Raw genomic sequence first — 71,018 nt, 5'->3', positions numbered from 1 at the left:
AGGTTGGAGGTAGGTGGAGCCGAGGGGAGAATGTCTGTGCTGAGAAGAGGCACACCCACCCACCAAGGCTCCACAAACATGGCTGGGAAGAGGGAAGTAGTACATTGCTGGGGAGGGGGCGGGTACTCAGTGGTTGTCATCTCCCGTGGAGGCCATCCTGGATCCTGCTATGAGAAACACATTTGGAGCTGAATAACCAGCATGAACACTGCCCACATGTACCATCCGCTTCCACCCAACAACAGAAGGGCCCGGATGGTACCACTGCTGCCGGCCTGTGGGCCCAGAGAAAAGAGAACCCACTTCCCACTGATTCCCACAAGAGGTTATGGCGCCCCCACCGGAAGACACACGTTGTTCTGGGCATAAAAGGAGACTTGGTACCCACGTACCACCTTAATTCCTCGTCTCCTGCCAATACGCTCAGAATGGAAAAGGCAAGCATCTGGGATGTTACTTCCGCCCCCATCCCCACCCCTCCGTTTTCAAAAGATCCTCCCAGCTTCTGTGCAGATCGCTGTACCTGGGTGAGAAGCAGGGTGTGGGGGGGTCTAACATGGCGGGAGCACAAAGGCAGCATGCGGGGCTGAGGGTAGCCTGGGCCTGGAGGGGTGGAAGGCTAGTAAAGGGTACTGTGCCTTTTGGGGGTGCTGGGCATGTCCACCTCCTCTGAGGATGTCAGCTGAACCAGCAGCTGAGCTAGGAAGCAGAGGAGTCTGTCCAGCTCTGGGGCCTCAGTTTGCCTCCACTTCTCTTGGGTCACAAGAAGTAACTAAAGACTCTCTCTCTCCCAAAAGACAACCTCCCAAATAAAGGAAATCATCGATGTGATGGATGGTTTAAATTGAGCCTTGAGACCTCTGCTGTTCAGAGGATAGATCAATACTAATAAGAACAATAAGTAGAGAATAACTCAGGAGTTTATCAACGGTCCCCTAGTAGAAGCAGGAGAACTACTCCCCGCCCCACCCCCCAACCATCAGGCTTGTCCTGGGGACCCCTCACCTACTGCCTGTCCAGCCTGCTCCAGCTGGCATTCCTACGGAAACCCAGCCATATAGGAGGCAGGCTAGGAAGTGAGGGAATGTGGGAAGTGAAAGAGGTCTCCCGAGGTTGTACAAGGCAGCAAAAAGCACACGATGTAGCCAAGTGCAATACCATCCAGGAGGCTTCAGGCTGCCTTGGCTCAGGTGCTTAGGCCGAGCCCCTGGCAGGTTGGGGGAGACTTCTCAGGAGCAGAGAGGGAGCAGCTGGGTCAGAGCCCAGGCCTGGCAGCTTCCCAGACAGAGCAGCTGTGCCGAGAAGGAAGGGCACAGGATCGGGAGTGGAGGAGCAGGTTGGAAGCCCGGGCTCGGCCTGTCCTCACTAGTGACAAGTCACACTAGCTCCGGGGGCTCCGAGTTTCTGGTCTGCAGATGGAGGGGAGCGCCGCTCTCCCACTAGCCCCCGCGGCAAGGCGCCAGCCGAGAGAAGCTGAAATGTTCCGGGATTTTATTAGACAGTTGCCCACATGGGATGATGGGCACCATCCCAGGAATGCCGCCTTTCCTGAGATATTTTTGCCACCCTCGCGTTACCATAGGCCCAACATCCCCACCCTGGACCCTCCCACTCCCCACCCTGACCTCGGCCTAGGGACCGTCACAGTTTTCTATCCTTTGGGGTTGTTTGTCTCTGATTTGCTGGCAAAGCTATAATCCCTGTTTGCTGGCGTTGCTTCCCGGTCCCTGGCACACATCTAGCTCCTCTTAGAGACTCATCGCTCAGTACTGAACTGTTTGTGCAAGGCTTTTCCTCCAGGAGACAAGGGCTGCTTGAACAGTGTGGCACAGGGGTCTCCAGAGGGGTGACAGAAAGCCTTTTAAAAAGTGTAAAAAGCCTGGAAAGGGGATCCGGTGGGGTTGAAGCCAAATTCCACAGGCTAAAACAATGGTTCTAGAAGAGGCAGCCCTGGCAGAAAGGCCACTAACCAACCACAAATTTCAAATCCCAGTCTGCAAGTCTGACCCTCACAGATGCGAAGAATCAACAGGGGTAAGGACCGTACTGATGACCGACTCCTGAAGACACATAAAAGGAACGGATAGAGGAAACGGCTTGCAGAGGGGCAGAAGAGAGCCTGGATTTGGGTCAAGCACTGTCTGTGCAAACACATATGGACACACTGCTAGTGTGCGCACATACACCTGTGCAAGCATGTGCACACACGCACACACACACACACGCAGATACGCGTGGATGTCTGCAGGCACACACCATAGCAATTCAGATGGCAAAACTTCTGGGCCCTCAGGCCAGTAGGGAATTTCGGTCCCAGTAATAGATTACTGTCCTTGACTGGACCGGAAATCAGCTACAATCCAGAGCATCAAAATACTCTCTGGCATTCCTGATGTGTTGACAAACACCTGTGCTTAACACTCCAGAGATGGAAATCTCCCATCCACCTGCAGCCCCATTCCATCACTGTCATCACCGAAAATAACGTCAGGTCCCAGTGTGCTGGCTGTGTGCCTGGAACCGCGCTCAGCCCCTTAGGTATATTCTCAGATGCCCCAGAGAAGTGCGCATCCTCAGCTCCATTTGACGGAGCTTTAACAGAATCTCAGAGGAGCTGAGCTGTCCTTCAAGGCTGCACTCTGAAGCAAGCAGGCTGACTAGACTCTTCTCTGTGACTTCTGACTGAGCACACACTCCACAGTGCTCCAGGGCCGCACAAAATGTTTGAGAACAAAGGAGTCACCTGTTCATCCAACTGTGTTGCGGACACGTGATCAGGCTCAGAGAAACAATTCCCCAAACCACGCAGGAAACCACGTCTCCCAAAACTCACCCATGACGTCAACACAGCATCCAGAGAGGCACTCGTGCCTTCCTCCCACTCATCCCCGAGTTTACCAGTGATTGAAAACAGCTCAGAATAGCACCTGTCCCTCAGCTGGGACTACTGTAGGAAGATTGCTTATGATCATTTTCGTCAGGGAAGGAGTCTGCTGGAAATCAGTGCAGTGAGAGGGTTATTATCAGGCATTCATTCCACCATCAAGTTCTGCTTTTATCTGCTGAACTCTGACCAGCACATCACTAGTGCCTTTTCCTGTAGAAGCGCAGATGTGAGGCAGGGCTTGAGGTCCCAGGTTCAGGCCGGGGAGTCACCTAGAGACGGCTCAGTAGCCCAGCTTCATCACAGCCCAGTTTCTGCAAAGCCCCTGAGATACTCCTGCTCCCAACAGTCCCTCATAAACCTTCCAGCCCAGTGCAGTGGCTCCAGCCTGTAATCCTAGCTACCTAGGAGGTAAAGATGGGGAGATTGGGGGTTGAGGACAGCCTGGACATAAAAGTTTGAGAGACTCCATCTCTGGATGTGGTATGTGTGCCTGTTAAACCAAGCTACAGGGGAAGCACAAAGACTGGGCACAGTTCCAGGAGCCTGCCACCCCTGGAACTGAGGCAACACCAACAGGAGGATGACAATCCAGGCAGGCCCAAGCATAAAGTGATATCAGTATTAGCCAAAGCTAAACCAGGATGGTGGAGTGGTTCAAGTGATAAGGCTCCTGCCTAGCAAGTTCAAGACTCTGAGTTCAAACCCCAGTACTGCCAAAATAAATATGCCAAAGACCAGGAAAAGGATGGTTATTATAACAAAATAAAGAGCTGAGGGCTGGTAGCTCACATCTGTAATTCTAGCTACTCAGGAAGTTGAGATCTAAAATCTATGATTTGAAGCCAGACCAAGAAGACAAATCCTTAACCCTCATCTCCATGTAATTGGCAAAAAGCTGGTACTGAAGGTGTGGCTCAAGTGGTAGGGCAACAGTTGTGAGCAAGAAAGCTCAGTAAGAGCATGAGGACCTGAGTTTAAGTACTGGTACTGGCAGAAAGGAAGAAAGATACAAGGAAGGAAGGAAGGAAAGAAGGGAGGGAGGGAGGGAGGAAGGGAGGGAGGGAGGGACGGAGGGACGGAGGGACGGAAGGAGAGAAGGAAGGAAGGAGGGAAGGAAGGAAGGAGGGAAAGAGGGAAGGAGGAAAGGAGGGAGGGAGAGAGGGGAGAAAGGAAGGAAAGAAGAAAGGGAGGAAAGAAGGAAAGGTAGGAAGGGAATAAACACCTAGCATCCACCAGTAGCATTACAGTTCAATGGTGTAACTCCTTATCAGTGGAATGCCACACAACAAAATGAATGAAGTGGATCGCTCCATAATGACACAAAAAAGGCTTGAAATGAATGTGAATCGCAGAAATACATTCCACTTAGCTGCCGATCTCTCATCAAGCTGTCTGCCTAACTATTTAAATGCTCAACTGATTTTCCTGATTTCCCTGAAGGAGGAGGGTGACATTGGGGAGGGGAAAGAGTGCAGATTTTTCTAAGAAATGGGGATTTTTGCTTCGTTTGCATGAGTTAGATATTTATGAGCATGTATGCACATATCACGTAGCTAAAAATTAAATATATTCCATCTGAGGGCCATGACATACTCCTGTAGTCCTAGAAACCAGGAGGCTGAGGTGAGAATATCATTTGAGCCCAGGAGTTTGAGACCAGCTTGGGCAACATAGGGAGAGATCTTGTCTAAATAAATAATACTAAAAATACATTCCCGAGCAAAGCAAAGCAAAGCTAGAGAAGGCAATTCACCAATAAATAACCCAGGTAGTTTTTAACAATCCAGTCTCAATTCATTTGGGCTTCTCTTCTTCTTGGCATCAGTCCTGCTGTGCAGTGGGCTGCTCCGCCCCTTGCCTCTCCATCTACTGACAATAGATTCCTCCCTTCTACTGTCCTCAGATGAAGGCTCCATTTCCCCTGCAGGCCCAGCCTTGCCCCGCAGCCTCTGCCTGGACTCTGGAAGCCAGCAGGGATGGTGCTGGGCTCTCCAGTCCTGAACGTCTGTCCCCTTGGCTTCTGTCCTCTGAGGCCCACTATATATGTGAGCTTTGAGTCTCTGTGCCTGGATGTCTCCCAGGTGTCTCTCCTGGCGTCCTTTCTCCACGTTCTCCTCTTGGTGGGGTGTGCTCCATCCCATGGATGCCCCAAGCTACTTTCCACAGAAAGAGTGTGAGGAACGTACAAACCCATGCTGGCTCCCCTCACCTTGAAGCAAGTAAGGTCATGTGTGGGCTAGGGCAGTGGGGGGGGGGGGTGTTCCTAAACCAACAGGTGGCCGGGTGTTGGTTCTCATTCCTGTGAGGGGCAACCTGGGAGCAGAGCCAGGGAGCGGCTCGAGGTGGCCGGGGGAGGCCAGCTTGAGGGCCCTTGCTGGGCCACCTCCGATCTGTTTGCTCAGACTACCCCCAAACCATCTGGTTCTGCTGGCTAAACCTTCAGCAGGAGGGGCTTTGGGGAGAGGGGCTGCCAACCTTGCGATGCAGAGCTGTAGGGGGCTGGGTTATGTTTTTCCCTAGACATTTCTAGGAGGAGGGCTTGTTGCTCTTCAGACTGTTTCCTCTGCAGTTGTGCTCTGACGCAGGAGGTTGAACTAGATAGTCCTGGTGATGACACCAAGGCAAAACTCAACCCAGAGCCTGGGAACGTGTGCCACTGTGGTGGTACCAGTGCTGTTCCGGGGCCCTGTCCTCCTTCAGCACCCAGCTTATCAGATCTCACGCCCACGGCTCCAGACACTGTGCGCAAGGAGGTCACCCGCTCTGGTGGCGTGGTCAGGCCTACGCTGACTGCCTGCTTTTATATCTGCAGAAGATCCCTCCGGTAATGATGATGGATTTCCTGCCTTACCGTTATTAAGGGGCTGTGTGCCGAGAATTCTAGAAACTTGCGATCTTCAGCTACGCCCATCTGTTCCTGGTCTCTCCAAGTCCTCTAGTGATGGTGAAGAACTTACCCAGGACTCTAAATATCTATTGAGATGCCATAGTGGATCTGAGAACAGATATGGGCACTGTGCAGGCTTGAGATGAGGGTCGCGAACTGCAGCAGCCCAGGACCCCTCTGAGACCTCTCTGAGATCCTTGTTAGCAGTGGAAATGGAAATGGCTCTGGGGACACACACACACACACACACAATACTGGGGAGAGACTGGTAACAAAGCCACTCTGAGAGCCGAGGCACGTCTTGGGTTAGTAGCAGCTGCCAATATCTCCTGCATAAGTGCTGTTGGGTGGGTGTCTGGTCGAAGCTGATGTGTGGGTGGTGGAAGAAACCGTCAAATTGATGGGATTTAAGAACTGAGGGTTATTTTGAACTCTTTCGTTTTAATTTGAACATCTTCTTTTTTCTTGAGGTGGGGTGTGGGGGGGAGTTGTTTTTCTCCAGCTAAGCCAGAGAAGTAGAAAGATGAGAGTTGGTAGAAGTGACCCCAATTCTTGCTGGTCCAGTCCTTTCCTGGAATCCTGCCTGGAGGCAAGGGCATGGTCAAGGTGACCCCTGGCATCCTTCCCTGGGCCTGGAGGAAACTTGGCTGGAGAATTCTCCAAGGCAAGGAGGATGCCCCCAAGGCTCGAGGGGAATCGGTTGTCATGGTAACTGGGCGATTCAGTTTCCCCATTCGAGTGGGTAGTCGCAGTGGATCAGGAGCAAAAGCTGAGGTGCAGAGAAACCCTCTAATCCAGGCCCCAAAATGGCTGGAGGAAAACCAACATGGCAGCTTGAATTCTTGGTACAAGGGAGGCTCCCATGATCCTCCTGTGATGCAGGAAGGACCAACAGACGTAAAGAACCCAGCAGGCCAGCGATGAGGAGAAGAGAATACACCGAGCTATAGCAGACCTGACACCCGTGTCCCTAGACGTGGAGGATCACCAGGGCAAAGAGAAAGAAAATCTGACTACCGACTGACTGGCCATACCTAGTAGCAGAGTGTAGCCTCTGGGAGGATGGAACAGCTGTAGAAAATACCTTCCAAGTTCCTAAGTACCAGATCCTCTTGCTCCATCCTGCAGGTGTCAGTCAAAGGGTCCTCATTCCTTACCATTGTCATCCTTCCCTTCCTCTTTTCCAGATGAACGGGTGAACACGGCTGCTGTTGCCTATGCTTGGGGGGTTCACACTGGGCCATGGTCTGGACCTCTTCATCCCTGCCCTGTGGAGCCCTGGGATGGGGGTAAGGGGCACCTTGCCCAGGTCTAGCACCAGCAGAAGTGCTTCAGCAGCCTCACTTGGAACCCAGCAAAGTATGCCAGTCCCACATCAGACAGGGAAGCCAGATTTTAACTCACACAATATTTAAGACACCCAAGAGTAGAGACATGCTACTGTTTGCATAAAAGTCCACCCACTGAACTTCCTCCCTGTCCATCTGTCCCCTGTCTCCCACACTGCTCACACTGCATTGTGGGTAAACAGGGGAGTCCCCGGGGTGGTTCTGAGTGTCCGAGAGCTTTCCTTGCTGCCAGACCCACAGCCATGGCCCAGCCTCACACCTCCTCCCTGTCCTCCCCCCACCCAATCATTCCCTTTATCTCCTTCCTCTGTGGTACCATTTCTGGCCCTGGCTTAGCCTTCTTTAATGACTTAATCTTGCCGACAGGGTGACAAGCGGATGAATCGAACTCTGAGGCTTTTTTGTTCCCCTCCACTCTAGATTCATCGGAAGATTTCTCCCAGATGCAGCACTAAAACCCCAGATTCAATTTCCCTTTGACATAATAACCGAATTAGTCTCCTATTGTCATACATAAATTACTAGCCGATCAGGGTGCCACCAGAGGGAGTGAGCTGGAGAGAAAGCCAGGCATGAGCATCCAACGGGATGTGAGGGTAGCAAACGGGCCTGCGTGGCTGTGGAGATCAGAGGGTAACAGCGAATCAAATTGTGTCTGACAAATGAGGAGAATCCCAGGCTGCAGCAAAGGTAAAGAGTATTTACCTTCTTCCCTATGCCCCTGGCCATGAAGATGTCCCCACAGGGTGTCTGGTGCCTTACAAGAGACACACAGATCTAAATATCTACTCAATTAAGAACGCTCTGTGTGCAAAGGTTACTGTCATAGGAGAAAATAGGATTTTCATGGACTGGTGCTGCAGCCTCTGGGCCTGGGGATGGAACTGAGCAGAGACTTGTGTGATGCTTGGTTTGGGGTAAATGCAGGCTGGGGTCTCAGTCTGGCTGGTGCCAAGCACAGAACAACATCCTGGCCTCACTCACCTAGGCCTGGGCTTAGTTCCTAGCCAAGAGTGCGGCTGGGATCACAGCCAGCTGGAAGGAAGCTTCTCATCTATCCACCAGATACAGCTCCAGAAGTTCAACTTAAGCCTCCCTCCCCAGGCCCCTCCGCTCCCTTTCCATCTGCCATTTTGGTCCATTTTTCCTCCTGAAAGCTCTGGCCTCTGGCCTCACCTCTGTATCCCTAGGCCACAATCTGACAAACTGCTAGGACTGTTTCCACTTCCAATCCTGCCTAACAACCACCCGGTTCACCATCAAGAGTTTATCGCCAAAATGTAAATTTTACTGGCGGCTCTCCCAAATAAAACCTTTTGGTAGCTCCCGAAAGTGTAAAGTCCAACGTTCTCAACATTTGCCAGTAAAAGAGACCACACTGCCTATTGTACTGGGCCGATCCCTTGGCCCAGCCTTTCATGCCCACGTGCTTTCCAGGCAAGCCTCCGGGATTTCCCTGAGCTGTTCTTGCAGGGTGGATGGTTCATCTGCTTCACTCTGGCACTGTTTCCACGGCCAGCCTTCCCTGGCCTCCCTAGGGATAGGCCAACCACCACCTGTTCACCTGTGTCCACTGCACCAGGCTTTCTTCTAGCCGGACACCTACAACACATCGCTTTTCTTACAGGTTTACTGCTCCATCGGTGTTGTTACATAGCAAGTTCTTTGATGGAAGGGCAATTGCATTTGTCATTCCATTCTTCCTCCATTCCTAGCACAGAGCAGGCATCTGACTGATGTTTGGAAAGGAAACATCCAAGCAAGTACACAAAGCCAGCCCAGAGCAAAGTGAGGCCTCATGTAGACCCTGTGTGAGTCCAATACATACATACCCCTGTGAGTGCTAACCTAGTCCAAATTTAATGGGTGGTGGTTGTTGTTGTTTTGTTCTGATGATTTAAACTCAGGGCCTATAGACTTACTAGGCAGGTGCTCTACCACTTGAGCCACATCTCCAGTCCTTTTTTTTGCTTTAGCTATTTTTCAGAAAGGGTCTTACTTTTTGCCCTGGCTGGCCAGGAACCATGATTTCCTATTTAAGCTGCATACTGTAGCTGCAGATGACAGATGCATGCCATCACGCCCAGTTTTTTTCTGTTCAGATTGGGACCTCGAGGACGTTTTTGTCTGGGCTGACATCTCAGCCTCCTGAATAGCTAGAATTATAGACAGGAACTGTCACCCCTGGCATAAATTTAGTTTTTTGTTGAATATTTGCAGTGCAGCCAGCCCAGTCTAGGAGCCAAATGGCTTAGAACTTTTTGGCTCCCCCAGTACTAAGAGGCCATTAAATGTGTAAGAGATTCTGCTCTGGGTTCTGACTTTAGGAGTGAAGCACTGGGCATTATAAAGAACGGGATATAATCAAGTATCCCATTAGACTGGGAGCTCCTAAAGTAAGTGACTGTCTCTTATTCAGCTCTGCCATTCTGTCTAGGATACATGCATATTTCCCAGCCGTACCCACAGAGCTCTTGCTCAGGAAAGGTGGGAGGAGGAATTGTGAAAATGGGCATAGATTTCATCTCTACTTTGTCCTCAGAGGCAACCTGGGGAATGAAGACCTGTGACCTGTCCCCTTCCCTCCAGCCTTTAATTTTTGTTGACACCACTGTGATCTGCTCTATTTGTTCTAAGCTTACGTTTTACTTTGCTTGTAGCTTCTTATTTAGTCTGTTGTCTGGCAGGATCCGAAAGACTTAAATGGATTTAAAGCGAGTCTATTACATAGCTGGACTCGATGGGGGTGGAATCAGGACGTAACCTTCCCTTCTTGTTACTCTTACAGACTTTCAAACCTTCCATCTCTCTCCTACCACAAAATCGAGATCTTCTAACCTTTCGATCATTCTTTAGTGTTAAGTCTCTTTTTCTTCTTCTTCTCGTTATTTAAAACAATGTAGCTTAAGAAACACAGCATGCTCCCACTAATATGTAGAAACCAGAAAATTGGTCTTCAGAAAAGTCGATCTACGCAGCCTGAGTATCCAGCATTGGGGCGGGGCAGGGTTGGGGGGGGAAGAGGGGGCATGGTGGTAATTTGCCCTTTGTGAGAAACTTTTTCAATACGTGATTTGCTTAAAGCTGCCTCTGTTCAGGGACTAATGCACTCCTAACATGCCTTGATGACTCCCCAGTGAAAGCTTACCTGGCAACCCATGGCCAGCTTCTTCTAGGCCCCTCTCCTCTCCTCCTGGAGGTGCAAGGCTGTCCCCGGAGGTAGGCTGGGCAGAGGTTCTGACCTCTCACCTTCTGCAAAGCATGCCCTCCTTGGAGTTTGGTCACACCAAGGTGGCCCACAGCTACCTGGCTGCTGGAAACCAGCAGGGGCTGTGGAAAGGTGTTTGGTGGTTGGCCATTTCAGCTTCTCTAGGCCACACCCTCCGTCCATTAGCAGACATGCATCGTTAGAAGCTGGCTCAGTCTTTTGGCAAGGACACTCTCCCCAGCCCCCTCCCCAAGGAGATGTGGTCGAGAAGAAACAACTGGGTCAGCGATGGGGGCAACATTCCAACTTGACTTTGGGGACGCAGCAGTGAGGGCACAGTGTCCCTTTCTTCATTTGCTTCTCCAAGGCCTGCCCCAGGCAGGGTCCAGCCTTGGGGGCGGGGCCATGGATGACTGCCAGCCGCAGACAGAGGGCAGCTGGCTCCACCTGAAAGTGAGGACCGACTTTGAAATCCTCATCCATCAGCGTCAGGACCAGGGTTGCTGGGATCGGGAAAGCTCCCAGCCACATCAGCTCCTTCCACACAGACAAGCATTCACAGATCATTTATACTCTTGAGCATCTTTCTCCCTCCCATAGCTGGGGGGGTGAGCATGGGCACACAGGCTTCTTGGGTAATGGTGGCTCACGCTTGTCATCCTAGCTACTCAGGAGACCGAGATCTAAGCATTACAGTTTGAAGCCAGCCAGGGCAAGAAAGCCTGTGAGCCTCTTACCTCCAATTAACTACCCCCCAAATAGCCAGGAGCTGTGGCTCAAGTGGTAGAGCACCAAACTTGAATGAAAAAGTTTAAGGGACAGCACCCAGGCTCTCAGTTCAGGACCCAGTACTGGCACAAGAAAAGAAGAAGGAGAAGAAGGAGAAGAAGAAGAAGGAGGAGGAGGAGGAGGAGGAGGGGAAGAAGAAGAAGAAGAAGAAGAAGAAGAAGAAGAAGAAGGAGGAAGAGGAGGAGGAGGAGGAAGGGAAGAAAAAGAAGAAGGAGGAGGAGGAGGAGGTGAAGAAGAAGAAGAGGAGGAGGAGGAGGAGGAGGAGGAGGAGGAGGGGAAGAAGAAGAAGAAGGAGGAGGAAGAGGAGGAGGAGGAGGAGGAAGGGAAGAAAAAGAAGAAGGAGGAGGAGGAGGAGGAGGAGGGGAAGAAGAAGAAGAGGAGGAGGAGGAGGAGGAGGAGGAGGAGGAAGAGGAGGAGGAGGAGGAACAACAACAACACAGACTTCTCCAGGTCTCTATTCCCATCTCCAACCAGCCATACTCCCTTGTGCCCTGATACCAGGGGCAAACTGAGGCTCAGCGTCCTGATGTGCATGACAGAAATGGCTGGTCACCCAGGATTATGCTGAGGGTTAATTGAACTAATACACGTCAACTGCCCATCGCTATGGCCGTGCCGGGCACACAGCCTGCCATCAGTACATGGCAGGCGATATTGTTACTGCTGGCAGGCTCTCATTATTCTTGTTTAGCCAAATCCCATGTGGGAGCACGTCTTGGCCATTTATTCAAAATATGATTTACTCTTCATCTCCCATGTGGTACTTGAGAAAAAGAGGCCTGAGGAGCTCGAGGTCCAGGGACAGAGCAGAGGGGAGGGCTGGCAGCTGTGCTGGGGGGGGGGGCAGGGGAGGCTACTGAAGGGCAGGATCTAACTGTGGCCTGACTGGGTGATGAGGTAGCAGCCACGGAGCTGAGTCTCGCAGGCTAAGTGGGGTTGAGCCATAGAAACAGCCATCGCCAATAAGAGGGACAAGTCACTTTGGGGTGGCCAGGGGGTAGGGGCAGGAGGAAGGATGGGAGAGACATCATCACACAGAGAGTGTGAGAGCAGGTAATCCATGAAGGTTGGCCAAGAGCTGGTTTCATCCAAGAACCTTCTGGAACATCTTCTCAGTGTGACTGAGAGTGGCTGTCTGGAGGCCGGGCAGGGTGGCCCCTGTGTGGCTTCTTGCTTCCTGGCCTTGGCCTCGTTAACCTTGGAACTGCTCCTGCAAGGGCTCACGCCTATGACTTCACAGGAGAAGAAACTCCAGTCCCTCCACGAACTTCCACCCCTAACAGGAAGGAGCAGGAGGCTGGGTAGGGGCGGCGCCCCTGGTCCAGGCTACATCCTTTGGATGAAGACTGTGCTAAGGACACCTAAAGTGTCCATTGTGTTGACACTGCTGACGGGCCTTCTTGCAGGCAACAGCTGTCTCCAACCTGGTCGTCCCCACAGGAGGCACAGAGCCCTCTGCTGGGCTCCGCTGACCTGCAGATGCACGCACCACCGAGGCGGTGGGGACACAGAGCACATGCTCCATCCTCCACAAACTGGACCGCCCAGAGGCAGGCCGGCAGAGAATGGAAAGTACTTCCGCTGAAGGAAGAGGAAGGCGTAGAGATTAGGGTCTCCATTTTTCATCTGAGCCCTAGGTGATTTCAGGAAAGTCGTTTTAGCTTTGTGAGCCTCCATGTTTCTCCCCTGTATCATGATGGTGTACTGGTGGAAATTCATTGTGATCGTGAATGTCTGGTTCTCAAAGAACCAACGCTGAGCCTAGGCAGTGTACTTTTTTTTTTTTAAAACAGATTTTAGAGAAAAGGAGGATATTAAATGAATAAATAAGTTGAGCACTGGTACTTGTGTCTATAATACTAGCTACTGAGGAGAATGAGATCTGGAGGGTCTCAATCTGAGACAAGTCCAGGCAAAAAAGTCTGCTAGATTCCATCTCCAAAATAACCAACAAAAGCCTGGGCTGAAGGCACGGTTCAAGCGATAGAGTGCCAGCCATAAGTGAACAAGCACCACAAGCGTGAGGCCCAGAGTTCAAACACTTGTACTGAATAAAAAAAGAGACGTGTATATCGTAAAGATAAAAAGGAAATATCAAAGCAGCTCTACCACTGATGTAGACCCTTTGGGCTACAGCCAGACTTCTGGGGCCCCCTGGCCTGTCACTGGAGTGCGAAGGGGACCACACGGGGGACACGGTGTGGGGGAGCTGCTCTCCTTGACATAACGTCTTGACTGGGGCAAGAGCATCCCAGGCGGGGCTTCTTTGGGGGCATACTTTGCCCATGAACTCTCCCCAGCTGTCCGGACTATCTGTCCATCTTTGAGGCAATGACGGGAGAGGTTCAATCTCCAGACAGCAAATATCCAGGAAGTGACTCGAAGGGGAAGGGGAGGATGTGAGAGAACCAGAAGAGGCGAGAGGCTGGGCCGGAGGAGATGGGACGGGAGGCAGAAGCCCCAGGAACAACGGGGTCAGCGGAAATGGAGGAGCAGCGGACTCAAGTAAAACATGGATGTAGAATCACCACCTGGACGGGAGACCACACAGAGGAGAGCCAGGACAGCTGCAGGCCAGGTCCAGTGCCGGAGCTGCGGGAGGGCAAACGAGGAAAACGACCTCTCTGAGTCCCTGGCACTGATTTATCCCTGCCTCTTTATTGCAGACTCTGTTTAACCACCAGCCCTCCGTGGCCCGTTGATCACGGCCTGCCAGTCTCAGGGAAGAGCCGTCTCCACGGGCCTTGCTGCTGTCTCCTCCTAAAGCTCAGCACTGCTCCGTTTAGGGAACATAGCCATCTGCTTGCTAGACGCACAAGAGCCCAGAGACACCCTCAGTTTTGTTGCTGTTGTTTTTTAAGTTGTGGTCTGTGGAATCAAAGCTACACAGTGCAGGCTCCATGAAGTTTTAATGAATAACAATGGTAAAGTATATTTAAAAGTAAGGAAGGACACAAATGGTGCAGAGGAGAAAAAGCTCAACTTCTGACCTCTATTTAATTATTTTTTATTCCAACTGATAGGCCTAATGCTTGTCATCGATCAGTTTTGATCAAGTGGCTGAGAATATTTTTACTATGCCTGAAGTTCTTGGAGAGAATGGCGAAATGTGCGAAGCTGGTACACACAGCCTTTCTGCCTCCCGCTGTGGGAAGATATTTACTGGAAACTTGGTGACTGCTCCAGGGTGAGTCTCAGAGCCACAGCAATAAGCTGTTGACATGTCAGGAAGCCCCCACCCCATGACCACACCCCCCAAATGTACAGCACCATGTTTACCCAAATCTGTGATCCACCCCTAGAGCAGTGATTTCCTTTCTCCTGTGAGTCTCTCAAGTGTGGGCTGCTACGGAGCCGGAGCCAAGGGCCATTCACTGCTGGAAGTGGCTCAGAATCCAGCTGTCATCTGCCCCATCCTTCTGTCCCACTCGACGCCAGACGTCTAGATGGCCTAGAACAAATCAGTACTGCTTCCCCTTGCAGCTTTGGGTTCTCTGTGTTCAGATTTTGTTTCAGGAAAGAAAAGATAATGTCATGAATCACAAGGAATCCGACACATCGTGCCTCTTCAAGGGTGTGAAAGCATTTGTAAGAGGTTCTTGGCAAGTGCCTGTCACCCAGGAAGAGGAAAACACACAAGCTTGGGCACCTTTCCCTGGGCATGCTGTAACATAGCTGCCGTGCGGTGTGCAACACCCACATTCATATGTCTACACTGTGTGTGTGTGTGTGTGTGTGTGTGTGTGTGTGTGTGCGCGCGCGCGCGCACGCAGCGCATACCAGTACAAGGCTGAACTCAGGGCCTGGGTGCTATCCCTAAGCGTTGTTTTGCTTAACTCTAACACCCTGTCACAGAAGCTATAGCTCTACTTCCAGCTTTTTACTGGTTAATAGCAGCTGAGCGTCTCATAGACTTTCCTGCCTGGATTGTTTTTGAGCCTCAATCCTTAGCTCTCAACTACCTGAGGAGCTAGGATTAGAGGCATGAGCCACAGGTGCCTGGTGGCTGATTCACTTTTGACCTGAATGAGATATACAGACCAAGAACTCTGCTTCTCACATCTCAACCAAGTGTCTCTCACACCGCCAGGAACAAGGCCTTACCAGACTATGCACAGGAGATCATTAAGTAAAACAAAACATTTAATTAAAAATGTCAAGTGGACAGCTCAGGGTCAAGTGGGCCAGATTTGGCCTAGAGGCTCTGTGTGGTTGTATACATTTATAGAGAAGAATCCATAAATGAGCCCAGCTGGGAGCGAGAAACATAGGTAAGGTAGACTACAAGTTTCCCAGGCTCAGGGCATAAGCTTTGAGTGCAATAGATTTCTTTCAAGACACGGGACCCAGCATTTCTTTTCTACATGGCCCGTTCGGCAAGCAGGCCCTGCGTTCAGAACATCCTGTTAATCTGCACAATGGCCCTCTGAGACACCAATTATGAATCCTATGTTATTGATGAGTGAAACAGCCTAGCAATGCTGTGTGACTCAGGCTTCAGTACCTGAATCCTTCTTTGCATCACAGCCAACTTCCCAGCTGGGACTGTTGAGATAAAGCATCGGGGAGACCGTTTCCTGGTAGCACAGTTTTTGTTTTTGTTCTTGTGCGGGTCCTGGGGCTTGAACTTAGGGCCTGAGCACTGTCCCTCAGCTTTTTTGCTCAACATTGACATTCTACCACTTGAGGCACAGCTCCATTGCTGGCTGGCTTCTTGGTGGTTAAATGGAGAAAAGAGTCTCATGGACTTTCCTGCCCAGGCTGCTTTTCAACCATGATCCTCAAATCTCAGCCTCTTGAGCAGCTAGGATTACAGGAATGAGCCACCAGCAGGTGCAGCTGACAGCATAGTCTTTAAACTTTAGCATCTCTATTTAGGTATAGAACACAGATAAACAGATTCGAGTTTCTACGACTCAGTAGGACTTCAGTGAGCACCGGACGTGTGCACCCTGTCTAAGGGTCCAAGGTGGCTGCGCTGCGTGGAGCTGGAGGTCCACGGGGAGGAGAATTCAATTCTGGCTTCAAGAACAGACATACCCTAGAGAGAAAGGCAGGTTTGGGGGAGCTCCTCCCAGGATGTTCTGTTCCAGGGCTGGAACTCAGGGCTAGTCTGGGCAGCTTCCCAGACCTCACCAGAGAATGGCAGGAAATGAAGATCAAGCAGCAGGAAAGACCTGGCTGATAACAGCTGATTCCTGCTGTCTCTGCAGCCAATGGAGCCCAAGCACCAGCTCTGTTCTCCTCCAAAAGCAGCGGTCTAGCTGTAATCCCCCAAGAAATGGAGTTTGTGGGTCTGTCCCTGGCATTTAAAGTTAGGAGAGCAGGTGGGTACTTCCAGGGTAAATGTCTTTTTACTCCCCACTCCCACCCCGGGTGAAGGCCACTTAACCCACAATCATCTGGCTCCATGGGGCCTTGAAGTGTTCAGGGCATAAGTGTACTGATGGAAAGGCTGTCCGCACAGCCCTGTAGTATTTCCTCACAACTCCTCTCCAGGGAGAGAGGGAGGAGGGACTAGGAAAGGACACCTGGAGCCTGGAATCTTGTCTTTCCCAGCACAGAGGTCCTTGGCATTTATTTACCCAGCCACCCAACCAATCATCTCTACTTTCTTTAGCCGGTACACTAGCTGTACTTCTCACACTCTCATCCATCATGTATTGAGCATCACTTATGGGGTGATTGGCATTGTGGACACCCCTCCACCCTGAATACGTTTTCTTGGTAGTAAAGCTGCTTCCCTTTCAGAAATCCTGCTTTGTGCTAAAGTAATGGCTTTTTGTCTCTTGCTCAACTATCAAACCCCTACTTATTAGTCACAACCCAACTCAAACCAGTGGTTTTATGCCTGTAATCCTAGCTACTCAGGAGGCTGAGACCTAAGGATTGTGGTTTGAAGCCAGCCAGGGCAGGAGCATCTGTAGGACTGTTACTTCCAATGAACAACCAAAAAGCTGGAAATGGAAGTGTGGTTCAAGTGGTAGAGTGCCAGCCTTAAACAAAAATGGTAAGAGACAGTGCCCAGGTCCTGAGGTCAAGCCCCAGTTTCAACACCAAAAAAAGGGGGAGTTTTAAATGAACATATATTAGTTGTCCAAGGGGAGCCTCCATTGCCATATCCCCCACCCACATTGGGCCCAACTGTCTCTACCAGCAGCCCCTCCCCACATGGGCCGTGAGAAAAGCTGGCACAGGTGCACGGTGAGTCTGCGCAGGTCGGGGAGACTTCAACCCTTTCTGGTCTGTTGAATCTAAGCTCAGTCCAACAGGATCCACAGCCCAGTCTGTCTGGGTAGACTTTGTGATCTCATCTCTGCGTTTCTTCTATCTCAACGTCAAGACTGGGAGGAAGGGAGGCCTCCTGCTGCCTCTTCACCGAGGCTTGGTCTTGCTGTCCGCACCATCCACGCAGGCAGCACCTTCTTGTCAGCACTGCAGGAAGACAGCCTTCAAAGCCGATTACATATCACCTGCTTTGGATGACCCTTGGCATACCTTGGGTGTTGTCCAGACCTTTCTGGCTCGTTTGCTGACAGGCCCACAATCTCTAGCCTGGTCAGCACATCCTTTGAACACTGGGTCCCTTGCTGGTCTGCTGCCGGGGTGAAGGGGTCACACCGAGGAACCTGAGGAAAGCAGAGATGCTGGCACCCAGGTCTGGAGCAGAGCACCCGGCAGAGGGCTGAGGGACACCATCTGACTGCAGAAGGGCTGCAGGACCCCTCTAAGGACAGCCGCTGCTCGGTGATGTCCCTGACCTCTGACTTGGTGGAGAGCGCAGGTTTTCCAGGTGAGCATGGGTTACAGAGGGCGGAGTCTGTGGGGCCTGGAAGCTTGCAGACAGCCTGAGCTCCTTCCATGCACTTTTGCTCCACTGTGGGCAGCGAGGTTAGGGCGGGAAGGGCCCAGTACTGTGTAAAGCATCACCTAGGACAAGAGCGATGTGCCGGTGTCCGAGGCAACGCTTCTGCTCTGCCTGGGTCAAGCAGCCACTCGGAGGCCCCAGCAGAGCTGGCCTAGTTATTTAACCAGCCGGGCTCACTACCAGCTGAGGGAGGGTTTCTGACCAGCTTACATCTCTGAACACACACCTGGAGGCAGCTTAGCATCCTGACTCCAAGGACAGTTCTGCTCTCTGACCCCACATCCCTCCTGCCATTTACCCTCCTCTTGCTTGGATAAACTTGTAGACCAATCTAGGAGACAAACACTGCTCACATCTGAAGGGCAAAGACTGATTTCAAGGCCTTGAACTAGATGGCTGCTTTGAACACAAAGTGAGCTTTCCAGTGAATGGATTGACTGACCCAGGGAACAAAGCAGAGGCCGTTTTCAATCTTGAGTCTTGCCACTGTGAGAACTGGAGTTTACCAAGCTATTTCAGACACTACCTTTTACACATCACATCCTTCCTGCTCTCTACCTTACAGATGAGATCTTTGATTTCTGGCACGGTCAGTCTGAGACTTGAGTCTAGTGCTCATGTACTCCACTGCTATGTTTTGTTTGCCCCAGAATCCTTGGTATTAAGCCCAGACGCTACTTACACTGCCCCTGGAAGACATGGGGGCACCTGATTGAAAAGGAGGTTAGAAGCACCTTACAATGACCTTCTTGTTCTGGATGACCTGGCTTAGTGCAACAGGTGAGAATTGCCGGCCTAGACCAGCCCCCGTCTTGTTTGGCCTTCCCCAGCCCGTTGGAGCATTTGGAGAAGGAGCTAATGTCAAAATGGCCTGGTCCCATTTCTGTTCAACTCTGACCTGGGGTTGGAGGAGGGTGAGGAAGAGATTGGAGGCGGGGGGCACTTTCTTTGGGAGAAATGTCTTGAGGTAAAGTAAAGCAGAAAGCTTTCTCATCCTACTGCAGTCACAGAAAGAGGGAAAGCTGAGGAGTGGGTTTGGTCAACAGGCTATGTATCTTCAGCATCCCTCTGCTAAGCAGTTTCCTACATCTTCTTCTCCTATCTCCACTGTGTGACATTGGGTATTTTCTGTTTCTCGGTTTCTTCATCTGTAAAGTGGGGATAGTAACTGTCATATTGGTTTTGTGGTTTGTTTTCTTCTGTTTATGATAGCCAGCCCTTATTCAAATTACAGCCATCGGGCTGTACTTTGTATTACCTGCTGCCTTCAGCAGGCAATACTTGCTAGTGTAATATTACAGATTCATGGCTGGCGGCTGCCACCTTTCCTTCTAGGGTTCTTATCTCTCAGCCTCAAAGAATGAAATCCACGGTTGATGAAGGATAAGCATTCAGATATGGAATTTATTCAGGCAAGGAGAGACAGAGCTCTCTGGGAGACAGAAGTCCTGACAGAAGGCTGACAAAGAAGTGGCTGTGGTCTAGGGGCTTTTATACCCTGTGTTGTCTTCTGATTGGTCACACTATGTAAATGAGATATAAGACAATCAACCAATCAGAGAAGGCCAGCCAAGTCTTGCAGACCTAAAAATTGTAGTTCTCAGTTAGCTCTGTCTCGTGCACCCTTACTCCTAAGACTATGCAGAATTAGGAAGCAGGGAGGTGGGATATTTATTCTCTGTGGCTGGGATTTTTAAAAACTAATGATTTTTGCCTTTTCCTCTATCTGGCCTCCAGTTTGTTAGATCTGTAGTGTTTTTCTATTGGGATTCCCCCACCCCAGCCCTCATCTACCCATTTCCTACTAATTTAACTACTTAACTAATTTTACCTAGTCAGCTGTACCCAGCATGTAGGGTCACAGTGTGGATTAGGTCGCTTACTGTGTATAAAATGGAGAAGAGTGCCTGACACATAGTTAGCACTCTGTGGAGGCTGGCCACTAAAAGAAGATTTCTTTTGAGACCAGAATAATTAATACGCTCCTTTTCAGCAAGACGCTAAGTAAAAGAACTTGCTGATGATTGTTCAAGGTAAGACATAGGTATGTTCAACAGGGAAACTGGGTAGCAGCTCCTAGTAAACTACTGTGGGTGAAGTGGAAAATAAAATAAAATAAACATTTATTTGAGTACCTACAGTGTGCTGGGCACTTTTGTATTTAGCATTCTCTCATTCAGTCCTGACATCAGCTCTGAAGGAAACTGAGGCCCAGTGCTTTTCTCGAATGCCAAACATGATCCAAGCCCGTGCCATTGCCTGCACCCTGTGACAGAGGATGGACAGAGACAATGACCTTCAAAAAACCCTTTGCCCAAGAGTTTCACTTGGATTCACGCAAGCCATCAACCAAGCGGAGATCTGAAAATAATACTACTCAATTCCAAGTATTTCTCCTCTCTCACTGTAATAAATTCTCCTGACATCCGCCAAGCAAGGGGGACGGTCGGCCCAGGGCGCTGAGTGACAGCTCGGAGCAGAGCTGTTCCCAGGACGTGGATGCGGGGCGGAATGGCATTTGGTCCGCGGAGGCCTGTGGGCACTTTGTAAATTGGTTTCATGCATGGGCTATCAATGGGGGCTGGCTAGATAATGGGATTTTCCAACACAGTTCTCATCCCCCCTCGCCCCCATCCACAGCACCGCTGGCCCAGCCTCCACGCTCCTCAGGGCGCGCCCCTGTCAGACTCCACAGCTTCCGACGGGGCCAGGCCTGGCTCAGCGCAGTGTCTGAGAACCGCTTACATGCTTTATGAGTAAGGAGCCAAGGTCCCAGGAAGCCACCACCGGTGGCCATGTTTGGCCAAGCCTTCCAATGGGTGAGGACTCAGGGCATGATGTAAGGGCCAGGCTGCAGCTCAGGGGTTGGCCACCAGGGTCTTGGCCACTGCCACCATCCACTGTGGCCAGCCTGGGCACAGCCTGTTTGGGAGCCCAAACAGCTGGATGCAACTGCACCCAGAACCACAGTCTCTCGAAAGTACATCATGGAGGAAGTTCTTGAGGTGAAGGATAGAATACGGGAGTTGGCAGCTTCAGTCTGATCTCACTGAGAGTGTAGGAGCTAGCCCCGCCTTCTGTACCCTTCACTGGTCAGGGGACTGGGGCAGGGTATGCTTAGCCACTGGGCGAAAGCCAACTCTCCACGGAAGAGATAGCTGCCACACGGGGTGCCTGTGATCCTAGCTATTCGGGAGGCTGAGATCTGGGGATCGGGATTCAAAGCCAGCCTGTGCAGGAAAGTTCATGTGAACCTTATCTCCAATTAACTAGAAAGCCAGGGGGGCATGGAGCCAGATGTCACAAGAAGCAGGGTCTGTGACAAACTGGGCCTAACCGGCCATCACCCCTAACACTTTCCACCAACCTGGCAAAGACGGTACTTCACACATCTGCTCTCGTACCTGTTCCCAGCAGGGCTGCAGCTCTGCAAAGGTCGGGGGGCCTCTGGCCAGGCCCTGATTGTGCGCAAGTGCACGGACACCCATCCACCCCCCTCCACTCCACTCTCAGGCTCCTCTGCCCTCCGAAGCTTCCTCTTCCTTCTGCGCCTTTAACACAAGTGCAACACAAATATCCGCCTCCGATTCGGAAGAGAGATTAAATTAGGAACAATCTTAATTCCTTCTGGCAGAGGGAAGCGAGCGAGCGCTGTCAGTTCCCCAATGATGTATTGTTAAGGAAATCCAGGTTTAAAGGTATTTCATAAGTTTGCCTTAGCCCGCTAATAAAGAGAGTCAGCTAACGGAATCTGATCACCAGGCGAGACTGTAATGAGATAATGCGATGTGCTCCACAGAGACCCAGCCAGCTCCTTGAAATTCCTTCGAGAGAGTTTCTGAAGTACCACATTGTGACTAGGAAGGCCGAGTCAGAGGCAAAGAGAGGAGGGAAAATGGGCATAATTAGCCAATTAGATGAGGTGATTCAACAAAGATCACACAGCCTCTGCACGCTGGATAGCTATAGAATTTACCAGTCTGCTTTGTAAAAGGCTTCTTGGTCTCCAGGTCTGTTTGTACATTGAGACAAACAAGTTCAGAGCTAGCTAGCTGGAGGATTCAGAGACCGATGCTGAACCACAAGTAAGCAGGCTGGGGGCTCTCCCTGGGTTGCCCTTTGGCTTGGGGGGGGAGGTACTCCGCTTTGACAGGGTCCAATCCCTGCCCAGTGTCTGGTTCCTGGGCTGGAAGGCACCCCATGTTTATGCTGTGGCTAGGTTGGCCTCGTTTGGTGCAAAGGTCCAATACAGAGAAAACGTACATCAGGACATGAAGACAGACTGGAAAACCCCCCTTTTACTATGCTCACCTAGCCTCTCCGCTCCTTCACCCCTCAGCACTGGAAACATTGTTTTGGTCCTAAAGGGCTTTTGAGAAACTGATAGAGGCTATAAAAATTCTTCCCTAAGTCCAAGTCATCATACAAGTTCAGAAGTTTGAGAATTCCCTATCATGAATCCTATCTTTCAAAACTCTGGACGGAGACTAGACTTGGCAGCTCAAACCTGTAATCCTAGCAACTTACAAGACTTGAGATCTGGAGGATTGTGGTTCTAAGTCAACCTGGACTGGAAAGTCCACGAGACTTTATCTGTTTCCAAAATAACTAGGACAAGGCTGGGCTGGAGTTGTGGTTTGAGGGATAGAGTATTAGCCCTCCATTGGCTTTGCCATCTAAATGAGGTTGCCTTGGCTGGATGTCTTCCGACATGTCGTGTAGTATGTTGTGACAGTGGTGCAACCAGAAGGGATTGGAAGTCTAGGTGGAACCCTCTCTCCCCATCAGAGTGACCATCACAGGCAGAGAGGCAGGGGAGGGGACGGAAAGTCAGAAGAGCTTAGTCTCAGTTTCCTCTAGTCTGGGGCAGGCCCGACGGGGAGGGAGGGTCACAGCATGGGGGGCAAACCCTGGGGTCCCAAGTCATATAACACAGGCCACACTTCATTTTAGGCACTGAGGGTACAGCAGAAAACAAGCTGTGCTAAGGAGGTCAGAGAGAAGATTCAGAGGCTGGAAACTGCACCACCCCTGGAACTGCCACAGCCACACCCTCCTGCCAGGCAATAAGGCAGACTCCAGGGACAGCTGCTGCTGGGCCCTGGACTCCAGCCTTCCTGCCCTCTCCCCCTCCGACCCCTCTGCTTGAGTTAAGCAGGCCCACAGCAATGCTATCTATCGCCTCCCACTGCCCCAGGTTCTAGGCCTCCCGAGATCGGGACCTAACTGCTCCTCACCAAACCACCTCTGTCTTTTTGTCAGTTATCAAAGGAAGCTGGGACACCAGCTCTGGCTGCCACCCATCACACTCTTTCCTTAAGATCATAGGACCCACAGAGGGTCTCCATTCAGGAGAAACCTCAGGGAACAGCAAAGGCAATGATCTCATTTCCTTAGAAGAAGGAAGTGAGGTCCGGAGTGGAACCCACGGAGGAGGTATTGGAGAAAGCTCCTGTCACAGGGGGAACCATGGGTAGGAGTGGTTTTCTGTTGTCCCATCTGTCATGATTATTGCTGTTATTGTTTTATCTGTTGTCATATGGGGACCTGCGCATGGGAGGGGTTTTATGTGTTCTCTCTGTTGCTATCTTCCCTTTGAGATCCCCAGGTTTGTCTTACACAGTGGCCCGAGCAGAGATGGGAGTCAAGATTCTTTCTTGCAGGCTCCCAGATCCTTCCGCAAAGACCCCATTGGCCTCGGGCCTCAGTGGTGCCTCCAAGGGCGCCCCCTGCTGGGACTGGCTGGCCTCAGGGAGAGGAGGGGAGCTGTTTATTGCTTCCTTGCACAGAGCAGGGGGCTGGAGTTACAGGCTAATTAAACCACAGACAGATTCCTCAGCAGTTGGCTGTGGCCATGAGCACTGTTGCAACAGTGAAAGGCCAGAAATGACAGATGGAGGCTTTTCACGATTGTGTCACCATGGCCCCCAAACACGGCTTCCACTCCACCCCCTAGCTTTGGAGCCATGCTCCCTGGGGTGATGGCTGTGCATCAGAGACAGTGTAGACAGCCAAGGAAAAGAGCAGAAACAGAGAGGGCAAACTAGCTCAACCCAAATACAACAGCAAGAGACTGCAACCGGACTAACACGGGGGTCTTCTTGGAAGACAATAAGCCTGTCTAAGATGCTTCACAAAAGGGGAGTGGGGAAGTTCCTCCTGAAATCCCTTCTGCTGCCAAGATGCCAAAGGAATGGGCAAAAGGGAGACAACAATTTGCCAAGGGATGGAAGGCAAAGAGCAGAGAAAGGCTGCCTTCAAGATCATGCCAGGGCTTTCTGGAGTAAGTCCTCACCTTCACATTCCAAGTTTTCTCGTCAGGATTCCTGCATGCTGCATGCTAGCTCCTGTATGTGAGCTCACCACTTGAAATGTCCTGCTATGGGCTGTAGAGATGGCTCAGTGGTAGAGTACTTGCCTAGCATGTCTGAGATCAAGAGTTTATCTCCAGCAACTGTCTCCAATTAACCAGCAAAAAGCCAGAAGTAGAGCTGGGGCCCAACTGGTAGAGAGCAGCAGACTTGAACACAGAGACAACACCCAGGCACTGAGTTCAAGCCCTGTACTAGTTTAAAAAAATTCCTTTAGTCCCTCTGAGCACCAGATCTTGGATCTGTGAGGAAAAAGAAAACATGAAGCTATGCCTGTTTCCGTCACACATTGTGTATGTGTGTGTGTGTGTGTGTGTTTAACATGGAATGTTTATGGAATGACTATAAAGTACAGTCATTACTTCTGGTACTGGGGTATGACAGCAAAGAAACACACAGTGGGTCTAGAGGATTGTAGTTCAAAGCCACCCAGGCAGAAAGTCGGTGAGACTCCATTTCTAATGAACCACCAAAAAACAAAAAAAGAAACAAAACCCCACCAGGCTGGGGCATGACTCTAATGGCAGAGCAGCAGTTCTGCCAAGTATGCGTTCAAACCCAGGTAGTAGAACACAATGGCCAAAAGCCTCAACAAAAGCAAGAAGGAAATTCAAGCTGTCTTAATTACATCCATCCCTCCAAAATCACAGGGGAACGGGCTCCAGGATCCCCTGCAGATGCATGAATCCTCACACACATCAGCCTCTCCCCTAAGACGCACACAGGCATCTGCACATCGACTGGTGCCTCCTCCTGTGTACTTCCAACCACGGCTTAATGATTTCTCATGTTACGGAACGCAAGGTGCATCCCATGCACCCACCCGTTATCCTGCATCGTGTAGGGGAGACTTGACAAGATGGAAGCCCCTACATGTCCAGGACAGATGACATTCATCTTCCCGAATAGTTCTGATGCGCACTTGGTGGGATTCGAGGATGGGAAACCCGCAGATGTGGAGGACCAGCTGTGCAGGACTCAGAGAAAACCTCAGGAACAGCCCTTCTCCCGTCCTTCCCGCCGAGCTCGGGGGACGGGAAGAACAGGAGGGATGGAAGAGGAGCATCTTATTTTCAGATGGTGAGGTCATCTGCCCACATGATGCAGGAAAGCAGCACGGCAGACCGGGGATAGCCAGACCCCACCACAGCGGCGAGCTAGCTGAGCAACAACCAAACATCACAGCTCCCCTCAGAGGCACCAATTAAAAAGCAAAAACAAATAACAACAATAACAAACACAGATGCCTCTTGGGTCCCAAAGGATCAACCTCATAAGAGAAAAGTCTCTTATGAAGAAAAAAAAAATCTCCAGATTTCTTCTAAGTTATCATGGAAAAGGAAAACGTGAATGATTAGACATCCTGCTCCTGAATGAGGAGATTCTGCATTGTAAAGATGTCAATTCTCCCCAGATACAAAGCACCACCTCCCCCAGAACTCCCTCCCCCCCCCATCAAAACCCCAACAGAACTGTGTGGAACTTGATGAATGTAATTTAAATCCATTCAGAAGAGAAAGGAACACAAATAGCCCAACAATTATTGAAACTGGAGTATAATAAAGAGGGATTTGCCCAGCCAGTGTAAAATAGATTATAATTACATAAGCCAGAGTCATTAAGAGACTGAGATATTAACCGAAGAACAAATAGATAAGAAATGGCTCATGCGCGCTCAGGAATCCACAACAGCATTTCGAATTAAGGATCAGAAGATAGGCCGCCCCGTAGACAGCACAGAGCAGCTTGCTGTATTGGCTTGGTCTATTGTGGTAGCCATGGCTGAGAACTGGACCCAGTGAACTAGGCCCCGATGCCAAGGGCAGAAACTGCTGCTGTAAGGAAGACTAGAGGCGGATAAAGTGCTTGTGAAGATTTGTGGTCACTCAGTCTCTGGCCTGCCTCCATTTCTTTGCTTCCTTCCCAGCTATGGTTTTCTCTTGATGTTGACTCACTTCCCTCATGGTGACAAAAAAAGCCATTGCGGCTCCAGCATTCCTACCTGCAAAGCATGGTGCCCAAAGGAAGAGTAAAACCCTGCCCATACCCTATACGAGTTGCCACAAATGGTACTCTGACCCCTTAACTGGTCATGTGCTGGTCTCGCAATAGTCACATGAGGAGCATCAGCCCTACTCTGATGTTTAGACAAGGTAACAGGAGGGGTAAGGAAACTTTGTCTAGCCAAAGTTCATCTGGATGTTATAACATCATCCACAGCCATCTCTGCCTCCTACTACCACACTCCACTACAAATATCCTTAAGTGTCAAAATGCTACTCTTACACTGGGGTTAGTTTAGAGCCCCAGCCTCACCGGAGGGACCAGTCTGAGCATGTGTTCCTCTCCTCCAGCCTCTGCCTGCTCACCAGCCCTATGAACCCACTGGTCCTGCAAACCCCGCAAACAATGATCCCTGATCAAGTCCTTTGATTAAGTCTTTTTCTCTCCCAGACCCCATCCTACCCCTGAGCAAATAGTCTAGGCTGGGGCCTGCACCTGCTGAGGGCTGAGCTAGTCCTTCTGTTCTGCCTCTTCTGTTAGCACATGACTGGCAGCTTTCTAGAAGCCTGTCATTGAATATCTTCTGGACCAGGTGTTTAGTGATGCTTTGCTCCTGTTTCTCCGGGCTTCCATCCGCGCTTCCTTCCCATGAAAGAGCTAACTACCCAGATCCACCCTCCTCCACCCTCTTCTATCCTCCCCCAGTCTGCTGACTAGCCAGGCCACCGCTCCCAGTGCCGGGGAAGCAATATCCTGCCCAATGCTCCCCGCTGCTCTCTGCTCCATTTATTGGCCTGCCACTCTCCTCCGAAGAACACGTCTGTCACCAGGGAGCCCCAAGCTTCTCTCTCTCTCCCTCTCGTCCCCTCTCTCTCTCACCTTGGGACCAAGGAGAATGAGAAGCTCAAGAATACTGAGTATAGATATCTTCTCCATCCCTCCCCCAGGGGACACACAGCCAGCCCCACATGCAAACATACCTACCTACATTACCCCCCACCCCAGCACCTACCTGCACATGTGAAGATGGCTCTAACGCTCTGCTCCACAGCCCCTGCCTGGGGCTAGCAGGGCACTAGAAGAAATCCCTCCCTCCTTTCATCTCTAAAGACTTACAAGGAAAACACATGCAATGGCCTTAGTTATCCTTTGTCTAGCAGAAGCATCTGAGCCTCTGTAGGCTCCTCCTCCGGAGGCCCGGCCCTCTTCCTCATGGTGTCTCCTTCCCTTGGACCCCACCCATCAGCCATGCAGCAGCCTCCACAATACTGCATGCCCTGGCACATGCCCCTCCGTCCCCTGACTGTGCCTGTCTCTATAGAACCTCTGAACGCAGCAGGTACTCAGGCCGATGGATGAATGGATGCACCAATGGACAGAAAGGCTGTTGCCAAGGAATGGATGCTTACATGCCACCTTTGATTCACCCACGGCAGATAAAGTACCGAAGTCCATATGTTGAAAGTCGGCTAGCCAAATGTTATATTTGGAGATGGGGCTCTCACAACACGATTAGGCCAAGAGGAAGGAAAACTGACATAACTCTGACTAGCACACTTATCAAAGCGCCCCCATGCCAGGGGCCTTCACCCCTTCTGCCATGTGAGGGCACAGCGAGCAGGCTCCGGTATGGAACCCGACCACCACCAACGCAGGGACCTCGGGCTCAGACTGTCTGTTCTCCAGAACCATGAGCAATCATTCCTGTGTGTGTACCCGTACTGGGACTTGAACTCAGTGCCTGGATTTTTTTTTTTTTTCACTAAAGGCGTGTACTCTGCCACTTGAACCACAACTCTACTTCTGGCTTTTTTTTTTTTTCTCCTGGGTCTTGAACTCTGGGCCTGCGCCCTGTCCCTGAGCTTCTTTTGCTCAAGGCTAGCCACATCCTATTTCCAGTTTTTTTTCTGAGTAGTTTATTGGAGGTAAGATTTGCACAGACTTTCCTGGTCAGACTGGCTTTGAACCACAATCCTCAAATCTCAGCCTCCTGAGTACATAGGATTATAGGTATGAGCCACTGGCATCCAGTAAATGCTGCTCTTTTTTATGAGCATCTCCTTATAGCAGCCGGAACTAAGATACCTTCCTCGCCCATTCTCCCCAATTTCCAAAAAGTAATAGGACAGAAATCCCTCCTGCTTCTCACCTACTCAAAAACCAGAGCCCCGCTGCTCTGAGTTATTTATAGCAGCGTCTCCGTCATCCTTGTGCTAGCAGGGCAAGCCTGGTTCTTTTTCTTTTAGAGGGGCCCAAGCCTCTGGGAGAAAGAAGCGAGAGTTTTGAACCTGGGGAGGAGGGGAAACGTGGAAATGTTCAATTGTCTTTGTTTTTTCCATTGTTTATGTTCCCTTTTCTTTTCTTTTTTTCCTCCAGTGGCTGGGATCAAGCCTAGAGCTGTGGCATGCTAAGAAATTCATCATGGAGCTACACCCCCAGACCCACAAGGGTTCCCACAGGTAGCCTGCAGACCATCCCGCATACAGCCATGCATTTCCTTGGGGATGCCAGGGCCCTAGGGTCAGAGTCCTGCCAAGGTCTTCCACCACAGATTGTGTCCCTGTCCACACAAGGACCCCTGTGCTGGGCCACACAGGGACCGTGGCCTTCCCTCCTGGTGTATGACGTGGCTTCATTCAGATGGTGGGAATTGGACACGCACCCACTCTCCCCTGATTCTCCGCAGCTGAGGATTGTGTCTGAGAATCTCTTGCTCCATTTTTCTCCGCAGCTTCTGTTTGCTCAGGCTTCCTTCTTGGGTTAATTATGGTTCTGAAAACCAAGTGCCAGCATGGTACCCAGGGCTCTCCCTGGAGAGGGACCCCACAAACCTGGGGTGCAAGCTTGTCCCCATGGGCCAGAGTGGTGGGAATCCGGCTTCCCCGCTGCTTCACCTCTCAGATGCAGGGAGCCCTGTTGTTAGCCTGAGAGCCTCTTGTGTCCACTGGGACACAGCTGAGTCTGCAGCCGGAGGCTCAGCCGGGGGGGGGGGGGGGGGTGCTCAGCCCATCTCCCTGCCAAAAAGCTGTGAGGCTGAACTTCATATTTATTGATCATAACCTCCCCAGACCTTTACTATCATTTAACTCTCGCTTCTAACCAAATCCCTTTTATCTCTTTTGCCAACCTCCCGGCCTAGGATCGGTTTTGGGGGTGTTTTTTTTCACCGACACTGTAAACACATTTCCATTTCAGTGAACAGCCGGTCTGCTTGGAGAGCCCTCTCTGCGTTTACTTTCCTCCCCATCCATGACTCTCCTCACCACAGAGGAGAGTGAGAGGAAGAAGTTCACGGAAAGAGTTAAACTAAGCCAATGAATAAATATCATGAGTTCTCCAGGAATGGACTGTGATTAATTCGACGATAATTTCGCTTGGCTTTTGAACGGGTTGGGGGTCTTTCCGTCTGCATATGCAAAGACAACCACGTTGTCTGGAGTTATGAACACTTAAAATAAACTTTTAAACGAACGTTTAGGATAAAATAAATCACGAAAAGAAAAAAGTCACGACTCAAAGGCCATTCTTCCAAGGGTCTTTCCTTCCCAGTGAAGACGCGCCTCATGCTGAGAGAACCCCAGGCCACGAGCTGTGAAGAGACCCAGCCTAATGGAAGTGTCTTCTCTCCCTCTAAACTCTCCTGGTGTGTGACTTATCTTCTAATGAGGTTAAAAATGTGCTGTGTCTTGATTAGGAAGAAGTAGGACACCCCCTCCCTCACATACTGAACCCCAAGTTAGGCCAGAGGAGAGACTGGGGTGTAAGGGCCACCGTCTCAGGAGTTGCTTGTCATGCTCTCCCCTGACTCCCCAGAGCACGCAGGTGGAATATAAACATCATCTGTGCACCCAGGAGGCTGCACCTCAAAACACACAAGCTGAACGTCATTGTGTTCTTTTTATACAATTGGGGTTTGGCAGTAGTGGGGATGGAGCTCAAGGCCTCACACCAGCTAAGGCAAGTGCTCTACCACTTGAGCCATACTTCCAGTCCTTTTGATTTTGGCTTGTTTTTCAGATGGTGTCTCGTGCTTTTGCCTGGGTTGGTCTGGAACTTTGAACCTCTTACCTCCACTTCTGAGCAGCAGAGATTACAGATATGCACCACTGTCCCTGGCCATCGCCTCCAATTCTTGTCTTTCACAATGTCACATTTCCCAGCTCGGGCTCCATCCAGGGCAACGGGGACCCAGGGTCCCGTCTCTCCTTCTTGATTCCTTGGGTTTGTTTGGCAGGGTGGGTGGAGTGCATCAGATGGGATGGTGATACAGTTAGATTCTAAGTGTCGGTCCTCTCTCCAGTAATTCCCTGATGTGGCTGAGGCTGAGCAAACCCCACCCCTCCAGTCCTGCAGCAGAAGGGGCACCCCACCTTCTGAACCCCAGCCTCTGGCCAGGGCATGGAGGACCCAGGCTCCAGGAGGGAAGTTATGGGACTCAATTCCCCGCCCCCTGCAGCCAGTCTGCCAATGGCTGGAGTTCTCCAGTGCAGGTAAATGGAGAATGATTTTCGAGGTGTGAGACTCATCCTCTGTGGTTTTTGTCTCCTGGCTTTCCAGGAAAGACCTGTGTATTGATAAACACCCGCCCAGCAGGGAACAGACACAACAAGGTGTCCCAGCAAGGGACTGTGGGGGAGGAGCCCTGTAAAATCTAGGTCCCAGGGTAGGCTGCAGGGCATGGTCAGCACCCTAGAGGCCAGCCAGCAGGGGGAAGACTGGATGTGGAGCAGGTGGTGGAGAGAATTCACCCACCTTCCTCCTCAGGATGGGGGCCTGCGATCAGCCATGGGTGGTAGGAGTACATGGTCAGGTGCTGTGGGCATCCTGACTCCACAGATCTGTGATGAGCTCTGACTGTGTTTCCTGGACACCTGTAATCTCCCAGGGAACCTGAAACTAAGGGAGGCTCACCTCTCTTCTGTAGATAAAGAAGTAGAGGTAGAACAGAGACGGAGGTCCACACACAGGGAGACACCCACTCCCAGCCAGCCTTTAGCCCCCAACACCTGAAGCGTTTATCACCACGCCCAGCCTTTTCCTCGAAACACCATGAAGGAAAGTTTGCCTAACTCTAGGCTCTTTGCATTTTGTTTAGAGACAGAGATAAAAACGCGTTCATTATCCCATCCGTGGAGGCTCAAATGAGAGAAAAGTGCTTCTGATTTAGGCAAGGCAATCCACCCAAGCCTTTTTACTTCTATTTAAAAAGCGAGAAGGTAATTTACCAGGCTGTGCCTGTCACTGTTTGAAAAGCAGAAAGCCTCCTTTTATCTGTAGCTTTATTTACAGGTGCAACACACAGAGGAGGCAAGTATTTTCCAGTGCGGTGACTTGGAGGGGCTCGGGGGATGGGGCAGCCACCAGACACTCCCTAGCTTCAATATGAGCAGGACCTGGTCGCTGGCCACCAGCCCACGATCCTGGCTCTGGTCCTACCCAGAAAGTCATCCACACACGCAGGGATAGGTAAAGGGCCTGCTTGCTCACCTGAGTCCAGGAGAGGGGAGAGCCACTGGCAGGACTTCCTAGGAATGGGTAGAATGGGTAAGAGAGAAGATACCCAGAAGGACTGTGTGCTTCCAAGAAATTGTCCTAGGGCAACTCAGACTTCATCTCTTTTGTTGAAATCTTAGGGACAGACCCTAATTTCTCTGGGGTGACTTTCCCATTGTGTCTTCACTGGAGACAGCTTTTAACCTCTCTTGGAATCTCTCTCTCTCTCTCTTTCTCTCTCTCGGACTCATCTGGATACTGTCCAAGATTTTGTCACCTTTATCAGTGTCCGCACTGAGAAGACATAAAAACCTATGGGGCTGCATTGGATCATACAAATTAATAGCAGGCCAAGGTCAAATTATGCCTCAGAGCCTGGCCATCGAGGGCACTTCCTCCCTTGGTCAAGGGCATGTCTTGGCCCCTGCTGTCCCAGGCAGGAAGGTTCAGCCTTAGGAACTAGAGATACAACTGATGAGACCTGAAATGGTCTTACCTCATCTGATGGGAAAGAAAGGAGATCAACAATCCAGGAAGCTACAAAGAAATACGGGAAGCAGGCTTGTCTATTTGGGCTATGGGACACTGAGAAAGAGAGTTCATTCCCAGGCAGAGTTTCCTCCAGAAGGCAGCCTTTGTATTTGGCCTTGAGGATTATTTTTGTTTAAAGCTTAGATGTCTTCTGATAGCCCATACACTGAAGGCTGGGTGATGGCATTGGGGGAGGGGGTGGAACCTCTACAAGGAGGAGCCTCCTGGGAGGAAGTTAGGTCATTGGGGGCGTGGCCTCAAATAACCCCTCCTTCCTTTTCATTCCCAATTGCCATGAAGTGAACAGACCCCCCTCCACCACTAGTTGTGATCTACTACCACAGGCCCGAAGAGATGGAGCCAAGTGACCACGGGCTGAAACCTCCAAAACTGTGAACCATAGTAAGTCTTTTCCTCCTTTTTCTCTGGTATTTTTGTCTCGAAAACTGAATGCTGATTAACATAAAGATCTAAGGCCGTCCAGAGAAGTCTGGTGGAGGCAGGTTGGTGGCAGAAATAGTTGCACTGGGGCTCAGCCAGGGCAAAGCCACACACCATCCCAGACACACCGAAGACTCCCATGGCCCATAGCAGCTTCTGTGTGGCTCACCCTCCCACTGTGCCTCGTTATCATGGTGTGCACATCTGGTCCCAGTGACCTAGACAGTTGCCGCAAGCATCTTGCTAAGCAAGAACTTGCATTGAAGTAGTGGGTCTCCAGGGAGCTCCTCACGGAGGAAGAACTGAGTATGTATGTACCCTGCAGAGCTCACACTGAAAGTGCCAGGGTGGACTCGGAATTCAAGATGGGGTGGAGGGCATGAGGATCCACAACGTCTGGTCAGTTCCTCCACCTAAATTGGGCAACAATAATGAGTTTAGACTGGTGTGTGCATGCTGGTATGAGGGTTTGCACTCAGGACCTGGGCACTGTCCCTCAGCTTTTTTACTCAGGACTGTCACTTTACAATTTGAGCCACAGCTCCACTTCTGGCATTTTGGTGGTTAATTGGAGATAAGAATCTCAGGAACTTTCCTACCCAGGCTGGCTTCAAACCATCATCCTCAGATCTCAGCCTCCTGAATAGCTAGCGTTACAAGTGTGAGCCCCTGGTACCCACTTTGAGTTTAGGTTTCTTGATAGATCAAAGGCAATGGAGTCCTCCCTTCACCCCACGCCCCTCTCCCAGGCCCCAGCCGCAGGGACTGGCCTCTTATTTCCCTAAACATACTCCCCTTCCCCTTCCACCTGCAATCTCTGGGTAGAAACCTACCCGCCCCCAACCCTGGGTGTGCTTTGCCATTTGGGAAACCCTCTCACCTGACTTGATCCTCAGGGAAGTCCTGCTTGTTGTCACTTTCAGACCAGGCATAGGGCGGGGTGGCCCAGAGCACGGAGAGGTTAGCCATGGCGGTCTTGCTCTCACATCGCCTCAACTCAGAGCCCAGACCTCTACCACCTCCCATGGCAGTTCCCCGCTCTTAACTTCCCAAGACTCTTTTATTGTTTTTCCTTCCACAGCCCCCCAGGGATTCCTATGACTTCATCCCCAGCCAATCTTAGCTCTGGAGTAGCTGGAGATAACGGCAGTGAGTGTGCTGCCGATTTGACATGATCCCAGCTGAAAGGCAGAGGAAGCCGGTGTTTTAGCCTCACTAAAGTACAGCCCAGTGCAGATGACATTTTGGCTATTTCAGACATGCTCAGAAGCCCTGGGCATCTTATTACTGCTTTCCCTGGGGGTCCATAGACCTGAGGACGGGAACTACTTATAGTGGCCACAATTTCCAGGGGAAAACCAGGACCCATGGTGTGACAACTTATGAGCACATGTAGGGGGCAAAAAGCCAGGCTGTGTGACATCTATGCTGCTTCGGAAACCTGGGGTAGAAGATGTGATGGTAGGAGCTGGAATGCCCCCAAGGCCAACGGGTCACAGGTATGGCCCCTGCCCCCGTGCTATTGGAGGTGATGTAGCGGGGGCTAATGGGGACCCGCCCCTGAGGGGCTGTGGGACCCCAGGCTCTTCCCCTCTGCCTTTCCATTCCAGCCAGGAGGCAAGCCAGCCTCCACCGTGAGGCTCCGCAGCCGTGCGGAGCTGCATCTCCACAAGCCCAGGCACCCAGTGGGGAGAGAGGGGGCAGTAGGCCATGGCCTGAAGGCCCCAAAACTGTGAGTCAAGGCCAACCTTTCCTCTTTATCAGTTGATTGGCCTGAGGCTTCTGTTATAGCAACCGGAAGCTGACTAATTCAATGGGCATTCAGGCACACACCCATTTACTAAGCACCTACTGTGTGCTGTAGCACACATCTCCCATAGGGGGTGAGAGGGGTACCCGGAAGGCTTGGAAATGGCCCCTGCCTTTTCAGAGTAATTAGTTTATTCATAATGACCCTGTGTCACAAGGAACAGAAGGAACAGCAGGGGGGGGGCATGTTATTAACGGCCTCCTGGTAGGTGACAGCTGAGTTTCATTTTGGAAAATAAATGTTCCATCGATGGGAACAGAAGCTTAAGAAGAAAGAGCCAGGCGTACAGAGCAAGTACCCAGCACAGGGGTAAGAACATGAGCTAGAAAGGCAGCACACCAAGCTCACAGCTGTTACCAAACAGGGGGCAGATACTAGAAGGGTCGCTGTTTACTCATCTGTAAAATGGAGGTATCAGCACGTGAGAAGCGCTTGGTGCCATCTTTCAGCAACTCATCCCTCAGGGCTGAGGTGGCATCATGTGCTCTTAATACACAGACAGACGCGCAAGCAACACTCAAAACCTGTGCCCATTTCTCACTTTCTCAACGAGCGTAGCTCTGGCCATCTTTGTTTCTGAGGAAGGAACTGGGTGAAATTGCCCCTTTCTGAACTCTTTGTTCTGCAACTCGGGGCATTCAGATGGCTGCTTGGCCACCTAGGGACCGAGAAGAGGACAGGAAGTTGTAAATGCCAAGTACCTGACTGGTCACCTCCTCTTCAGGTCTTTGATCCAAAGAAACAAGAAATAACGTGTGTCGGGACTGAACGGGAAGACCTGGGGATTGGGGCCCCGCCTCTCTCCTCCGGGCCCTTCCATCACAGGGCAGATGCTATTTCTCCTCCCAGTATGCCCTCTCCCCCGCAGGCTATGGCTCCCAGACGGAGAGGCCAGGGAGCGCTAGGTTCTACCAACTGCTTGTAAGCCAGTTTGTGTGAGAGCTTCCAGAACCTTCCTTAAACTATAGCTGACCTGGGCACCCGGTGCCCTTTCCTACTCATCCCTGTCTTCAGGAAGCCACGTGGAACGTGGATGCCCAAGTACCAGGATGGAGAGTTCAGAAATGAGCAAGGACCGTAGCTTCCCGCCTCCGAGGTATAGGTGGTCATCTTGAACAGAGCAGGACCACAGAGGCGGCGGAAGAGGGAGCGGGCTGGCAGACCATGGACCCCGAGGAGCAAGTGGCCGACGCTGCCCTGTGTATGTTCCCAGCTGTCTCCAGATGTTCTTGTGAAAGCCGGGAGCACTCCTGGCTGAAGGAGCCGCTGCTGTTTTGATTGCTTGTAGCTGATCTAGTCCTCAAGGCAGCTCAGCCTTCTGTGGATGGCTTCTCATTCAAACCGAGTGAGCACAGAGTCCAGTGCTCCTGACCCCAGTGTCCATCCGATGGACAGAAACGTGGCTGGAATAAAAATGTCAACCTGTGTTTACAAAGCACTTCCCAGGGTCCCGGAAAGCAAAGGAGCCAGAGTGGTTATTTCCATTCACCCCACTTTCAAAGATAGAGAAACTCAGTGAAAGGAGATTGGATCAATAAGGGGCAGAGCCAAGAAACCCGCACATCTCCCAACCCCAAGCTCAGAACTTGACAGAACTCAAAGCTGCCATTGTGAGGTGAACCTGGGCTGTACAAACTGGGAAAAGAGAGGCCGTGAAGCAAGAGGGTATGGGGTGCAATGGGGCTGAGGGATGGATTTTAAAAATAGATGTGTCCTTTAATTCCTTTACACATGTAAACAGGTTTTTTTTAATTATGGAGAAATGCTCTCACAAAGCAGGAGGTCTGCCCTCAACAAAACTTCCAGTGTGTCATACCTTGCCATTCCTGATAAGCGCAGAGTTGAGCTACAGCTCTCTAGAAGTTCCGGCTTGTGTGATGGAATCTGTTCCCATTGGATATCAAGTCTCCCTTTCCTCCAGCCCCTGGCAGACCCCATTCTACTTCCTGCTCCTGTGAGTCTGACTACGTTCTCGGCCTCATAGGAGAAGATCTTGTGGCATCTGTCCTCTCTCGACTGGCTTGTTCCCTGAGCACCATGTTCTCGGAGTCCCTCCATCTTGCCACGTATGACAGGATGACTTCTTTTTGTTAATTTTCATTTATGTGATACCAAGGGATCAAACCCAGGGCCTCATGCATGCTAGGCAAGCACTCAACCACTGAGCCACCTTCCCAGCCCCTGTCCTGTGTTTTTTTTTTCCTTCCAGGCTGAATACTATTCCAGGCAACATTATTCCCAATAGCCAGGCTGTGGAACTGACCTAAACATACATTAGTTTGTGACGAGGTAAGGAAATGTGGCACACACCTACCCCAAGGGTGGTGTATCCAAGCCCGGATGGCACCTGACAGTCTGGGGAGCCCCCCCCAGCCCCAGGAGGGCTCCAAGACTTCATCCACTTTGCCCAAGCGCTTGGCACTGATGTTGCTGGGAAACAAGATGTTGAGTAGGTCGTGGAATACGAGAGAGAATACCATTTATCACGCGAGTCAGAATGCAACAGACCACACTGAAGAGGCAAAGGCGAAGTGCAAAGCCATCCACTCAGCCAGAAAGAAGCTTTTGTCCATTCTGTGCCAGGCTCGGCGTGCGTGGCTGAGAATGCAGCGTGAAGAGGACAGCACGGGCGCCGCTTCCTGGGCTTTCTCCGGCCCTCTCGCCCTCTCAAGAGCTGAGGAGGCCTGGGGAGGAGCTTCAATACCTGGGAGAGAGGTGGGCACGTGAGAATAGCTCCAGGGAAGTAAGGGAGGCCTACTCTGAACATAAAGAAGCAGAAGCCCTCTACATCAAACACAAAGCTGGCGATGGAAATCCATCCATGCCACGTGTACCCAAGGCCCGGCCAGTCATGGTACATACCATCAGAGTTCCAGAAGTGGGGCTTGGATTACAGCAGTCAAGGAGGGCTGCATGGAGGGGTGAAGCTTCAGCGTCAACTCTTCAATGGAAGAGCTTGGAATAGATGGAGAGCACAGAAAGGGAGTTTCATGTATGTAACAAGAAAAGCTGAAGAAATTCACAGGTGGTGGTAGGCGAGGGACCAAGGATTCGGGCTTGGGAGGAAATTGTAGAGACGGTAACGGTGTCCTTAGCAGGGCTGGGTGTGACTGACAGCAAGAAGGAAGGAGGCACAGGCTGCCCATTGTCTCCATCCGAGAGGATGGAGACCAGAAGAGGACCAGCCTCTGCAAGCCTGGACTGTACACGGCTCAACCATAGCAGATAGCTCCTTCCAACCTCAGAGAGCGGGGCCTCTGGAGCACGGTGTGCAGACCCCCAGGGACTCCCACAGGGGAGAAGAGACGGCAGGGGGTCCCTTCTGCTCTCTGGGCTGAGCCCACAACCCGGGCTCATCCCACGGGAAGTCAGGAAGAACAGGAGTCTCTCGAGACACCCTTCCTCTTTCTAAATGACAGACACCCTTCCTCTTTCTAAATGACAGCCGCTCAGGCCTGCCCAGGGGATTCCTGTCTTCAGTCTACAGTTCAAGAAGGTCCAAGTTCAGGAGGAGGAGGAGGAGGCAGAGGAAGAGGAGGAGGAGGAGGCGGAGAAGGCAGAGGAAGAGGAGGAGGAGGAGGAGGAGGAGGAGGAGGAGGAGGAGGTGGTGGAGAAGGAGGAGGGGGAGGATGAGGAGGGGGAGAAGGAGGAAGGGGGGAGGAGGAGGAGAGGAGAGGAGGAGGAGGGGGAGAGGGAAGGAGGAGGAGGAGGGGAGGGAGAGGAAGAGGAAGAGGGGGAGGAGGAGGAGGAGGGGGAGGAGGAGAGGCGCGAGCAGCCCACGAGGCACCACCAAGAGTAGTGGCCCACCCATTCATCTCTGCCAGGAGCCAGGCCGAGCACCCCGAGGAGGGGCTCCCCGTGATGGATGGCGTTTCCAGAGGTTATTAACTGAGCTGGACGGGCTCCCTTTGGGCTGATCTATGATCCAGGGACAGTTTTAAAGTATGTGGCTTTCCAGGGCAGGATTATCGAAAAGAGTTAAAATTGAAGTAGTCACTCAAAGCACAGCCATCTGTCACAAGCGGCTGTCCGGGCCCCTCCGGGAGGGGCAGGGAGGTAGCCTTGTGTCCGGCGATGTCCTGGAGCTTGGAGAAAGGCTCCGTCTTCCTCCTTGGGGTCTCAGCAGGAAGGGTCGGGGTTGTGGCAGGGGTACCCCAGAGGGGCCCTCAAGACCCTCACTGACCCAATCGTCATCCGAGCAGCCCGCTGTATTTCATTGTGCATTTGGTTAACAACTTGCCATTGCTGGTGGGCTGTGATCTCAGAAGGGTCAGGCACCGTGGGCTGGTGCCGTGGGCAGCCAGGCTGGGCCTAGCAGGGCTCTCTCATACCCGGCCCTGCCCCTCTTCACCCCAGCCTGCAAGATTCTGAGTAGCCGTGGGTGGCTGGTGTTCTACTGGGGCCCCGGAGCCCAGAGTGATCTTAGAGGAGATGCTGCAGTTCACCGGCCCATCATCATCCCCTTCTCCATCCGTCGGACCTAAACTGAGGCACAGCCCTAAGAGGGCGCGACCCTCTCCACCTCCTCCCCCCTGGACCCTCAGCAAGTCACCTCATTGTCAGAAGCATGAAATGCCAATCCGGGATTAGCCACATCCTGTCTACCAGGAGTGTGGCCGGTCACAGTGCCCAGGGCCGGGGTAGGAGAGGCCCCGCGGAGACCGGGCACTGGCGTCTGATCACTGCCAGTCCCTGCAGATGGAACAGCCCGCGGGCTGGAAGGGACCACCAGAGGCCAGCACCACACGTCCCCGGCTTGGAGCTGGATGTGACCTCCATGACTGCAGCAGCTGTCATTGACCAAGCTCGATCTACCTGTGGGCTGCAGGCAGCCCTCCATCTATAACAAACAATCTCTAAATACAGTGTGTGTTACCTGGGATGCATAAGGAGCTCCCAGACTGGACATGGGAAGAGAAATGCTTGGAAACTATTGATTACCCATACCCCCTGGGGCTGGCATCTCTGTGGAGCAAGTGACCTGCCACCAGCACAGGGTCCTGTTTGCTGTCCTTCTTCTCCTTTATTCTGCACCCGTCCTGGTCCCTTTCTGCTTGTCCCCTCCCCCGCCCCCCATGTCTCCTCTCTGGCTCTCTGGCTTCTGCTCCTCCCTCCCTCCCACCCCTTCTCTCCCCAGCTCCTCCTCTCCCATCCCCACCTCCCATCTGCCTCCTCAGGCTGGTCCAGCTATGACTATTTGGTCAAGACGATAAACTGATTTTTTTTTTTTAATCTGATGATTGGAATGTCCATCAAATCGGTTTTCAACCAATTTCCAAAATGAAAATTATTTTTAGAAATTGCCAAAGAAAAAGAAAAAAAAAGCGCCAAGTGGAACAAGTTGAAAACAAATTAGAAATGTTTACTAAGAAAGGAGAAGGGTTTCAAATGGGAAATTTTTCGGATCTTTTATTCGTGCTAGTTTCTTTTATGGTTTTTGTTTGGATTGTTTATACTTTTTAAGTCATATTATTAAAATGCACACTATAGAAAGTAGACAAGCAAAAGGAGCAATTAAACCCACTCATTCAGATAAAGCCACTGAGAATATCTTGATATCCATACCTCTAGATTCTTCTATGTGTATGTGTGTGTGTGTGTGTGCACGCGCGTGTGTGTGTGTGCCTTTTGTGAATTCCCAAAGAAAATTCCAGAACTGTAGACCCCTTGAGCTGTAAGTTGAGAACATTATCAGCCACAAAACCTGGTCAAATTTTTTAAGCGTTTTACATCTCCGGAGAGCCTCTGTAATTGATATTTATTGTAATTCTCCCTGTAAACGAATTTACAGCTCTGGAGGCATCTTCAGTTCCGAAATCTGATGTTTGTTGTTATTTCAAGTCTCGATTCCAGGGCCGCCTGTTTCACCTGGCAGCTCTTAATGTCCACACTTGGGTTTCTGGAAAGGTAAACTTTGCCAAATAATGACAGATGCTATCTGAATACCCATCGACTCGCTTTGTAAAACAGACTCTCATCAGCTATGCTCTTTTGTATTGCTGTAGATCTTTCCATCTAATCAGTGACTGGATATTGAGGTTATTTCCAATTTTTACTACCCTTTATATTATGAACAGTGCAGATAGGAGTAAGAGGTTGAGTGTGAATTAGAAATTTAAAAAAAAAAAATGAAAGGAAAAAATGAATTCTGAAACTCAGATTATAGTTTGCAAAACTATCGTGTGGTTCGCTGAAACGTATCATCCACATGGAAATGAGTCCATTTGTACCCACAATGCACCAGGACCTACTTGAGGTTCTGCGGGGGGGGGGGGGGGGGGGGGAGGGGGGCGGGAGGAAGGGGGGGTACATTAAGCAAGACAGAGAAATCCTTGTCCCATGGGGCGGGAGGATGGGACTGGGATGGGAGGGGGCTTGTCTGGCCCTGGGGCTGTGGAGCAGCTGCAGGGGGTGGGGGGCGGGCTAGGCCTGAGCTTCTTCTTGACCTCAGAGGGTTCAACTGATGCACCTCACTCAGACTGTTGAGCAGGAATGGTTACGTTTGACTGAGTTACTCTTTGGGGAGTTTTGTCCTGGTGCATGTTTGGGCAGGACTGGGGTTTGAACTCCGGGCCTTGCTAGGCAGGTGCTCTACCCCTTGAGCCATACCTCTAACCCTTTTTGCTTTAGCTACTTTTCAGGGCCCTGCTTTCCCCCCCACACACACACCCGGGGTTGGGCTCAGGTGGTGATCCTCCTGTCTCTGCTCTTCAGTAACTGGGATCCCCGGCGCTGGCCAGCATGCCTGGCTTGTTTTTGGAGATAGAAAGCTTAATAACCTTTTGTCCCTGGCTGGCTTCAAACCATAATCCTCTCCATCTCTACTTGCCTGCATCAGGCCTGGGATTGGTTGTCTTAAACAGCTTTCGGTTGGCATCAATGCACTTTCCACTAAACGACCCCCTCTCCCCTCTATCAGCCCCCAGCCCACCACTCCTTTCTTTCTTCCAAGGCCAAACCATGCCAACTTCAGGCTGGAGAGGAAAGCCCCCCGTTTCCTGGCCACTCTCTGGCGAGTCCTGGGTTCCCGCGACCTCCCCCTGCCTGGCAGGTCCTGCCAGCTTCACCAGCTCCAGTGGGCCCGGCGGGAGAGGAGATACCTGGACTTGGAGGCGGGACACGGGGACCACCACAGGTCACCCCTGTCACGTTAGCCACACATTCGGGCACCACAGACAGGAGGAGGCAGAGGCAGGAGGATCTGGACTTGTGGAAACCACAGAGGCAACTAGGAGGCCAGAGGCAACATATAAGGAACAGCAGAAGGAGAGCGTGCGTGCCAACAGAAAGACAGAGGCAACACTGACCCAAGAGCCATGGGACAGAACAAGCCCAGGGTGCCGAGCTAGCCCACGGGTGCCGAGCTAGCCCACGGGTGCCGAGCTAGCCCAGGCTGCACGCGGGGGCCCACCCAGCCTGGGAGAGGGGTCCCCTCCCCCAGGAGGAGAGACGGAAACAGAGACCGGACAGTGAGGGCCAGGATCGCTGGGTTTGCTTTGACGGGTCCTTACAGAGCAGGTCCTGGAGCCCAGCAAGCTCCTTCCTGGCCTGTCCAGGGGAGGGCCAGAGGAGGAGGCCAGTGTATGAAGGCCTGGAAGAGATGAAGACCTGCAGCATCTAGGGAAGAGCTCAGGCAGCTGGGAAGGGACAGAAAGAACCAGAGCTTCTTTCTGCATGGACAGGTTAGTCAAAGACAACAGAATGGGTGAGCTAAAGACCAGAGCTCTAGGCCACACTGCCCAGGTTCGTTTCCCGGCTCCCTGGCTGCGAGGCTGCGTGACCTCAGCCCCATTCCATCACCTCTCTGAACCCGTTCCTACCACATGTGTGATCACACGAGATAAAGCCCTGAGCAGGTGGCGGGGCTTGCCACATGTGCACTGCGGTGCCCCAGCCAGGACTGCGGGGCCTGGGCCTCGACCCGGGGCCTCGTTCTCTCATGGTGCGAGTACCAGGAAGGCGGCTTGTGCTCCCGCGCCTGGGCTCACAGTCTGGCCCCTCATTCTCCATCCTCAGGACACAAGTGCTGCAAGAACCTGCCCATCCCCCCCCCTCCCGGTCCACCAAGACATGAGCTCTCTTCCAAAGGGTCTCAACGCACCAGCACAGCCCTTCTGGATTCCTCCCTGGTCCCTTCTCCCTCCCTCCCTCTCTCCTTCCCTCCCTCCCTCTCTCCTTCCCTCCCTCCCTCTCTCCTTCCCTCCCTCCCTCTCTCCTTCCCTCCCTCCTCCAAGTTGTAGTTGTCAAGTATTTCCACTGTCAGCACTTGCCAAGTTGAGCTGAAAGTTCGCCGGCTTGTGCAGCGAGCGGGCGGGCACGTGGTAATGTCTGTTTTACTCTCTGTAATGAATCCCATCTTCTTCTCTTCGCCGTGATGGTTATTGATTCTGTCTTGACACCTTGGTTTGTTTTCTGCCGGCTCCGGCCTTCCCTTCATCTTGCTGTGGCCATTTCTCCACTCTTATCTGTAATTTCCTCTCTTGTTACGGCCGCCTCCTTCCCGGGCCAGCAAGCCTCGGAGGTGGAGGCCTGGGTTGTGTATTAACTCTGTAGCGCGGCTCTCTCAGCCCTTCTCGGATGGGGTGAGGGGTGAGTTTGGGTGGTGGCCGTGGAAAGGGGGGGAGCAGGAAGCGGGAGCCCCACGCTCCTCCTGTTGATGGCACGAACAGCTTATTCTGACCTTTTTGATAGAAGTGTTGTAGAGCTGGGCGCCAAGGATCAAGGTCTGAAATCAGCCCAGGCAGGAAAGTTGGTGAAACTCTGGCCTCTAATTAACCACCAGAAAGCCATATGCAGTGGCTCAAGCAGTAGAGCAATCGCCTTGAGCACAAGAGCTCAGGGACAGTGCCCAGGTCTTGAGTTCAAGCCCTAGTATTGGCATGCGCGCGCGCGTGCACACACACACACACACACACACACACACACACACACACAGAATTCCCCACTGCGTAGGAACTTGACCCTTGACCCCCCCCCCCCCAGACAAAGAGCACAATGCTCAGTGGGAACAGAGCCGAACAGAAGTATACTCCCTGCTTTATCTCTCAGAACCAGAAGCTTCATATCCCAGACCCACAGGACTGACTTCATTAACCCCTTTCACCTCCCACACCTTTGCTTAGGCTGTTCCTTCAGACCATTGGGCTCTTTCTCACCTCTCATTCTGTTTTGCATCTGGAAAACTCCTATCCATCCTACAAAGCCCCGCTCTAATATGATCCCCTCTGGGAGGCCACCTCTGGCAGACTCTATCCCTGTACTAAATTAAAGCACAGGTAAATCTTCTCTCCTTTGAGCTCTAATCACTCTTTATACACAATGTCTTTCTGTGTCCACTTGACTCACACAGGAGCAGGCTAGGTCTCGCTCAGTGCTGAGTCCTTGGGAAAGTGGGTAAGCACATGCGAATGGAATCTCCCGGGCGTTTGGCTCCTCCGGCAGGTACTGACTGGCTAAGGCACAGATGCAGGCCAAAAGAACTTCTATCTGAGTCTGGAGCCCAAGCCTGGATGCCCTGACCCAGACTCCAGAAATCCCCAGGTCTCCCCATTAGGTGGGTGTCGTTCAGGGTGGAGCCCGGGGCTGGGGGTGATTGCTCAGTGCCGGACCTGGCCGTCTTCCCCAGAGCTTGAGCCACGGAGCATGAAAGGAAGAGTCAAGGAAGAACCTGATTAGGGAGACACTTATCCAAAGCATAGGAGGCCCGATGTGTCCTACCCAGAGGCCCTTGCGAAGGGCTGGGCAGGTTCTGGCTTTGCTGGGGTTTTCTGGTCTTGGTGTGAGAAGAGCACTGAAGCTGGAGCCCCTCGGCCAGGCTCTTTCCTCCTCTTCTGGAAGAACACGAGTCCACCAGAGACCTCGCCCACGGCTCCAGCTCGGGGTGAGCCAGGATGAAGGTGAAGTCGTCCCTCAGACATTGGCAGAGAAAGTGTCTCTCTCCCCCAGGCTGAAGACAAAGCCCACACCCGGGCAGGACACCAAATGGATACAAATGAACTGTCCGCGTGACGAGACGGATGGCCCTTCGACAGAAGGCCACGGCCACGGCCGCCTGTCCCTGCTGACACCCTGCTGGGGGCCCTGGAGAGGTCCCTGGAGAGACCCGAGGACCCTTCCCCCTTGCAGAACACGGGGGTCATCCTACCGAGGCTGCGCGCCCTCTGCGCGGCGCCCTCCGCTCCGGTCTCTCCTGCTTCCTGCTGGGGCGCTGAGGAAGGGCCTGGGGACATTGTGTCACCCGAAGAGAGCTCACACCCAGAGCTGCCCTCCGCGCACACCTGAATGTCATGGCGTTTCTGTGGACCCTGCCAGGCCTGGCGTCGCCCCCCCCCCTTCCTCCTCCTCCTCCTCCTCCTTCTCCTCCTCCTCCTCCCCTTCCTCCTCCTCCTCCCCTTCCTCCTCCTCCTCCTCCTCCTCCTCCTCCCCTTCCTCCTCCTCCTCCTCCTCCTCCTCCTCCTCCTCCTCCTCCTCCTTCTTCTCCTCCTCTTCCCCTTCCTCCTCCTCCTCCTCCTCCTCCTCCTTCTTCTCCTCCTCTTCCCCTTCCTCCTCCTCCCCTTCCTCCTCCTCCTCCTCCTTCTCCTCCTCCTCCCCTTCCTCCTCCTCCTCCCCTTCCTCCTCCTCCTCCTCCCCTTCCTCCTCCTCCTCCTCCTCCTCCCCCTCCTCTTCCTCCTCCTCCTCCTCCTCCTCCCCCTCCTCCCCTTCCTCCTCCTCCTCCTCCTCTTCCTCCTCCTCCCCTTCCTCCTCCTCCTCCTCCTCCTCCTCCTCCTCCTCCTCCTCCTCCTCCGGTGGAGGCCAGAGAGCTACTGTTTAGGTGAATGCATTTTGTTCTTATTTGCCAGGCTGCCTGAGAAAGAAACCACCTGATTGGCTTATAATTGGCTCTGGCTTTGCTGTTTTTGTCCTCCGACTTGTGCTGGTGCGGGCAGGATCGGTACGCACGGTGCCCACCTGCCAGCTTCCCGTCCCATTTCTGGTTCAGGGATCTTTCAGAACAAGGAACTGGAAGCTCAGGGTAGGGAAAAGGAGAAATGGTAGTGCCAACCTTAGAGATGGCCTCTCCCTTGTCTCAAAGCAGAAAGTTTGTCCCGCCGCCCTGTCACACCTGGGCCAAGCTATGAAGCGCCACCCTTTACACAGCACAGGGTTCCCCTGCCCAGGGGCTCTCCTGGCGCCTGGCTCGGCATCTGTTTCCTTATCTACCCGCTGGCTTTGTTTGCTTTCCCGGCTGCTCCAACCAACCCACTGGGTATCCTTGCTCAGGCCTGTCCCTGAGGCCCGCTCTGGCTTCCCAAGGAACGGCCGGGCTGCCAGGGAGTTTGCTCCCAGCACTTGGTCACAGCACCTGAGTTCCTGCAACCATGTCTGGGCGGCGCCACTGTCCCGGGAGCTGCCTGGCCTGCTTTCAAAGGGGTCCAGGAGGAGACCTGTCTCTGCACTATCTGGAATCATGGCGGGTCAATCAGGCCAAGTTCAGCCCCACGGCCAAGCTGGGGTTGTGAGAGGAGGAGGGTCCTGGTCACCCCTGACTTGATGCCTCTGTCATTGTCGAAGAAGCAGTGGACCCATCGCACACAGCAACAGGAAGCAAATGGCCCATAGCGGCTTGTGGGCTGGGCAGAAGTCACTGCCAGCTGGCCTGGCCCTTGCCCACGCTGGGAGCCAGGGAATGGGAGGAGCCGTGAATTCCCACAGGTGGAGGCTGCGCAGGTCCTGCCCACCTTAGCCAGCACTTAGCCCTCAGGACGCGGGGAGCGGAGACTCCAAGCCAGGACGGGCCTCTGGTGCAATCCTGTGTTCACCAAACAGGGTATGGAGGGGGTGTGGGGGACGCGACAGACCCAGGGTCCCCGGCCCCCTGTGAAAGCTCAGAATGAAAACACGGACTATGACAGTCAGGCAGAGCCGGGCCGGTGACGGTGGGAGACGGCGGCCAATGCTCATCAAGAGAGAAAGAAGCCCTCTGAATTCCTGTTCCCCCAGCCACAGACTCCTCTCCAGTCACCCTGAGCTGGCGGCTCACAGATGGGGGGTCACCAAGAAGAAAGCAAGAAAAAGCCAGTCTCCTATGCAGTGCTGGTGGGGGCAGGGGGAGCTCACAAGGGTATAAATCTCCAAGAAGGAAGGAAAGAAGGAAGGAAGGAAGGAAGGAAGGAAGGAAGGAAGGAAGGAAGGAAGGAAGGAAGGAAGGAAGGAAGGAAGGAAAGAAGGAAGGAAGGAGAAAGAAAGGAGTGAAGGACTAGGCACAGTTGAAGAGGTCAGAAGAGGACTGATAGGAGAGAGACTGATCTCCACCCAGCTTCTCTCGGGGGAGGAGGGCAGGCAGAGCCTAGGAGGCCTGGCGGTCTGACCTCAGCATCTGCAGTGCCATCCAGGAAGGGCGTGATGAGCTGGCACCCGGCACCTCTGCAGCACTGAGATTCTCAGGACAGCCTCTCACACATGGACAGGGGAGGATCACTCAGCTGGAGCTGGGGCCAGAAGATACCACAGCACATCCTGCTCTCTCCTGAGGTAGGGAGGAGTTGCTGCTAGGGACCCAAAGCTAGTGAACTGGTGACCGTAGACAAAGTTCTGGCCACTGAAAAACCACCTTTGCCTTCTCCCCTCGGGCACACTGTGGAAATTTTACTTAATGGGGATTCAATCTCTGGGTACAGCAGGCTTCCTTGTCCTGTGATGGGTGCAGAAAAACCACCAATGTCCTATTCTGAGAGAGAGAGAGAGAGAGAGAGAGAGAGAGAGAGAGAACAAAATAAAATACAAGCTAACTAAATGGCTAGCCTCACGTCACTCAATATATCTTTTCTATTCATTAATTGTATTTCTCTCTGATTTCCTAAGTAGTTTGAGGAGGCTTGTAGCAAAAATACAGGCCTGTAATGAAGTGCTTTGAATCTCTGCCTCCCATGAATACGTGGTCCCCTCTGTGCCTGGCATTATCCTAGACTAGCAGAGGAGAGAAGCCTGCTTCTATGGCGCTTACGACTTGGCATTTTGTAATCTCGTGCTGACTCTCACGAAGGAGAGGAGGGCTGGTGAGAGTTACGAGTCAGGGCAGCCTGCTCCATGCAGGTGGCCTTCACGCAGAGGTGAGCCTGGTTGGGTGTGTTCAGGCCACATAGCCTAGGTGTGCCTGCAGAGGGAGAAAATGATCTACGCCGAGAGCCAGGAGGCTCCCAAGAGTCCATGCTTAGCAGGATGGGAGGAGACTGAGGCCCGGGGTGGGGGTGGGGGAAAGGGGCATAATCCACAGACATGGAGAAAGAACCGTCCTGCTGCCTTGAGGATCAAAGGCTATGCAGAATGAGGCAAGATTAGAGGCAGCTCTGGAGTGATGGAGAAGAGATGAGGGCAATGGACCAAGAGACACGGGATCAAGATGGTGGTCTCCGGGGTCTGAGTTCCTAGGGAGAAAGGGCTATGAGGAAAACTCAAAACAGCAGCAACTGCACAGCCCCTCAACATGGAAGCAGTGGACAGGGATGAAACCCTGCTAGAGAGAAGCCATTAAGAGGCCCCCTTATGCCTAAGATTCAGGCCAGAAACATCTGCTTCTGAAGACAGACAGCTCCATGTTGCTCTATAAGAAGGCAGGAAGAGCATCTTGTACGGAGAAGATGACACCTCCTCCCAGCTCAGGCCCATGGCAGACATCACTAATCAAGCCCATGGCAGACATTACTAATCAATCCTGTTGTTCCTTCCAGCTGAGCCCCAGACAGTGCTTCATTGTGTGAAGCCTTGAAGACAGCTAACGCCCATCACTAATCCTAACAGTTAACTTACGCTTCTCTCTCAGTGCAGAGAAATGAGCACTGAGTTTAAAGCCCAAAGACTTGGGGTTTAGCTTTGCTTCTGCCATTTAGTTGCTGTGCATCTGTGGCCAACTTATTTAGCTTGAGTCTCACTTTCCCATCTGTTGAAGTGAATTCTTATTCCAACGTCACATGTTTGCTGTGAGGACTAAGTAAGATGATATATGAAAGCAGTCGGCTCAGCGTGGTTCAGGTACAAGTAATATCCATAATATTTTTTAAATTAAAAAGAAAAGCCAGGCACTGGTGGCTCACACCTGTAGTCTTAGCTACTCAGGAGGCTGAGATCCAAGTTCAAGGATAATCTAGGCAGAAAAAGTCCTCAAGATTCCATCTCCAAAATAACTATCACAAAGCTGGTCTGTAAATGTGGTTCAAGAGGTAGAGCACCAGCTATGAACCAGCAAACTGAGCAAGTGCAAGGTTCAGAGTTCACAAAAGGGAAAAAATTAAATATATTTATATATATATATGATTAATATATATATAATTAAGCCAGGCGGCAGTGGCTCACACCTGTAATCCTAGTTACTCAAGTGGCTGAGATTTGAGGGTTGCAGCTTAAAGGCATTCCAGGCAAAAAGTCCATAAGACTCTTATATCCAATGGACCAGCAAAATGATGGAAATGGAACTGTGGCTCAAGTGGTAGAGTGCCAGCCTTGAGCATAAAAGCACCCAGGCCCTGAGTTCAAGCCCCAGTACTGGCACCAAAAACACAAAATAATAATAATCCCCTTCAGTTCACTCATGGTTACATTCCTGGATGTATACATATACTAAGCCATAGCACACGTTCACATGTGCATACACACACACACACACACACACACACACACAGAGTGCATAAAAGGATAGAAAAATGTAACCTTAACAGCTGGCACTGGAACTGATCTTAGAGAAGGAAGTGTCTTCTGTTCAGGAAATGACCTTGATCACTTTCTAAGGATAAGCATTAGTGGAAACTAAGGAGAAAGAAAGAGAACCAAGCTTCTCTGCAGTTGGGGTGAGGGAGGGGGCAGAGCGTTGTGGGGGTGTCAATCATGTTGGTTCAAAGGCAAAGGACCAAACATATTCCATAAAACTCCCGAAGCTTTTGACATATGAAACCTCTCTGTCTCAAAAGGATCCATACTGCACAGTCCCTTGGGTGAACACCCAGAAAATGCCAACGCATCCTTAGTTTTCCAGGATGGGCATGGTAGGGAAGAACCTTCTGGGCCATGCCCTTGCTCAGGGTTTTGACTGCAGTAAAGGACTCTCAGGTGTGTGTGTTTGTATTTCTGTATAGAGAGAGATCTTTATGTCAAAACTTATCAGTTGGAATACTTGAAATATGTTGCTTTTTGTATGTTAATTATGCCTCAGTAAGCTATGAAAGGGCTTTAAAAAGAGCTTTCTATCAATTTGATCTAAGTACTTTGGCCTTTCAAGAGTATAGATATGTTGATCACACCACTTTCCACACATACTGACCCCCGAAACGCTGTTTTCTGTCTCCCACGTCCTAGTCAAGTCTGATGCAGGTGCAATGCCTTCTGGGACTTATTCTGCAGGTAGAATTTGTAGAAGCAAGTTGAATCCCGCATCTAGGTCAGGACTGCAGAACACGCTCAGTGTGTAGCGATAAGAAATCACATTCGTGCATGTCTGGACAAGTTCTTCTGAATGTGGCAGCTGTGGGCCTCGTAAGGACTTAAATTTGCCAGGAGCTGACGGCTCACGCCTGCAATCCCAGCTACTCAGGAGACTGAGATCTAAGGAGCACAGTTCAAAGCCAGCCTGGGCAGGAAAGTCTGTGAGACTCTTATCTCCAATGAACCACCAAAAAGCCAAAAGTGGAGCTGTGGCTTAAATGGTAGAGCACCACCCTGACGTGGAAAAAGTTAAGGGACAGTGCCCAGGCTCTGAGTTCAAGCCCTCGTACTGGCACCGGTAAACATGTGTGCACACATGCCTCTCTCCTCCAGAAATTTTTCAAGCCCTTCACAGTGAACACTGAACTTTCAAAGGATGTGAAATCAGCTTGCGGGCCCCAGAATCCCAAACTTTAGTGTGCCTGTGCCCCTCACCCCACACCAACCCACAGGCACACAGCCCAGGCACCTCTAGACACACTTTTGTTTGGGGGGGGGTGGGGGTATTGTACCTACCTCAAGATGTTTGAGGAAAAGCAGTGTCTCTTGACCCAACTGTGTTTTGGGGAAGAGGGGAGGTGCTGAGCTTCCTCTGGCTCTGTCAGTTCCTCGCACTCCGGGTGGCCGTCCCATCCCCGGGCCCTTCCAGCCTGGACCATCTCCATCCAACAGGAGGTCGGTGTGCACCTCACACCAGAAGGCATCGCGCCCCTCGCTTCTGCCAGGTGCTGTGTTGCCCACACTGGGCGGGTGCTTCCCCAATGCCCCTCTGCCTCTCTGCTCCCGCTCTCCTGACTCCCCAACTCCACTATCAGAGCACCACTGCGGAAACCCAATCAGCCTTTCCGCTCCCTCCGAGGGGATAATCAAAGAGCAGCGTCTCAGGAGAGGACCTGGCTCGTGGAGCAAGTCTTTAATTTCAAGCTGACAAGGTTGGGAGCATGTGCCACAGGTGCTCGGATGGGCAAGATGAATGGATCGCCAGGAGTGCTGCTGGTGAGCCAGAGCCGGCTGGGAGGAGGGGCAGGGAAAGGGGGGCGGGGCAAGCAGAAGCACACAGCTTCCAGCACAGGGCAAAGGGTGAATCTGTGCCATGGAGGTCTGATTTCTCTGTGCAAACCAGAGCCGTGGGCATCTCTGCACACCACCCAGAGAGATGTCCCTTCAGACCGCAGCCGCGTCCCGCCTTGCAGACTCGGGGGCGGAACGCTGGTTCACAAAGCACCCAGGGGTCAGTGATGGCATCCTAAGTAGAGACTTGGTTAAGTTTTCAGTCCCTCGGGTCCTGCTCACAAAGGGCAGAGCCGCCCTGGAAAGCGCCCCAAGGCTCAGGTGCTGAGAATCTGGAGCTGCTGGGATGATCTTCACCATCCTTCGCTCCGGAGAGAAGAAACTCAGAGAGGAGGAAGCCTCTCAGAGAGCAATGACAAGGAGAACCGAGCACAGCAGCCTGCTTGGCATCTGTGGATAACACAAGCTCAGCCTTGCCAGACTCATTTCCTGAAGGAAGCGCGGAACTGTACAGCACGGTACGGGACAGCACCAGGGCTCCCTGGACCACAGCCAGCTGAGCCCACCCCTCACTGGCCCCTCACGGGCTCCGATCTCTGGCTGTGTGGAAGGGCAGCTACTTCCTGCCTGGGGAAGAGCTGGACTCACAAGTGGCAACCAGAAAGCCAGCAGTTCTAGTTCTAGTTCCCTGCTGTCGTGGGCCCGAGCTCTAGCCCTGACTCCAGCCAGCCTAACCCAGGGCTGGGGTTCTGTGGGCAGATGGGCAAGCCCAGGATGAGGACGCAGCTGCCTGGGGAGTATGGCTCCAACCCTGAGCCCGGCAGTGTGCTGTCTCCCCTCCCCTCCTCACCTCAGCCCCCAACAACCCAGTCCCCTAGGTCACCAGACAGGGAGTTGGCGCCAGCACCGTGGGGCTGACACCCACACGGCCTCAGTTTTCCCATCGGTGAAACGGAGCCCCAGTTCTGCTGTGCGTGAGCCTGCCAGGGGAGGGTGGCAAAGGACGGCAGCAGGCTACACCGCAGGAATGTGCCGGAAGGCACGGGAGGGAGGAGGCAGCTCAGGCCGTGCCCAGCCACAAGCTCTGCAGCCGTCTGCCTGCCATTCCCTCCCTGCCCTCGTTCCTCAGCCTGGAGTGACTCCATCGTCCCTGGCAAGCTCGGGCCCCTCCACTTGCCCCGTCGGCGGACTCCAGCTCGCTTTTCCAGACTTGAGAAAACCCTGACCGCAGGTCTACATCCATCTTCCTGACATTTTCTGGAGACCACTTCTCTCTGAAGTGACCCAGCCACGCCCACTTGAAAGAGGGGGTTGCGGGAACGCTTTGAGCCTGGGCACAGCCAAGCAGCCCTGTCCGCCCAGGATGGCAGAAGCAGGAGAGGAGGTCCAAAAGTAGGTCTTCGGTGCCTTGCCAGGCCTGCTTGTGCCCTCGGGCTGGCAGGACCCTGTGTCCCAGCTCGCGAAGAGTGCTGAGCCAGGCTCTCAGTGACATGGGACAGTGGGGGCTGGGGGGGGCACTCCCCTGGGTCTCCCACCCCTGGAACCCCACGGTCCTCTTCCCATGCCCTTGGGCCCAGCCTCCTGGGGAGTCAAGATAGGGTACAAGCTGGCCAGCTCCTGCCTCTTTGCTCCTTCCCAGCTTTTAATATTCATGAGCACTCCTAGCAGGGGAGCTAAAAATGTTCCGCTCCTAAATCTAACTGCTTTATGGAAGCCTAATTAAATTCTTTGGTAGAAAGGGGGTAAAAAGTGACCTTCAAAAACTGCCAAAACTGCTCAGCACGGTGCGGCCCTGAACCCTTTCCCCGTCCCACACCCCTCGAAGGTGCCTGGCCTCTGCTGACGAGATCCCCGCCTCGCCCTGAACATGCAGCATCCTAGGAGTGCATTTTTGGGATGGGTGGGGGTCCCAGCAGGTCAGGCTGCCTCTTGTCAAAGAAGGGCAGACAAGCAAGGATGCTGAGCCCTGAACCCTTGCCAACAGGCCAGCCTTAGGGTGGGGTTAGAAGGAGAGGAAGGAAGGGCAGTGTATGCACCTTGCCTGTGCACCCTGACCACACTCAAACAGGGGTGCCAACCTGTGCGCATATGTGTGTCTGTGGGCCTGAATGGGAGCTCAGGTCTAGCTGTTTCTCCCATTTATTAAGGGAACCAATCATTTCCCTAGGAGCCCCTGCCCCTTCTCCAGGACTGCTAGACCCTTGCCCCCCACCCCCCCAGTCTCCGTCTCCAAGTCATTTTCCTGGAGAATCTGATCCAAAACAGTAGCCAGGTTGTATTGCACAATGGTGTCAAAGCACCTAGTGTGCATAGTGGAGAACTCCACTCAGGATAGCTGTCGGACGATCCACAGAGCTCACTGTTTCCTAGCCCGGGCTCAGCATCAAACTCACATGGGGAGAGTGGAGGGTGGGTTGTGGTTTGAAAAGAAAAATCACATGTGGAGTGAACAAAGCAGAGCTGATGAACTCAAGCCTGTAATCTGAGGATGGAGGTTCACAGCCAGCCCAGGCAGAAAATCCACAAGACTATTACTACCACCACCACCACCACCACCCTGGCAATCAGTGCAAGCCCCAGTACTGGCATCAAAATAAATATATAAAGGAATGAGGTTATTTCCCGGGGCATTCTGACGGAGTAGAATTCAATCCCTAATTCCTACATTTAGAAAATCCCCAGGTATTTGTGGTGGGCAGCCACAGCTGGAACCCACTGACCTTGTCCTCTACACCGTCACCCCCAAAAACTGATCAGCCAGAAACCGCACCCCATGAAGGGCAAAGTGGCCTGTCTAAGGGCAGACAGGGTCTTGTTGTCCAGAGAGGACTCAACTAACCAATCTGGCTTGCCCAGGGTCAATGCCTGGATGGAGCGGAAAAAGCCTCCCATTCCAGCTCACCCCCAAAAGCATCCACAGCCATCACATTCATTAAGTAGATCCCAGGACCCAGGGCTACACCAAGCCCTATGCAGTCAGATGAAGTAGCCAACCATGCAGGTGGTGAGCACCAGGGCTTGGAGTCCCCCGTGCACTATGCTGGTCAGGGAGTCTTCCTGGAGGAGGCGGGGCCTGCACTAGGTGGTGCGTGAGTCTTCAGGCTGGTGAGGACGCTAGCCCTCAGAATGACCATCTCACTTGGTGTTCAGTCTGTTTCTAAGGAAACCAGCCCTGATTTCTATTCTCATCATCTCTTCTGGCAATACTGGGCGTTCCAGGGGCGCTCAGACTCGGGGACCTGCAGGCAATGATTGCCTGGTTTTCACAAGAGCATATTTTGTTCTAAAGATTAAAACATAGCCAAGGATTGGTTGGCAATGTCTTTAATCTGCCCCTCATTAGCCCTCCCCTCCCCCTCCCCCAAGGGCCGGAGTTCCCACAGCCGAGTGGTTCTATAGTACAGGCAGAGACAGTCTGAATTTAGGTTTAGCCACTTTTACCTATGTGACCTTGGCCGTGTTGCTCGACTACTCTGAGCCTTCATTTGTTCAGCCTTAAGATAAGGGAAATAGATTTGCACACACAGGCACACACAGCATTTCTATACAAGGGAAGCACACTACCACACGCATGTGTTGCTATTATTTGGACTCAGGGTACAGAAACCCAGGGCCATTTCCACCATGTTCAATGCCCTTCACCACCAAGTACCCTACGGGAAGGAGAGCGAAGACCAAACTTCCCCACATCCCACTCCAATGTTTCTCCCAACGCAGCAACCTGGCTCCTCCTCCACACCTCCTTCTCTCCACAGGTCTCTGGTGCCGAGAGGAATCACGCATTGTCACCTGACCCAAGTTGGAAGTCTTCCATGGCTGGTAATCTTTTGGTTCCTCTGCAGTGGTGGCTCTTTCCAAGAGCTTCTCTCCAAGAGCTTCATCTCTGCTGTCTTCCTATGGGATGTCCCCAACTCCATCTGGGATGACCCAGATGACCTTCGCCCATCCTCCTCAGATCTTCTGAGGTATCTGGACCCAGGCACTTAGCTGGGCATGGGGGAGAAGCCTATGATGCTCATGGAAACTGAGGCTGGGGCCAGACCCTAGGTTCCAGGACTCTGTCCCTTTATCTCTACTGATAACTACAGAAGCCTCCTATTGTTCTGTGTCAGCCTTCAGTGTCTCCAGTGCAGAGCCCCGCCCCGCCCCACGCCTCCCTCCTCAGAGTCCCCTCCAAGTCCAGAGGCCCAGCTCAGGTTCTCCACTCTAGGAGACAGGTCACGTCCACCACCCCGGGGTGCTGTGCAGCCAAACTAATCAATGGCAGAACGGTAGATTAAGGGGCCCTGCTCGAAGCCATCCATCACTGTCGTTTACCCGGGTCTGTCAGCCTGCAAATGGAAAAGGAGATGATGTGAAACAACCCATCTGCAGGTTTTTAACGCTCTTTACAAATTGCCGTGGTGAATAACTTGTTGCCTGTATTTATCCCTTTTCAAATTGTCTCTTAGCTACAGTCATCCGTCTTCATTCTACACCCTGATGGCGCGTGCACCGCCAGTTGGGCAACCTCATTAGTTTGCTGATGTTGGTGCCTAGAAGAAGGGGAGGAAGAAAGAGGAGAGAGAAGGAAGGAAGAAGAGAGAAAAGGGAGAGGAGGAGGGAGGGAGAGAAGGAGGGAAGGATGAAGGGGGGAAGGGAAGGAAGGAAGGAAGGAAGGAAGGAAGGAAGGAAGGAAGGAAGAAAGGGAGGGAGGGAGGCAGGGAAGGAGGGAGGGAGGGAAGGAGAGGGAGGGAGGGGAGAAATCTTAGCTGGGGGAAGGGTGTCCTCCAGTGGAACAAGCCTGGGTTTGGTGAGGACCTGGTCAGCCAAGCTCCTTCCCTCCAGAGGCCTCCAATTTCCCCATTCATGGTGAGAGAGGAACACCTTGGCCTAGGTGGTTCATTTCTGGTAAGCATACGACAGGCCAAGCCCCACACTCAGCTCTTGTTCCAGGGGGAGAAGGCCCCACAGGTGGGGGAGGGCAGGGGCGCCCCGCCCCCTGCAGGGCTCCCAGCTGGCCCTTCCCCCCCTCCTCCCCCGTTGTGTCCTGGGGACCAACCCAAGCCGTACCTGGCTGCCAAGCACTGTTTCTAACACTGCAGCCAATATCTCTGCTCAGTTTTTCACGGCAGACCTTTCCATATTTGAAAACAGCTGTGAGGAATCACTTGGATGTCAGTTTTCCAGGTTTTCGGTCCCCAGCTCCCTCCACCGCTCCTCCTGTGCCAGGGCATACAGACCTTGGCCCACCCCACTCTCCTTGTCCAAATGCTACCCCCATTTGTCAACATTCTCGCTCACTCCGCCATGGCTCCCAGCACAGAACGAGATGCGCCAGAAGTGGTCCAGCCCCTGCCAAGCACAGGGGAAGGTGCCACTATCTTCCCTCTTCTGGGCTCTGTGCTTCCATTCATACAGCCTGAGATCCCACCCATTTCCTGGCAGTTTCTGATCACCATGGGCTCACGTGATTCAGCCTACTAATCCTACTTCTCTGAAGGCCGCATCCACTGTGCTCCATCTGGTCCCGGGGGATTGAATCATAGTCTTAACCCAATTTACCACATCCACGGTGCCTTGCATGTCAACGAGTCTAGAAAGCCATCAGCCAGGTAAAGGAGATTCCGTTGTCTGGATTGGTACTTGGAGAACCCAGGACCATGCCTCCTGATCGCTACCATTTTCCTACAGGCTCACGAGCCATCTACTCACTAATCCTTCTGCAGTGCTGTCTACAGAAGGTTCTCCCACCCAAGGTGCTTGCTCAGTGTCTGGACAGGCTGCCTGACTGATCACCCCTGTCCTGAAGTTTATGGTGGTGAACAAAGGTGGCCCCAGGAAAAGCAGAGAAGGGAGTAAGTCCAAATATCACCAGCCCAGGAATGCCCACAGAGGCTGTAAATAGCAGGGCAAAGGGACTTTGAGTCTCCGGGTTGGGAAATTTATTAACAATGCCGAATATATTTCACTCCCCCTGTACAATGTCTGAGTCAAAATAAATAAATAAATAAAGTAAGACATCACTGGAATCTCAATCCTGCCAAAGCATTTCCTTTCTCCTATAATTAGGTACTCTGGATTTTTAGTATCATTTTTTTTGTGTGCGTGTTTGTTTCTTCTGATTTCCACAGGCTATTTTTAGGCCAATCATGACTCACTTTTTGAAAGGCTTTAGAAAAAAAAAGAAAGAAGGAAAAAAAAAAAAAAAAAGCTTTTTCCCCTCAGCAATCAAATGTTCCTGTCCTTTGGGTGGTATGCATTTAGGTAAGTCATCGCTGAGTGGCAGACCTGGGGGGGCAGAGGACACACAGAGCGGGGAGGGCCTGCTGTGGGAGGCAGGAAAAGTGAGGGGGACCTCCACACATGGGCTTCTGTTCCTGACCGGTCCTACTTGTTATCCCTCACTCTCTGCTCCAGAGAGGAAGCTGGATCCCAATCCCAGGAGGTCAGCCACAGGGAGAGAATCTTACATCTGGACGGTGCCGGGTAGCTCTGTCACCCCTGGGAAAACCACCATGCTCGGGCCTGTATTGGGCTGAGTCACGGTGGGCAGTGGCCAGAGGGAAAGCTGCTCAGGAAGAGACCAACTAGAGCTTTCCCCAGTGCGGCAGGCTACTTGGCAAAGTGGTGAGCTCCTCACCTCTGCAAGTAGCCAAGCTGGGTGACACCCTCTGCCATCCAAGGCCCCTTTCCAATGCTGGCCGTATGAAGTCCACCAAGGAGACCACTAGAAGAACTCCAGCTCTAAAGAAAGGAAAATGCCAGCACCAGTGGCTCATGCCTGTCATCTTAGCTACTCAGGAGGCTGAGATCTGAGGATTTCAGTTCAAAGCCAGCCCAGGTAGGAAAGTCCATGCAACTCTTATCTCCAATAAACCGCTCAGAAAACCAGAAGTGGTGCTGTGGCTCGAGTGGTAGAGCACTTGCCTTGAGCTGAAGAGCTGAGGGACAGCGCTCGGGTCCACAGTTCAAGCCCCACAACCGACAAAAAAAGAAAGAAAGAAAAAGAAAGAAAGAAAGAAAGAAAGAAAGAAAGAAAGAAAGAAAGAAAGAAAGAAAGAAAGAAAGAAAGAAAGAAAGAAAGAAAGAAAGAAAGAAAGGAAGAAAGGAAGAAAGGAAACTGAGTCACAAGGATCAAGGTCTCACCCAACACTAGGACTCTGGAAACTCAGAGAAGGCCAAGATCTGCATGGAATGTCTATACTTGCTCCTCAAAGCACAGACAACCAACAGGACTGGGGTACAGTGGCTTGGATTCCCACTTCCTCCCCCTCGTCCTTCCTGGAGAGGTCTGAGCTCTGCCAGGGTAACATGCATCCTCTCCCTGATTCTTCCCGCCTTCTTTAAGTCCACAGACCCTTTCCTGGGGGTAGATCTGGTTCCTTCCTTCTAGAGTTTATGCTCTAGGACAGATGTGTCGGAATCAACACAGCAGTAAAATGTGCACCTCCACAGGGGTAACACAAAGCACATCACTATAGTATATGTATGAGAGACAGACAGACAGACAAACAGACAGTGTATAGGGAGGGGAAGTTTGAAGACATACTTGGACCATCAATAAATTATATATGTTCTTTCTTGCCCACCAAGAGTCTGCCAGGCTGGGTACTGGTGGCTTGCATGTATAATTCTAGCTATTCAAGAGGCTAAGATATGAGGACTGAGGTTCAAAGCCAGCCCAGGCAGAAAAGTCTGTAAGACTCATCAACCAATTAACTACCAAAAAGATGTAAATGGAGCTGTGGCCTCAAGTGGTAGAGAACCAGACTTGAGTGAAAAAGCTCAGGGGCAGTGCCCCGCTCTGAGTTTAAGCCCCCCCCATGGCACCCCTAAAGTCTGCCAGATTCCTGTGCCCATCTCCTGATGCTTCAAAATCATAGTTGAGAGGGGTCTCCAGAAAAATGGAGAGACCCTGGGGAAGAACTTTACAGTTTTCCAATCCCCTCCTCATCCATTATTCCTGGATCTCCCATTCATCCACAGAACGGTTAGGCCCTTTCCACGCTCCAGGCGCTGAGATCAAGGAGATGTTCCTGGAGCTGTCAGTCTGAAGGAGAAGGCAGATGCTAGCAGATAGTAGGAAGGTGCACCTGCACTCACTCGGGTGCTGCAACTTTGCAGGAATCACAGCAACTGCGGGTGTGTGTGTGTGTGTGTGTGTGTGTGTGTGTGTGTGTGTGTGTGTGTGTGTGTGTGTCCCACGGAGGGGGACTCCTGGAGGAAGGGATATCTGAGATCTGACATTGGGATCTGAAGGATGCAGGCCAGGTAAGCAGGGGAGGACTGGGAAAGTGAGGGGACAAGCAGCAGCCTGATGCCTCGAAGGACCGAAAGCCACGTCCACTCTGAGCAGGACACAGATAGCTAATTGGGCCATATGGCAATCACACCCACATCAGGTGTTGCTAGGCACTGGAGACACATGCCTCCCCAGACAGCCAGCCCTGCCCTCCCAATCCATCCATCTGCAGCCTAGAAAGGAAGGCAGACAGCTTGAAACCTTCCAAATAATCACATCAGGACGTTCAAAGCAGTGCTCTCAAGGAAAATGGCAAGGCATGGGCCAAGCAGGAGTAGGACCTACCTGGGCTGCCCATCAGTTAGACTCGATGTCTGGTTCAATGGTGAGGACAGAGGGACACCAGAGAGCCTCCAAGAGAAGTAAGAGTTCTAACCTTGGACACCAGGTATGTGGTGAAGCCATTAACGATGAGGGGGAAGGCAGGGGCCATGGCACTGTGGTGCAGGTTCTGTGAATGTCACTTGGCTCTGCTGAGCTTGTCCCAAGTTCTCCCTAGGATAGACTGACAAGATGTTGGGGAAGGTTTCCATCTCCAGTTGTGCTTAATTGGAGATAGACTCTCACAGACTTTCCTGCCTGGGCTGGCTTCGAACCACAATCCTCAGATCTCAGCCCACTCACTGAGTAGCTAGGATCCTAGGCATGAGCTACCAGCATCCAGCCAGAAAAAAAATGTTTCGAGTAGAGGAATGTATTGCAGTATCAATCACTGCCCTCCAGGAAACTCATTTGCTGGATTTCACAGGATCCTGGTATGGGCAAAAGAGGGGTGACAGGTGGCATGAATGTGGGCAGGGTGACGCTTGGCTGCTTGGGACACACTCCGGGTGGATCAGGTGGCTCCCGGGTTGAGCCAGGACAACAGAAGAGAACGGGTACCTCAGATTCAAGCAAAGGCCTGGAAGTAGATCCTCACAGATCTACAGAAATACACAGGAGCCCTGGCCTGGGTTATCATTTGCGCGTCATTCACACATCTGTTCCTCGTGAACTTGAAAGTAAGGCCAAGAGCTGCCCAGGAGAAGAATTAGCATGGCCTGTGAGGTGGAGCACCGCCTCTCCTCTAGGCCCTCAACAGTTGAGCTCCAGCCCTAACCTGCACACCACATCCACACGGCAAAGCCAGAGTCAGAGGCTAATTAGGCAGCCCACAGCAATAAGTAGAGCTATCACTCCTTGAACTGACCCTTTCAGGTCTTACCTGGACCCCAGGCGCATTCCCAGAGTTCCTTGCGGCCACACACCTGCTCTTCCTGAGGGGTGCACGGGCCTGCCTCCTCTCTGCGGCTGGTACATTTTTCTACAGGAGAGGTCCAGGGCCCAGGGTAGACGCAGCCTCCAGGCAGAGCCCAGCTGGTTTCCAGGCAGTTCCAGCAAGACATCCTTTTTCTGCAGGTTTGGAGGAAATTGAGGATTATGAATTGGCTCAGAGGCCGACAAGGCTTATCCAGGCTGGGGACAAGGAAGATGGGCAAAAGCCAAAAAAACATCACAAAGAACAAGAAGCAAGCCTGTCCTGCTGCGGGGGTTTCTGTCCCAGAGTTTGTCTCAGGGGAAGAGGCTGTGGCCCTGTCACCTTGCTCGTTTAAGACCAGATGCGTTCCAAGTATATTTTAGATATGAGGCCCTTGTCCGTTGTATGGCTAGTGAAGATCTCCTCCTACTCCATGGGCTTTCTTCTGATCTTGCTAGCTATGTCCTTTGCCATGCAGAAGCTCTGCAGCTTCATGCAATCCCATTTGTCCAACCTTTCTTTGATTTGTTGTGATTCTGGGTCTCTATTGAGAAAATTTCAGCCTGTGCCTAGGAGACCTAGAGTTTCTCCTATTCCTTCCTGTAATGTTTTCAGGGTGTCTGCTTTGATTTCGGGATCTTTGATCCATCTGGAGTTGATTCTGGTGCAGGGTGATATATAAGGATCTAACTTTAGTTTTCTACAGGTACTTAACCAATTTTGCCAGCACCATTTACTGAAGAGGCTGTCTTTCTTCCCTTCTATAGCTCCCGTGGCTATAGGTCTGTGGGTTTATTTCTGGGTTTTCAATTCTATTCCATTGGGACACAAGTGGTTTTTTCTTTCTTGGTATTGTTTCTAACATATTTATAATGCACCATGTGATTTTTTTTGTTTCTTTGAATGTCCCTCCCCCACAGTATAACCCCTGTTTTCACTGTATTTGATGTCGGTGCCCTGCATCTTGTATATACACTTCTCTAGTTTGGGGAAGGGAGGGGAAAAAACAAATGCTTCAATAGGGAAACAGGTTGACCCATTGTAGCAATGAGATGTACAAGACACTATGTTGAAAAATGAACTTGACAATTTAGGCGGGGAGAGAGGAGGGAGGGGGAGGGGAGTGTAGTTGTAGAGGTGGGAGGGAAGGAAGGGTAGGGGGAAAACAAAGAATGTAACAATGCTTGATTGGAAATGTACTCATGACCTTGCTCATATAACTGTAACCCCTCTGTACAGTACTTTTACAATAAAAAAAAGTATTAAAAAAAAAAAGACCAGATGGGCCAGGTCCTCCAGACTAGCGACATCAGGAAGAAAGTGTGAATAAATGCATCTGAGGCAAGCCTGGGAGTTTCACTGCAGCAATGTATAGAGAACTCTGCAGGCTTATTCCTATCCGTGCCCAGCCAGGACCATTCAAACACCCCTCCGCATTTGTTAGCATATTTTCATCAATTCTCACCCCTTGTCTGATTCACCACACACACAAGTCCCCATCCAGGTGGGAGGTAGCAGAGGAGAGTGAGCGCAATGCTTCAAATTAAAGAATAAAAATAAACCCAGCTCCCCAGTCAGGGCTTGCAGAAAGAACCTCTCTGTTTTCCAGTTAGGAGCGCAGGGCCACGTGCTAGAATACAGATACACACTTCTGTCCTGCCCACTCTACGAAGATCCCCAGACCCCTGCAAAGTTAGATTTAGAGGCTGGGGGCAGCGGCCTGGCATCAGGAAGCCAAACACCAGAGCTTGGAAGTGCCAGGACCGATGCCTGAGTGCCCTTCATTTCGAGTGAATAGAAATCTGATGTTAACTAGGCCTGCATTTCCCCTACCAATGCAGGAGGGAGGAAGTCTATCTAAGACATGCTCTGGGAGAAGAGGCACACCTCTCTGCTCTAGAGAAGAGGTACACCCCTGGGCCTGAGGCTCACCCCTCTTTCCACAAGAACACAGAAGGGGGGTAGTTCCCCTTAGGGCTGACCGAAGGAAGGAGCTGAGCAGTCACCTCACATCTTAGGGTGACTTCCCAAAATGGCCCCCTTCTCCCAGGACAGAGAGTGGGAGTCAGGGTGTTTGTCTCTCTCCCGTGGAGGCTACACAGCCTCTGAGATGGAAGGAATCAGCCCATCTCCCCCCAGAAAAAGGAGAAGAGGCCTGAGGATGCACCCAGATTTTACAAATAAAGTCACAGAATGCCAGGTTAAATTTGAATTTCAGATAAGCAATGGATAATGGGTTAGGGTAAGTATGTCTCAAATGCTGTGTGGGATATACTCCTACCAACCATGTTTGGGTGCTGACCTGGGTTTTAGGTGTCCTCTGCCTGAGCTGAGAGTCCTCTCCTGGACCTGCCATGAGGGGTGGGCGTTGGAGGAGGCAGCTGTCCAGGGAGAACTGACCTCAGCAGCCAGGCCTGGCTTCCACTCTTCAGGCCTCCACAGGGACTCCAAGAGGTCTATTTAGGGGCTGTGGGCATGGTACAAGTGGAAGAGTGTTTACCTACCAAGCACAAGGCCCTGAGTTCAACCCCCAGTCTTGCTAAAAGTCTGTTTAGGATGTCCCCGGGCTCCCAGAAGACCCTGGGCTGTGGCCTGGCTTTCCACATACCTGATGTGAAACATCCACGTGATACAACCTCCAGAGCCCTTGTGTCCAGCATCGTGAACAGAGCTGTCCCTCCCCAGGCCTGGACACTCTCCCTCCTACCCTGCCCCCAGCCTGAGCTCCACTCCCGCCAGCTCTCCTCTGCCCTGGCCTGAAGTCGACTCCCCCTCCTCAGCCCAGACCCACAGCCTCTCTGTGAAGGAGAACTTGCCATCCTGCAGTTTTGACTCCAGGCTGGACTGTGTGCTTATAAAGCCAGAGTGAGGCAGGAACTAACGCCCACCTTGCCATCCCAGCTACCCCTCCACCCTGGGTTCTCCTGAGCCCCTGGCCTTTCCAGAGACCTCAGAGGACTGGGAGGGGATCCCTGCTCCAGGCTGCCCAGCTGCAGATCTTGCTACCCAAGCTGCCCTATGGTCCCTCTTGGGCTAATTGAGGCTGGCACACATGCCCTTGGCCGCTAATGGGCTTCCTCTGAACAGGCTCTCAGCCGGCAGATGGAAGCGCGTGATTGCTTCCTTTCCTGGCCATTAAGCCAGCGGCCAGCTACTGGCTTCAACAGCAAGGCATATGGACTGGCAGGGGTCGTGGGCTATGGGTCTACCGCCTCATTCCCGATCAGATGGCAAAGGCCTGGGCTTCTCCTTAAGCTGGTGGGGGCCATGGGTGGCTGGGAGGCCAAGGGACAAGACCCCAGGGACAATAAGCCGTCAGGATGCCTAGCTGAAGGCTCATACCCATGCTTGTCTCGGAGATACCTCTGTTCAGCAAACAGGATGTAAAGTGGCCTCATGGGCCTCTGGGAACTATACCACTGCTCCTGGCTGCCATCAGAAGATGGGAATACAGCCTGCTCTGGGGGACTCTAAAGGGGTCTTCATGGAGAATGAGAAGTCCAGAGCACTCGCCACCACCCCTCACCCCGCAGAATACTGACCCCTCTTTGCACCCCAGTCACATGACCATCACTGCAGTAGGGCCCCACCGAGCTCTGTAGGAACTGAGAACCCAAGTGCAGGTGTCATCGATTATGGGGAGTTGTCACTTCTTCTGGCCCACCTGAGTGTGGGGTGTAAATTCCACCCCGTACCGTGCAGATTAAACCTTTGGAAGGAAGGGAAGGAAACGCCACGTGTGGGAGGATGGGTATTGGCGGAGTGGACCTTATTTTGGCAGATCAGGGAGGGGGATCCTTGGTCTCCGTGAAAAGTCCCCCAGGCTACTTCCTCCTGGGTGTCCAACCCGTGGTCCTCTGGCCCCACCTCGCCTTTGCTGGGATCTGAATGGCACCCCCAAATGAAGTCCCCAACCACAGCCACCACCTCCAGTCACATCTCCTCATCCTGACCTTAGGACTCTTCTGACCTTCAGGCATTCCCCTTCTGGGACACAAGGAAACTTCTAGAGCCTGCACTGTGCCCTGACACAGGGCACCAGCATGGGATCAGGGCCATGCACTCAACCCCCCCCACACCCACCCCCAAGCCCACACCTTCTCCTCCCGCCATGTCCAGACAGCAGGGCACAAACCCCAGCACTTGCAGCTCCCCATGCGGGTGACAGGAAGCAGCAAGGACATGGCCCCCCTTCCCCACTCCCAGGGAGACAGAAGACCTTCTGTGGCCGGGGGTGTCACCCCACCACGGCCTGTGCCCTCCATGCCCAGCCTCCCCTCTTTGCCCTGGTAAGGCACGGCTCTGCTTCACAAATATGGGAACATGCTTTGTCTCAACAAATGAGGCTGTCAGGCCCACAGCTCCTCGAAGGTCCTCAAAAAGCCAAGCACTGACCTCTTTGCTCCGCAGTCATATACTTGCTTTTATGCTTTCTCGACTATAAAAGCAAGGTGAAGGTGAATGCTTGCAAACCCAGTTGTTGGTGTTCTTTTAATAACCTTTGAGCACTCTGCAAGGTGAGTCCCGTGCCTCACGCGCGGCCGGGGGACGGGGTGGTCGGTGGACCCCAGTGTCGGTGGACTTGTCTCCCAGGGTCCTCCGAGTTCTGGTGGGCTGTGCTTCCAGGATCCAGCAACCCAGCTTCGAGCCAGATTGATATGCCAGTAGCTTCAGCAGAAGACAGCGTTCCCCGCCCCCCCAGAGTGCCACAAGAGAGACACGGGTGGCCCTGGCGAGCCACCCGAGGAGGAGGGCTCGTCCACTGGAGCAGAGGTGCTCAGCCTTGCCTTTTACCCCTGACTCCAGCACTGCTTTCTCTCCATCCAATCTATTACTCCACTAGTTGGTTCACTTTGCTCTCAGCAATAGACTTATTGATGATTTTTCAAGCTATATATTTTCCATCCTGCCTCGGCCATCCTCCCCCTCATGTCTGGGAGATTCTAATAAACCCCCAGTGGGAGGAGGTGTCAGACAGCTAAAGCCAACAGGCTTTATGGGCGTGAGAAGACCCGAGGCCACAGGTGTGCAGGGCTGAGCAGGTCTGTGTGCTCAAAGCGGCCCAGGGTTGGTCCCACCGGCCGCAGGTGACCAGCCTGGAATGCTGTCTGGAAAACTTGTTCTTGGAGCTAAAACCTGCCTTGGAGCTGAGCAGAGGACAGTGTGAACTCTGCCAGGTGAATTCTGCCCCAGGGGACTGAGTCAAGCTCCTGGGGACGGCAGTCCTGCCCACCCCACCCCGCCCCCAACCTTGCCTACCTAAGGCTGCTGGTACATTCTGCATTCATGTCACTGGAAGAGCAGAGGGAGAGGGACTGAATTTAAATGTAATTAGTATATTATGACTATATACAACAGAAAATCCAACTCAAATTCCTTTTTTTTTTTTCCATATTAAGGATTGAACTCGGGGCCTTGTGTTTGCTAGGCAAAGTGCTCTACTACTTGAGCCATACCACACAATTCTTAAATAAAAGGATATTGATTGAAGTAATTGGAATGTCCACAGGAAATATCAGCTTGGGGATGAGTTTGATCCTGAGGTTTGTGATGTTGCATGAGATTCAGCTCCTGTTCTTTGTGATTCTCTCCACTCGGCCCTTCTAATGTCCCTCCCTTACTCCCAGCGGCTGTGATTAACAGTTCTAGCTTCTTTTTTCATTACCAGGAAAGTTTAAAAGTCTTTTCTTGTTCCCAACTTTTAATAAATAACCCCCTCTTACTGGAGCAACATCTCTCTGATTGGACCAATTTAAACCACAGGGTAGCATCTGAACCAATCATCACGGCCAGAAGAATCCTATGCATTGATCAGCCTGGTCCTAGAAGAATCCTATGCACTGATTGGCTTGGTCCTAGGTTACATATATTTTCCAACCAATCACTGGGACAGGGTGAGAGGCAGACAATACGGTGATTGGCTTAGACCAGTTAGCCATCAACACGCATTGTTCTACTCATACAACATGGCTGCTACACAATGAGCAATGGGAACACGGATGCTGGGGAAGCAGACAGTTCACCCACTGCAAAGATCTATTTTGCTCCTTCATAAAAGGCTGAGCAAGAAGAGATTTGAATTAGAACCTTCAAGGTAACTTAAGGGTAACTCATAGCTCTAAGTTACCCATACCTCAAGGTTGCACAGAGTTGAAGATGGGCTGATTTATGTACACTCAGCTTTCCATTCTTCTCTCCATTCCCTCCTCCGCCCATGTTCCCTTAACCCTCCCTATCTGCCTTCCTTTCTCTTCCCTATTATCTCCCATCCCTCTGCATCCACAGTGCTCTCTCTGTTCTGTCTCCTCCTTTCTCCTGGCCTTCCATTCCCCCTCCCTGCCCACATCTCCACTACCCTTTCCCAATGCCTCTGAGTTCAATTTCATCTCATCCAAATTGCTTTATTGGTTCTACAGGAAAGAAAAAAAAAAAACCAACAAGGCTAGCTAGAGCCATTATGGGTACATACGGGGTGCATTAGACTCAAAAAATATTTAAGGAAAATACTCTGGCAAATGGAATCAATAAACTCAAAATCAAACATTCACGCGGGAAGTACATACCTTCAGGTCAGCGCGCCAGGGAACAGCTCGCCATTCTGAAGCGGAGGCTGAGGCTGCCTCTCACAGCCCCCTCCACCGCCCTGGGCAGCTTGGGCCCAGCAAGGCCTGCACACCACACCCTCCGCCTCCCTCTCTCTGGAGGATGGCAGACTCTGCCGGCGCCGCCCCCCACCCCACTTCGCCCAGCTGCTGAAGAGCCCAGTGTCTTTCTCGCCTGCCCCCTGCGCAGTGATCGGTGGCGCTGATTAAGGAAGGGAGAGAGCATGGGAGACAGAGAAGGGGACCGAGGGAAATTTGCATGGAGGTATTTTTAGACCCGAAGATTAAATCTTTAATAATATACTTTTTTTTCTCAAAAGAAGATGAGAGTTTGGTGTGTGGTGCCTGCATCACACACCTCCTCTTTGTGCTGGCCCTGAGGCTGAGGGAGAAGAAGGCAAGAGGGAGGAGAAACAGAAGAGAGGAAGGAGAGAAGGCCCAGAAGAGAATGAGTCCCATCCAACTGAGGCCAGGCTCCGACTCCTCCCCTCCCCACCCCCTCACGCTGCTCTGCTGGATTCCAGCTTGAAGACTCTCAGGGGGACAGTGACCCTCCAACATGGCAGTTTTATTACCACCCTATTCTGGTCAACAGCTCTCAGTATTCCCTATTGCCTGGGAGCTTTACTTTCTGGGCCCCTTAAGGAGGGGTTCCTTCCCACAGAGGGGTCCCCCACCGTGAACCCTAGGCTCCCTGCTTTCCCTCAAACATCTCAGGAACCAATCTTCATGGCCTACCTGTCCCACACCAGCCCCACTGAGAGCTCAGCCTCTCCATAAAACACAGCAGCACCACTCTACCCCGAGAGCTTCCGAGGGAGGAAGGTGGAGTGAGGGTAGGAGTCAGGGACAGGGTGTCAGCTCAGCAGACCTGGTTCTACCACCAGCTGGGAGAACACAGGCAAAGTACCACTCACGGAGATGCCACTTCACCCAAATGATGACGACAGGGTGGACCAGCCAAAGGGGTCCATAGAAGCTCTGAGTCTGCACAGAGACTGTGACTAGAACTTTCTGGAAAGAGGCGTTAGCATATTCCTGTTAGGTTTTTAAAAAGAGGTGGCTGAGTAAGAACAGCACCATGCACGTGGTATTCAGGTAAGGGGTAGGTTTATTCAGTAGACCTGCTGGGACCAGGCAAGGTTGGCACTCCACGCAGCTGGCCAAAGAGGGCGTCTGGCCGCGGGTTAGGCCTTATATAGGGTGGGAGCAGGGGGGAAAGGTGAGTCCAGGCAAAGGGAAGTGGGATCAGGTGGGAGAAAGGTGTGGCCACATCAGATTAAGATGTGACCTCAGCAGATGCAGCTGTGACCTCTTCCAGGTGTCCCAGTTGCCTAGGTAATGCAGGTACTGGGCGAGGTCTGTTCGCCGTCCAGGAATGGACCTTACAGCTCCCATATCCATTTTCTTCTGGGCGTTCTCTTCTCCCTCTCTTCTGTTTCTCCTCCATTTTGCCTTCTTCTCCCTCAGCCTCTGGCCAGCACAAATAACTAAGCAACCGAAAGAAGACCAACACCCAGGTTTGCACACAGACCGGTGTTCCTAGCGTCCCCAGCGAGAGAACTGTCAGCATCCAGGCTTTGTCCCTACCTTCGTGCAAACCGCCTTGTGCCCACGGCCACCTCCACGTGTGGCCTCTACACCTTCTCTGCAGTCCATGCCAGCTCACAAAGCCAGCTGGTTCTTCTCTTTGTGCATGTTGGGTGGGTCCTGGGTCTTAAACTCAGGACCTAAGCTCTGTCCCTTAGGGTTTTTATTTTATTTTTGCTCAAGATTGGCATTCTACCACATGAGCCACTTCTGGTTTTGGGGGCGTTAATCGGACTTTGCACCTTCTGCTCAAGTGTCAGCACTATGACTCAGCAGTAGTAGGCGCTCAACAAATAGACAATGAACTGACAAGTAAAGGAATGAATGAGTAAATTCTTGAAATAAATTGATTAAGGAAAGTTCGCTTTCATCCCTCTACAGCAGAGCAGGAAGAAGGCAAGGCTGGGGGTACCCAGCCCAGAACTATCCAGAATCCTGGTTTCAAACCTTCTAAACCAGTAGATGATTGACCTCCCCTGTAGGTGGAACAGATAGAACCTTCTAGAATGTAGGCAGATGTCTTTCTTTAAATATTTTTCCTACCATGTTCTCTTTCTCTCTTCTTTTTCCTTTCCCTCTGACATTTAAGTTAAATATACTTTTAAGTGGACTTGGAATATGCTTGAGAGCAAGAAGCTTCTAATTTTTCTTCAATTATCAGAGCTTCAGGCCACTCAGGGCCCTCACTGTAGAGGGGAGGGCTGGCTGAGGCAGGGGGACCCTCCTCCCAGAGCCCAGCCGCTGCAGGATGGGCGGGGCGGGCCTTCCTGCCGGCAGATGTGCTTGCACTGACTTGGCCACTTTGCACTCCACTTAATTACACCTGGCTCAGCATGAATTTAACAGTTCAGCCCGTGACCTAAAGCACCGAACAGTGTACAATTCTGAACCCTCAGAGTTCCCAGAGCTGGAAGGGATTGAGAGGGCAGAAAGGCAAGGTGTCTCTCAGAGAGACCCTTCCGGATGCCCGGGGGAGGTGCCACAGAGCCCACCCGGTGCCTGCCCAGGCCCAGTGACTGTCACAAACAGCCCGGCCTTTTCCTCCCAAATGTCCCTGGTCTCAGTGTCTCTAAGCTCCATTTCCTCCCATGTGAAGTCGGGGCGGCCATGGTCCCCACCTCCTAGACTTCTGTTGTCTTGTTGAGTCCTCTATGGGGCTGGCAAGAAAGCACGCAAGTACCTCCCAGCTCTCCTCCCTCCATGCGCCTCTGCTGCCCACAGCCCAGGCCCCGCTCCCTACCCCCAGTGCCAAGCAGCAGATTAAACGATTCGACTCCGGAAGAAAGGCTGCTGTGGCGAGATGCAATCATCTCTGACTAAAATCTCTTTTTCAGATATATAATGGTCTAATCAATATTAATAGAGAGGCTTATCTGTTTTCTTCATCTCCCATGTCCTTAAGAGTAGATAAAACGCTTGTAAAATAGGATCCTATTCAGCATATACTGATTGCTTCCAAAACGCATTTTCTGGAGATCTGTCATCAAGTGAGAGTCATTACTGAGCAGCCAGGCCCAGCACCGCCGTTGACAAATTTTGGGAAGATTCTTTGATTATTTTGCCCAACATGTGATTTAAGGGCTGCAGCTTCCCCTTGCTGCCGAATTCGTTCCTGCCCATCCCACAGCGGGGGATCTTGGAACTGGAGGAGTTTTAAACAACATGGAGGCTGAGAACGCGAGAGGCTTGGAGCGAGCTCTGGAGCTGCGGTGTGGGCCTTGTCCCCTGGAAAACCAGGGTTGGGGAAGGGGAGGCTGGCGTCTTTGTCCCAGCAGGGAGGGAAGGTGCGTGGCCTCTGACAGCTTAGGTGGGCGGTAGACGGGAAGGGGACAGAGCAGTGTCACGAACTCAGTGGCTCAGGAGGCCACCTGAGCCCTGGGCATGACAGACCCTGGGTTTGGCAGCTCCAGTCTTAGGTTCTGCCAGCTGCTTAGTGGCCTCTTCCAGCTACAACTTCTTAGACCCTGTGTTTGGCGTCAGTCTAACTCAAGTTCTCTCCTTCATCACTTTTCAGATGTTCTGGAAAATGGTTCTCTCTGGGAATGCTTAGCTTCCGTGATGGCTCATCCCAAAAAGTGGATCCCACCGTGGGCTCCCAGTCAGGGTAGCAACACACAGAACCAGAGCCGATTTAAAAATTCACGGATGTTGCCAGGTGTTGGGTGGCTCACACCTGTCATCCTAGCTACTCGGGAGGCTGAGATCT

General features: G+C 52.1%; 1 long non-coding RNA gene across 1 annotated transcript; it reads right to left on the bottom strand.

The window, feature by feature from the left end:
• Positions 1–54,473: 54,473 nt before the first annotated feature.
• Positions 54,474–56,820, bottom strand: LOC122110387. The gene is made up of 3 exons (XR_006147860.1): positions 56,644–56,820; positions 56,152–56,235; positions 54,474–55,430 (listed from the first exon to the last, which is right to left on the bottom strand). It is a non-coding gene; the product is annotated as an uncharacterized LOC122110387 (long non-coding RNA).
• Positions 56,821–71,018: the final 14,198 nt, after the last annotated feature.

This window comes from Dipodomys spectabilis, unplaced genomic scaffold (genome assembly GCF_019054845.1).
Source record: "Dipodomys spectabilis isolate Male_0828 unplaced genomic scaffold, ASM1905484v1 ptg000076l, whole genome shotgun sequence".
Lineage (NCBI taxonomy): Eukaryota > Metazoa > Chordata > Mammalia > Rodentia > Heteromyidae > Dipodomys > Dipodomys spectabilis.
The sequence above is the reverse complement of the archived record's forward strand: the minus strand, read 5'-3'. Positions and strand labels throughout refer to the sequence as shown.